Source organism: Mixophyes fleayi, chromosome 2 (assembly GCF_038048845.1).
Source record: "Mixophyes fleayi isolate aMixFle1 chromosome 2, aMixFle1.hap1, whole genome shotgun sequence".
In the NCBI taxonomy this organism is placed as follows: domain Eukaryota; kingdom Metazoa; phylum Chordata; class Amphibia; order Anura; family Limnodynastidae; genus Mixophyes; species Mixophyes fleayi.
The window spans coordinates 239,275,132-239,347,220 of record NC_134403.1 but is presented as its reverse complement, the minus strand read 5'-3'; positions in this window follow the sequence as shown (position 1 = coordinate 239,347,220).

Below are 72,089 nucleotides of genomic sequence, written 5' to 3'. Positions count from 1 at the left end.
AGGACAGGGCTGATAATCAGCCTCAGGAGGCTGTTGATTAATTACTAGCTGGGAAATAGCATAGGTCATATCACAACGAGGAACATGTATGAATGACAAATAAAATCATGCAAGAGCTCCCCCTGGAGTTGGAGGATGTCCCTACAACCTCCACAAATATAACAGTGCATTGAAAAAAATGCACGTGCTCACCTGCTACCTCACGCCAGGATGCGGCATAGTGCCACAGCTCGTAACAGTACACCCCCTTGAGGAGGGGTCAAGGAACCCCGATAACCAGGTTTCTCGGGAAACTTTTTGAAGAAATCAGCGAGTAGTTTATCAGAGTGCAGATTCCTTTGTGGTACCCAGGACCGTTCCTCAGGGCCGTACCCTTTCCAATGAACTAAGTAGTGGACCTGACCCTGGACCTTCTTTGAATCTAGGATCTTCTCCACTACAAACTCTTGATGTCCATCCACCGAAACTGGTTGAGGTCTCGAGGACTGTCGAGGTTTGAATTTTCTGGAAGACCGGGCAGGTTTCAACAAAGCAATGGAATGTACTGGAAATTTTTAAAGATTCAGGAAGCTTCAGTTTGAAGGCCATTGGGTTGACTTGCTTTAGGATGGTAAATGGACCAATAAATTTAGGTCCTAATTTCTTGCACGGCTGACGGAGTCTTATATTCCGAGTAGAGAGCCACACTGAGTCTCCAACTCTGAATAAACAAGTGGAACGATGTAAGTCAGCAAAGACTTTAGACCTAAAGGAAGCTCGGATTAAAGACTGGTGCACTGATTTCCAGATCTTCCTAAGGCGGGTGGCCGTGGCTCTTGTTTCAGGTGGTCTATCAGTGGATAAAGAGAATAAGGAGTTGACTCTGGAATGGTACCCCAGGTTGCAATAAAAAGGAGAGTACCAGGAAGACGTGTGGCATGCGTTATTGTACGCAAATTCGGCCCAGGGAAGGAGGTCAGCCCAGTCGTCATGGTGTTTGGAAATATACAATCGAAGATACTGCTCCAAGGATTGGTTTACCCTTTCGGTTTGTCCGTTGACCGGGATAGGTAACGGCATTAATAGCCCAGAAGGGGAACTTTGGGAAACTTTATTTTTGGAGCACAGGTCACAGGATGATATATACTCGCTTATATCCCCAGATAATGATGGCCACCAGACAGTACAAGAGACAATTTCAATGGTCTTGGCAATACCGGGATGTCCAGAAGCCTTGTTATCATGACACTGTGAGAGGACCGACTTTCTGAGGTGTACAGGCACGAAAAGTTTGCCCACTGGCGTTTCAGAAGGTGCCTGCTGAAGGGTTTTACCCAGTCCCTGCATGAAGGCAATCAAAATAGAAGAAGCTGGAATAATGGAACAGGGCTCAGAAACTCGAGTTTGAGAAGAGATAAAGCTACGAGACAGGGCATCCGCTTTTAAGTTCTTAGAACCAGGCCGGAAGGTAATAATAAAATGGAAACGGGAGAAGAAGAGGGACCACCGTGCTGGAGTTCAACCTTTTAGAGGACTCGATGTAGGACAAGTTTTTATGGTCCGTATAGATGGTGATAGTATGTTTTGCCTCTTCAAGCCAGTGGCGCCATTCTTCTAATGCCCATTTGACGGCCAGTAATTCACGATTGCCCACGTTGTAATGTTCTTTAGTGGAAGAGAATTTTCGAGACAAATAAGCACAGGGATGAAGGCGGTGATCTCTAGGATCTTTCTGAGACAATACGGCTCCAACTCCTACATCCGAAGCATTAACTTCAACAATGAAAGGAAGGTCTGGATTAGGATGTCTCAGAACTGGGGCAGACATGAAAGCACGTTTCAAGGTTTCGAAGGCGGAAACTGCAGTAGGCGGCCAGGCTTTAGGATCAGAGCTGTGATGGGGGCGATGAGAATAGAAAAAGAACTGATAAACTTCCTATAATAATTGGCGAATCCCAGGAACCTTTGGATGGCCTTCAAATTAAAGGGTTGCACCCAATAGAGTATAGCCTTTACCTTTGTGGGGTCCATAGCGAAGCCTTCTGGAGAAATGACATATCCCAGAAAAGTGACCCTGGAGACTTCGAATTCACATTTTTCTAGTTTAGCATACAGATGGAATAAATCAGTATGTCATCTAAATAAACCACTACAAAGGAACCCAAGAATTTGCGAAGGACATCGTTAATTAAGTCTTGAAAACAGCTGGAGCGTTGCTGAGGCCGAAGGGCATAACGAGGTACTCATAATGGCCCGTGTCACTCACCGGACTGTGAGTGCTTCTTCCCGGACATTTAGGAACCGTGGTCGTCCTCCATCCTGAGGGACTGCGCATGCGCAGCCCTTTCTAAACCTTCAGTGTATGTTCCTTTAACTTAATTGGCAGATCAGGCAACCTCCCTATATTAAGCACCTGTGGTCAACACCACGTTGCCTGATCTTGGAGTCTCATTCCCCATGAGTCTCTGAAGGTGTTCCTGTGTTTCCTCGTTTATTCAGCCCAGCTGATTCCTGTGGTTTCCAAACCACTTCTACCTCTGTGGTTTCCAAACCACTTCTACTACTGTGGTTCCCATACCCCTTCTACCATCTACTGTATCATCGTGACTGTGAGCTGATTCCTATCCGCTGCCTCCATGCACTACAGTCTTCTAACCACTTCAACTCTACCATGTGTCATTGGGACTGTTAGCTGATGCCTATCCGCTGCCTCCGTGCACTACAGTCTTTCTTTCACATCCACTCACCTGTTCATGATTGTGACTGCCAGCTGATTCCTATCCGCTGCCTCCGTGCACTACAGTCTTCAACCTGCAACTCGTCTGTGTTTCATCATCGTGACTGCTAGCTGATTCCTATCCGCTGCCTCCGTGCACTACAGTCTTCAACCTGCAACCCGTCTGTGTTTCATCGTGACTGTTTGGCTGATTCCTATCCGCTGCCTCTGTGCGCTTCAGTCTTCAGTCCTTGTCAACTCTCCCGTGTTTCCTTGAGTCTGCTGCCACTATTGCTACCCGCTACTCTCCGTGATCAACAGTTCCAGTTCAACTCTGCTCTCCCGTGTCCCATCGTTACTGCACCTGCTGGTTGCTATTGGCTACCTCCGTGTTCCCGCAGAGACCCGCTGCTGCTACTCCTCAGCGCTACTCATCCATCTACTGCTGATCCGCTCTCCACGCTTTCCTGTGTTCCCTGCTGGTCTACCTACCTGTGCGCTGCACCTACTAGACCACCGCTTCACCCATCCAGGGACTTTGCATCCTGCCGGCCTCCTGCCGTTCAGGTATCTCTGCACTCCTGTCTGACTGCCTTCTCCTGAACCACGGTATGCATACTTCTCATTGACTGTGCTGTGTATTGCATACCTTGCTGGACTGTGTTGGTTCTCCTCTGGAGTTTGCTATCCGCTAAGTCTATTGCCATCATTGACTGTGTTATCTCGTGCTGGATTACTTCAAGAGACTTTCTATATTGGCAGTGTTGTTCAGTCATATATACATTTATATTGTGCATATTACTGTGGATCAAAGTCAAGGTGCCCGTGTATATCTTGTGTTGCAGTCTCTCCCCGTGCACCTCCTCACATATATATTCAGGGATACAACTTGCATGGCAGACCACTGACCCCTGTTTCCAGTTTCACCTGTTCCAGTATCCTCTCACATAGCAGTGGTACAACTTGCTAACGCAGACCACTGACTCCCCGGATACCTCCACTTGGATTCCATTCCTTCACTCAGACAGCGGTACAACTTGCTATCCGCAGACCGCTGACTCTCATCACCTCCTCGTTTCTGTTGGACATTCCTCCTCACTATAGCAGTGGTACAACTTGCTACCGCAGACCACTGACTACCTTCACGTGTCCTTTGTCCATACAGTTCCTCGTGTATTATTACCTCCATATTGCCAGTGCTGCTAGTCATAGACTTTCCTGAGCATCTCATCATCTGCCATTTCCTGTTCCGTGATCACCCTGCTACCAGAGTACCATATTACCACCTATACTGCTCTGGTAAGCCTATCACCTGGTGATCCCTGGGTAAAGACTCCTAGTGCCCGTGACAGTAAGATCAGGCCATGACAGACCCAGATACGGAACCTACCGCTAAAGAGATGCTGCAGCATCTGGTCAGCCGTGTGGAGCAACAGGATGCTCGCCAACAGCTGTTACTTCAATGTTACCAATCGTTAACCTCCCAAGGAACATCTGGACAGACTGTTACAGCTAATATTGAAGCTCCTGTGCTTTCCTCCGTTTCCCCAGTGCCATCCCAGGTGTCTACAGTTCCTACGCTTCACCTGCCTACTCCGTCAAAATACGACGGGGATCCCAAAACTTGTAGAGGTTTCCTTAACCAATGTTCAGTCCATTTTGAACTCCAACCTCAAAATTTTTCTACCCATCGTTCCAGAGTGGCCTATCTTATCTCATTGTTTTCTGGACAAGCCCTGGCTTGGGCCTCCCCTCTGTGGGAAAGAAACGATCCAATTCTACAAGATAGTGCCAAATTCATTTCCACGTTCCGAAGTGTGTTCGATGAACCAGGTCGTGTGACCTCCGCTGCTTCCAGCATTCTTCGTTTGCGACAAGGCTCCCATACAGTAGGACAGTATGTCATTCAATTTAGGATCTTAGCCTCTGAACTTCAGTGGAACACTGAAGCATTAGTTGCCGCCTTCTGGCAGGGGCTCTCCGATAAAATTAAAGATGCACTGACTACCCAAGAGCTTCCTTCGTCACTAGAAGATTTGATCTCTCTTTGCCATCGTGTAGATATGAGATTTCGTGAAAGAGAGTCTGAGAAAACAACGGCTGTTAAAGCACCTCTTCGTTTAAACCCTCAATTTCGTCCAGCTCCATCCTCTGTGATTCCCATGGAGATAGGACGTTCCAAATTATCTTCAGAGGAGAGGAAACGAAGAGTAAAGAATAGACTCTGTATCTATTGTGCTGATTCCACGCATATGCTCAGCTCTTGCCCTAAGAGATCGGGAAATGCCAGGCCCTAACTAGTTCTGGAGAGGTGAAGTTAGGGTCCCTGGAGTCCTCTCCATTGTCTATGAAATCTAAAGTCTGCGCTTTTGATGTTACGATTTCCTTTGCTACCAAATCCTTTGAGTCACAGGCATTGATTGATTCCGGAGTAGCAGGAAATTTCATTTCTAAATCACTAGTGAATCAATGGTCCCTACCAGTGATCACTTTAAAAACACCCATTACTGTGACGGCTATAGATGGATCACGCCTCATCAATGGTCTCATCACCCAGAGTACGTCTCCAGTAACCCTTCAGATTGGTGTACTACACCATGAAGAAATTTCGTTTTTAATTCTTCCAGTTACGACAAGTCCGATTGTCTTAGGCCTTCCATGGCTTCAGTGTCACTCTCCCCAGATTGACTGGCACACCCCTCAAGTTACGTCTTGGGGGTCTGAATGTCACCATCGTTGCCTTTCTCAAGTTATTCCTCTTAAAGTACAGCAATCTTCCATCTCATCTTCCTCCCCGGGACTCCCTCCTCAGTATGCTTCATTTGCCGATGTGTTTGATAAAGCTCAGTCTGAACGTCTTCCTCCTCATCGTTCTTGGGATTGTCCGATCGACCTTCTACCTGGCAAGACTCCTCCCAGGGGTCGGGTCTATCCTCTCTCGTTACCTGAAACTCAAGCCACATCTGAGTACATACAGGAGAATCTCCAGCGTGGGTTCATTCGACCTTCCACCTCTCCCGCTGGAGCTGGGTTCTTCTTCGTCAAAAAGAAGGATGGATCATTACGCCCTTGTATAGATTTTCGTGGACTCAACGCCATCACTATCAAGAATCGGTATCCCATTCCGCTGATCACTGAGCTATTTGATCGCATCAAGGGAGCTCGGATATTTACTAAGTTGGATCTTCGTGGTGCCTACAATTTAATTAGAATCCGTTCCGGTGACGAATGGAAGACCGCGTTCAACACCAGAGATGGGCATTACGAATATTTAGTAATGCCCTTCGGGCTGTGTAATGCCCCCGCTGTTTTCCAGGGTTTCATCAATGAGATCTTTCGGGACTTATTATATGTATGTGTCGTTGTCTACCTGGACGACATATTGATCTTCTCACAGGACCTGCCTTCTCATCACCAACATGTGGCAGAGGTCCTCTCCAGACTACGGAAAAACTCATTGTTCTGTAAATTGGAAAAATGTTCATTCGAGTTACCCCAGATTCCATTCTTGGGGTATATAGTTTCCGGAGTTGGCCTGAAGATGGATCCAGACAAAGTAAATGCTGTACTACATTGGCCTCAGCCAACTACTCTTCGTGCCATCCAGCGTTTTTTAGGTTTTGCCAATTACTATAGACGCTTCATTCAAGACTTTTCATCCATTGCATCTCCTATTGTGGCCCTAACTCGGAAAGGGGCTAATACTAAGCAATGGTCATCTGAGGCTCTCCAAGCCTTTCAAATCCTCAAAGAGTCCTTCTCGTCTGCTCCCATTCTGCGACAGCCTGATGTGACACTCCCCTTCTTCCTAGAAGTAGATGCCTCTAATGTGGGCTTAGGAGCTATTCTCTCCCAACGCTCGGAGCAACAAAAATTACATCCTTGTGCCTTCTACTCTCGGGGTCTTCTGCCCGCAGAAAAAAATTATACTATCGGGGACAAGGAGTTGCTGGCCATCAAAGCTGCATTAGAGGAATGGAGATACTTGTTGGAAGGAGCTCGCCATCCGGTGACGATCTTCACGGATCATAAGAACTTGTCATATTTGCAATCTGCTCTATGCTTGAACCCTCGTCAAGCAAGATGGTCTCTTTTCTTTTCCCGTTTTGAATTAATTATAACCTTCAAACCAGCCGCTAAGAACAAGAAAGCTGACGCTCTATCTCGAGCTTTTGTGACGTCCTCTGATGTAGAAGAGGTTCCCAACCATGCTATTCTAGACCCCAAATGTATTTCTCTGGCTGCTTCATCCACCAAAATGCTACCATTTGGGAAGACCCTCATGCCTCCTACTCTGAGGAGGAAAATCCTTTCGTGGTTCCATGCCTCTCGTTTTTCTGGACACGCCGGTGAACATAAGACCTTTGAGATTCTCTCTCGTAGTTACTGGTGGCCTTCAATGAGGAGAGACGTCAAAGAGTTTATTGCTTCCTGTGATTTATGTTCTCAGTTCAAATCCTCCCGCAGAACTCCAGCAGGGTTGCTGCGACCACTACCCATTCCGTCCAAGCCTTGGACCCATATTAGTATGGATTTCGTTACTGATTTGCCACCAAGTAAGAATCACAATACTATTTGGGTAGTGGTAGACAGATTTTCGAAGATGGCTCATTTCGTCCCTCTGTCCGGTTTACCTTCCTCGTCTACTCTGGCTGAACATTTCATTAAAGAAATCTTCCGCATCCATGGATGTCCGTCTGAGATTGTGTCAGATAGAGGAGTACAATTCGTTTCCAGATTCTGGCGGGCCCTTTGTAAAACCTTGGGCATACGATTAGCACTCTCATCGTCTTACCATCCGCAATCTAACGGACAAACGGAACGAGTCAATCAAGATCTTGAGACTTTTATTAGGATGTTCTCTTCAGCCAACCAAGACAACTGGGTAGAATTGCTCCCTTGGGCTGAATTCGCCCATAACAACATGTACCATGAGTCATCATCCAAAACTCCATTCTTTGTGGTCTACGGTCACCATCCGTCTTTTCCGGAATTTCCTGCCCTCCCGCCCACCCAAGTTCCTGCTGTGGAGACTGCTTGTCAGACCTTCAAAAATATCTGTTCTCAGGTCAAAACCTGTTTAAAGAAGACATCTAACAAATATAAGTCTTTCGCAGATAAGAAGAGGCGGGCTATTCCACCACTAAAAATTGGAGATCGTGTCTGGTTATCTACCAAAAATATTCGTTTGAAGGTTCCATCTATGAAATTCGCCCCTCGTTTTATTGGTCCATATAGGATCATTCAAGTTATCAATCCAGTATGTGTTAAACTTCTTCTTCCTAAGAATCTTCGGATTTCCAATGCCTTCCATGTGTCCTTGCTCAAACCTCTCATCATCAACCGTTTCTCGACTCCTCCCTCAGCACCGCAGCCAGTTCAAGTTCATCAGGAGGAGGATTTCGAGATTACTGAGGTATTGGATGCAAAAATTTTGCGAGGAGTCCTCCGTTTCCTCGTTCATTGGAAGGGCTTTGGTCCTGAAGAGCGTTCATGGATCAAAGCTGAAGATCTTAATGCTCCTGCCCTTCTGAAGAAGTTTTATTCCAAAAATCCGGACAAGCCCGGTTCCAGGCGTTCTGTGCCCACCTTTAAAAGGGGGGGTACTGTCACTCACCGGACTGTGAGTGCTTCTTCCCGGACATTTAGGAACCGTGGTCGTCCTCCATCCTGAGGGACTGCGCATGCGCAGCCCTTTCTAAACCTTCAGTGTATGTTCCTTTAACTTAATTGGCAGATCAGGCAACCTCCCTATATTAAGCACCTGTGGTCAACACCACGTTGCCTGATCTTGGAATCTCATTCCCCATGAGTCTCTGAAGGTGTTCCTGTGTTTCCTCGTTTATTCAGCCCAGCTGATTCCTGTGGTTTCCAAACCACTTCTACCTCTGTGGTTTCCAAACCACTTCTACTACTGTGGTTCCCATACCCCTTCTACCATCTACTGTATCATCGTGACTGTGAGCTGATTCCTATCCGCTGCCTCCGTGCACTACAGTCTTCTAACCACTTCAACTCTACCATGTGTCATTGGGACTGTTAGCTGATGCCTATCCGCTGCCTCCGTGCACTACAGTCTTTCTTTCACATCCACTCACCTGTTCATGATTGTGACTGCCAGCTGATTCCTATCCGCTGCCTCCGTGCACTACAGTCTTCAACCTGCAACTCGTCTGTGTTTCATCATCGTGACTGCTAGCTGATTCCTATCCGCTGCCTCCGTGCACTACAGTCTTCAACCTGCAACCCGTCTGTGTTTCATCGAGACTGTTTGGCTGATTCCTATCCGCTGCCTCTGTGCGCTTCAGTCTTCAGTCCTTGTCAACTCTCCCGTGTTTCCTTGAGTCTGCTGCCACTATTGCTACCCGCTACTCTCCGTGATCAACAGTTCCAGTTCAACTCTGCTCTCCCGTGTCCCATCGTTACTGCACCTGCTGGTTGCTATTGGCTACCTCCGTGTTCCCGCAGAGACCCGCTGCTGCTACTCCTCAGCGCTACTCATCCATCTACTGCTGATCCGCTCTCCACGCTTTCCTGTGTTCCCTGCTGGTCTACCTACCTGTGCGCTGCACCTACTAGACCACCGCTTCACCCATCCAGGGACTTTGCATCCTGCCGGCCTCCTGCCGTTCAGGTATCTCTGCACTCCTGTCTGACTGCCTTCTCCTGAACCACGGTATGCATACTTCTCATTGACTGTGCTGTGTATTGCATACCTTGCTGGACTGTGTTGGTTCTCCTCTGGAGTTTGCTATCCGCTGAGTCTATTGCCATCATTGACTGTGTTATCTCGTGCTGGATTACTTCAAGAGACTTTCTATATTGGCAGTGTTGTTCAGTCATATATACATTTATATTGTGCATATTACTGTGGATCAAAGTCAAGGTGCCCGTGTATATCTTGTGTTGCAGTCTCTCCCCGTGCACCTCCTCACATATATATTCAGGGATACAACTTGCATGGCAGACCACTGACCCCTGTTTCCAGTTTCACCTGTTCCAGTATCCTCTCACATAGCAGTGGTACAACTTGCTAACGCAGACCACTGACTCCCCGGATACCTCCACTTGGATTCCATTCCTTCACTCAGACAGCGGTACAACTTGCTATCCGCAGACCGCTGACTCTCATCACCTCCTCGTTTCTGTTGGACATTCCTCCTCACTATAGCAGTGGTACAACTTGCTACCGCAGACCACTGACTACCTTCACGTGTCCTTTGTCCATACAGTTCCTCGTGTATTATTACCTCCATATTGCCAGTGCTGCTAGTCATAGACTTTCCTGAGCATCTCATCATCTGCCATTTCCTGTTCCGTGATCACCCTGCTACCAGAGTACCATATTACCACCTATACTGCTCTGGTAAGCCTATCACCTGGTGATCCCTGGGTAAAGACTCCTAGTGCCCGTGACAGCCCGTTTGAGTATTAAAAGCCGTCTTTCATTCGTCGCCACTTCGGATACGTATCAGATTGTAGGCTCCTCGTAGGTCAATTTTAGAATAGATTTTAGCTCCTTTCAGATGATCGAAGATGGCTGAGATAAGTGTCAAGGGATAAGTATTTTTAATGGTTATTTTATTTATCCCTCTGTAATCGATACAAGGCCTAAGCCCGCCATCTTTTTTAGCCACAAAGAAGAAGCCTGCTCCGGCGGGAGACTTGGAAGGCCGAATAAGGCCTTTTGAAGATTGTCCTTTACATACGATTCCATGGCTTGGGTCTCTGGAATAGATAAAGCATATAATCTTCCCTAGAACCAGGGATAAGGTCAATAGCACAATCATACTCCAGGTGGAGGAAGAATATCTGCTTCCTTCTTAGAGAAAACGTCAGAGAATTCACGGTAATGAAAAGGCAACTGCTCAGGGCACATCTGAGTAATTCTGAGTGGTAGAGACAAGCATGAGGAATGACACTGAGGACCCCACTTGATGATCTCACCCTTGGTCCAGTCGATACAAGGACTGTGAAGAACAAGCCAGGGGTGGCCCAGAATTAAAGGAACCGAAGGGCAATGAATTAGGTACAGAGAGATGGTCTCGGAGTGGAGGGCACCCAAGTTTAACTGCAGAGGAGGAGAGCGATGATGAATTTCACCCTTATCCAGGCGATTCCCATCCAAACCATGAACAGTGATGACGGATTCCAGAGGAACGGCTGAGAAACCTAGGGACCGGGCGAGGGCCAAGTCCAAAAAGTTTCCTGCAGCTCCACTGTCCAGGAATGCAGGAACGGAAATATCCCACCCATTATAAGTGAACTGAGCAGGTACAAGCAGGGAATCTTTTGGAGAGATGACTTGTAGGCCTAAGTGGACACTCTCCATGTTCATTTGGCCTGGTCTTTTCCCGGTTTCATGGGGCAGAAACGGAGCAGATGGCCCTTCCCTCCACAGTACAAGCAGAGACCCAAAGTATGCCTCCGGGTACGTTCCTCAGACGACAGTCGATATGCTCCCAGCTGCATAGGCTCGACCTGGTCAGTGAATGAAGTTTGGGAAGGCGTAAGAGAATAGGATGAAGGATTTTCCTTCTCAGCTTTCCTTTCCCGGAATCTTCTGTCGATCTGAATTGCTAGTTGCATGAGCTCCTCGAGAGATCCCGCAGTGGGATACTGGACAAGGGAATCTTTAATTTGTTCTGAGAGTCCCAGCCGGAACTGACTACCGAGAGCTGGGTCATTCCATTCACAATCTGAGGCCCAATATTCCTCCGTGGACCGTCGTCCTTGTACTAAAGATCGCAGTTGCGCTTCTGCAGAAGCCAATCGGTCCGGGTAGTCATAAATCTGTCACACTTCTGGTATCACAAACGGAAGGCAATAGCCAGGTATTTCTGAATTCAACAGGATTTATTTTGGTATATAAATAAATCTCCAGTGTCCAACAAATAAAGTCCAAAGTCACAAGAGTATAAAGGTCTGGTGGAAGTATCAAGTACTTGTAGTCCAAATCACAAGGAGGCAAGGTTCTGTGGAAGCATCTGGTTCAGATACAAACACAATACTTGTGCAAAGGCTTCGTAACAGGAAGTGCCTTTTCTAGGCCCAAACAGGAAATGGGATCCAAAATGGAATACTTCATGAGGCAATCACGGCCATCTTGAATGAGGGCAAAACTAAGGGCAAGTACATAACAGGATGCCCCCTTCTCAACAACGTCCTCTGGACGACTTAGGACCAGGCTTCCCAGGATGCTGTCGATTAAATGCTTTTACCAAAAGTGGGGCATGAACATCCTTTGCAGATTGCCAAGAGTCATCTTCTGGCCTATATCCCTGCCAACGTAGCAGATACTGTAATTGGTTTCGAAACATACGAGAGTCCAGGATCTTTTCGACTATAAATTCCTCATGCTCATCAACTTGAATTGGCTCAGGAGGAGGCAAAGAGCGACCAGGAAATGGATTCTTAACTGAAGGTTTTAGTAATGATACATGAAAAACAGTATGTACCTTCATGGAATCAGGAAGATCCAATCGAAAAGCCACTGAACTAATCTGTGCAATGATCTTATATGGACCAATAAACTTACTTCCCAACTTAGCAGATGGTACCTTCGGGCCCGATTCATCAAAGTTCGCAAACGCATACGCATCTGCCTTGCATACTTTGAGTGACATAAACCGAAATAAGCACCTCAAACAGCAAAAACACACCCCCATGTGGTCTAAGTGACGGAAATAAGCAGTGCAAACGTTAGAAAACACACCCACCTGCGGATCTTTAAACATGCTACAAGCACAAGCGACGGACGGTACTCAACTGATTGACGGCAAGCCAAGCAATGCAAACCTCACGCCCACTGTGGGAGGGACCAACAGTTTGTTTACACACAACACAACATAAATGCCTGGGGCTTATTTTTACGAGATAGCTCTTACTCATTAATTACTGACAAATAACAATGATGTGCAACACTCTGGACGGTTGTTTTTCCTTTGCTACTAATTAGCGTAATAAACACTTGTAACAAACACATTGCTCACGATCTTTCTGTGTTTAGGATTTCAATTTCAAGTTGCCGTATTGTATGCAAAATGCATGGACATGGCTACATTAAAAACACATGAATAATGAATGTATTAAAATGTATGTGGTGTGAATACATCTTTGCCTTTTCAGCAAAATGAATGCATAGCATACTCTTCCATAAAGGATACACCCAAGAGTGTATACAACTTCCACACAGAGGAAGGGTTTCTGTTTCTGTCTGGATTAGAACTCATGAGTTACTGTATGGAAAGTGGGACAGCTACCCACTAGGCCAACCTGATATTTGAAAAAATCCAGACAACACAGTGGTCTAGTGGTTAGCACATCTGCCTCACAGCACTGGGTTTATGAGTTCAATTCCTGACCATGGCCTTATCTGTGTGGAGTTTGTATATTCTCCATATGTTTGCGTGGGTTTCCAGGTGCTCCGGTTTCCTCCCACACTCCAAAAACATACCAGTAGGTTAATTGGCTGCAATCAAAATTGACCCTAGTCTCTCTGTCTATGTCTGTCTGTATGTAAGTGTTTGTGAAAGTCTATATATTAGGCAATTTAGACTGTAAGCTCCAATGGGGCAGGGACTGATGTAAATGAGTTCTCTGTACAGTGCTGCGGAACTAGTGGCGCTATATAAATAAATGATTATGATGATGACCTGGCACAATTTTGGGTAGTTTACATAGAGATGTGGAATATCACAGTGGCCTAGTGGTTAGCACTTTGCTCTCACAGCACTGGGGTCAGGAGTTCAACTCCCTGATGATAGTTTCATATGTGTGGAGTTTGGAGGCTTGCTCCATATTTGCATGTGTTGTCTAACACACTCCCCAAACATACTACTGGCCGCCTAATTAGGTTTTGTTCAAATTTGGCCGTAGTATGTTTTTTCATGTAGGTGATTTTAAGTCTGCAAACTCCCTTGGCCCTGGTAATGATGTCATTAGTTCTCTCTTTACAGGACCACAGAATTAGTGGATGGAGGTCAAAATCTTTGAATGTTGAGTATACTTTGGAAATCACCCTTTGTTGGGAGTACCTCACAGTCTAAAAGAGTCTAAATAGGCAGTTAAGTAATGCTTGATTAGCTATATCTAGTACACTCTGTAATCTGTTTGCATCTTATGGGAGCTTGCAAAAATCTGTCTAAACACTAAGGTGTTTTGTATTTGAAACGTGCCTTTTAAATCTTGCCCCAATAATGACAACACATCTTCCACTCCAAAATGTTTTTAAGGTTAGACTAGCAAGTTACATCACTCGGGTCAAAACTTAGAATGCCTGATTTCCAAAACCACACTTAATGGTGAAAATTGTCACACAAGAACATTTAGGTCAGTAAATGGATAGCAGACAAATTTAGGACACAGGAGCCAAAGCTTTTTGGGTGCACTGGAAGGGGCATGACCTTTATAGTGTGCTTGCACATTGTTATGTAGGACATGTCAGGTGTTTAGGGTGAACATATTTACAAACATAGGGCCTGATTCATTAAGGATCCTTAACTTGAGAAACTTCTTATTTCAGTCTCCTGGACAAAACCATGTTACAATGCAAGGGGTGCAAATTAGTATTCTGTTTTGCACATAAGTTAAATACTGACTGTTTTTACATGTAGCACACAAATATCAACTTTAAACTTCAGTGTACAAATAAGCTATCAAGTATCTGTGTGCTAAATGAAAAAACAGTCAGTATTTAACTTATGTGCAAAACAGAATACTAATTTGCACCCCTTGCATTGTAACATGGTTTTGTCCAGGAGACTGAAATAAGAAGTTTATCAAGTTAAGGATCCTTAATGAATCATAGAGCAAATATATATATATGTAGACATGTTTTTGCGATTAGTAGAGAACTCACTTATTCTAATCTCCCGACGGAGCTCTTCCAGAAGCTGGGGCTGGCGGCGCCGGAGATCGCTTCACCGCTGTTGGAGCTGAACGGTGCTTCGGCGAATATTATATCGGAGGTGGAGGTGTCTGCGGACCCTTTGATAGGCCCGCACCTTCACTTCGTTGGACACATACCTTCCAGAGGGTACATTGTCCATACCCTCTGTAAGGACTCGCAGTTCACGCCTGGCGAAAATAGTAGCCCTCATTTTGGAATAATGTCTATCACACAAAATGGGGGCCTCTGCGTTCCGATTGGTTCGCTGAGCACGTATGGGCGTGCTCACGTCACACGCGGAGCTTTCACACACCTGTGTTGTGTCTCTGATTGTCTCTCCCACCAAGAACATGGCGGCCGCCTGCACTGAGACGAGTACTGTGTGCTCTGCAATTAGGAAGAAGAGTGTACACCTGGTTTATTAATTCAAAACTCCATTTAAACCCACCTGTGCTTTGGTTTAGTGCCTGTTCATTCGCTTTTTTGCCTGGATAGAGCACAATCAAGATTTCATTAAATTTGGATGATTTGCCTAAGAAGCCAACAACAAACAGTAAGTACAAAATTAAATCAGAGATTGTAAGATTTCAAAATTATTTTTATCTCCTAACTGTTTGCTATGCAATATGTGTGGCCGGACTGTAAATAAACTGCTATGGAAAGGGCCCTTGGCCTCACATTTAACATGGAAAGTTTTCAATAGTAGCCTACAGTATGCTAAGTTCTTTTGATCCTTATCCATAATCAAATTAGGAGGTTAGCTTTGTTTACCACATTACCTTTCCTTGCTTTGAAAAATTGATTTTGGTTTTTTATTGCAGGCCATACCACGCATTACCCAGTTGACTATCAAAATAGTTTTTGTTTTTTGTGGCAAACTTTGGAAAAAAGTAAGTATAATAATTTATCAGAAATTTCAGGATATTTCAAAATTGTTTGTATCTCCTAATGTAGCAAACTGTTTGCTATGAAATATGTGTGGCCGGACTGTAAATAAACTGCTATGGAAATGGCCCTGGCCTCACATTTAACATGGAAAGTTTTCAATAGTAGCCTACAGTATGCTAAGTTCTTTTTAACCTTAACCATGTTCAACACCATAATAACTAGCTCATTGCATTGATGGACACATGGGTCAAAATGTATACACTTATTTTGGCCACATACCTCCCAAATTGCATTTGGAGTACACACTTAAGTGTGTTGCTGGCTGATTTGTAACCAAATATTATTAATAATTACACAATATTGGGTTTGCAACTGAGTGATATCCTTCATTTTGGTGTGTTGCTAACCTGTAAACCAATGTTATGGTTTGAAAAGTGACGAGTAGTAGTAGTAGTAGGAGAATGTTGCAATAGTATTTGACGAATATGTCTGTCAAAATGCAGTGGGCAAACTCAATGCTCGTTAAATAGACAAGCCACAATGTTTGTTATAATAAGGGCCATGTGTTTTAGACATAGTTAGAAGTTTGTGAAATGGTACCTTATGTAGGGGGTGTATTTGCTTAGATTCTGTATCACCACCTGACTATGTGCATTGCCTATAAAGACACGACTTATCTTTGAAATAGGAATATGTCTGATGCTGGACCAAGTAATGTGCAGGCACCAGGGCTGCCAACTAGGTGTAAAAACAATTTCATAGAGGAGGAGCTGGAGGTGCTGGTAGAAGAGGTTCTGGCTAGGTTCCACAGTGGCAACCGGCAAATAACCGGATGCGAGCGCCAAATGCATTGGCAAGAAATCACACGGCTCATCAATGAAATATCTCCGTATGAGCGTACAAAGGTTGAAGTACAGAAAAGGTACTAATCCGATTTAAAAATAATAGCCTTATTTAACTTTTCTGACTGTGTCTATTTGTCAAATAATATATATAGATATCGCTATAGATAAATATGGATATTGTGACATAGTAGCATTAGTCACCTGTGAGGTGAAACCACCTTGTGTCTCCAATGCATTTGTTGATCAGGCCGAAAATCTTAAAAACACCACTGATGCACAGAATGTTCACCTGTCACAAATATCGAGCACTGTCCAACACACGGATCAGCAAATCACCAGTCTCACTTACACACTCTCCGTTTTCATAAGCACACACACCTCTTTACTGACGACACTCGCCACCAAAATGGATAATTTAAATACTTCAGTGACAAATATTGCAACACTCCTGGATGATATCTTGCATGCCCACTCCAAACGCACCTCCGGCACAATCCCTTCACCCAGCACAGATTATTTGTTCACCAGCCCCCATACCCAGTTGTCTGTTGCCTCCAACCTCCCTGGTGTGTCTGTCGCGTCCACCCTCCCTGGTGTGTCTGTCGCGTCCACCCTCCCTGGTGTGTCTGGCGCGTCCACCCTCCCTGGTGTGTCTGGCGCGTCCACCCTCCCTGGTGTGTCTGGCGCGTCCACCCTCCCTGGTGTGTCTGTCGCGTCCACCCTCCCTGGTGTGTCTGTCGCGTCCACCCTCCCTGGTGTGTCTGTCGCGTCCACCCTCCCTGGTGTGTCTGTCGCGTCCACCCTACCTGGTGTGTCTGCCGCGTCCACCCTCCCTGGTGTGTCTGCCGCGTCCTCCCTCCCTGACCCCCAACTATGTCGTCTTATGTGTTTAGCCTTTGCCCGTGGCTTTGGCCAATCCCCTGTTGTGCCCACTTCCCCCTCGCCTGTCGTGGCCCCATCCCCATCCCCTGACCCTGACCCTGCACCTTCACCTCGTCGGACACAACCCGCTTGCCTTGCCCCATTGCCTAGTTCCTCCGACTCCTCTACATCACGGGTGACAAGAAGTCGGAGTAGGGGAGCCTCCCTTGCAACCCCCTTCAAAAAGGCTCGGAAAAAATAATTAGTATTGTTTTAACCTAAAAATATAGTTTAATATATGGCAAAAATATGTATACTTTTTGTTTGGAATAAAAAATTTCCTACTACTGAAATGTGTCTTTATTTGGTAAGGCATATTCCATTATGCTTTTTTAATAACAATACTTGTTATCAACTTTAACCAAAGTATAATCTCCGAACAAACAGCCTGATTCATTAACGTATTCAAACAAATATGTATCTAATATCAGTGTGCTGACCAAAACCATGGCCCTGATTGAGTAATGAACCTAGATGTCAAGGATACATATTTCTGTATGCTGCTCAAAAGCCTTTTAAAATGCAAGTGGTGCAAATTAGCAATAGGTTTAGGGCCCAAAAAAATAATGTCTGTATCCTAATGTACCGCACAAATACTTGATAGCTTATTTGTACACTGAAATGTTAATGTCAGCTAAGACCTCTCCTACCCCAAAATTAGATCTCAAATTACATTTTTGGTTTACATCCCCCTCCAAACTCACATGCTTTGGCCTTGCTTAGTTACTTTGCCTTACCTTTCCAGAATGATTCTGGCCCATGGTTTGCTGAAGAAGACTTAAACAAGAAGTGTATCAAGGTAAGCTTCTTAATGATTTTGCCACAGTGTTTCTTTATTTGCCTGAGTAAATTATTTTAAACACAGCGTGCAACTACAGTGCCCCTTTAGAGGTAGGGCAAATAATCCTGTAAAGGAAGTATTGCATTTGCAAACTGTAACCTGACACAAAGGAGCCACAAAAGACAGGTGTTAAGGTAACCAAATTAGTTGGTTTTTTTTTGGACATGATGCCACAGGACAATTATTGTTAACTAGTAATTTGTACAGGTAAGATTCTGTGCAAATTCTAAATATCTAATAAGGGATTTCTATTTACAAATAGTGCTAATGCACAGTGTGTGGTACACTGGACGCCCTTTAGCATAACACTTGTTTAAATGTAACCTCATGACCTTATTGCACTAAGCACATATAGGTTGGGTCTCACATTTGGATCTTAGGCGCACTTACCCCATCAGCCGCTGTCATATCACGGCTACCTGGGTCCCTTCTGGTCGTCAGCAACATTCCCGTCTTCCACAGCTCCGTTTGTAATCAAACACACACTGTTTGTTCAGCTGCATGTGCACAGGCATCTTGGATGCAGTCAGGTGATCCTTCCAGACCAACCAGATTCAGCACCTGTGATCCCATGAAGTGATCAGCCAATAGTTGCTTGGGACAACCTATTTAAACCTGCTGCTGTGATCTGTTCATTGCCTGAACAACACACTTCTCTCCAGAGGATAGTTATTGGCTCCAGTGTTTCTGGCTGCATTAAAAAATCAGTGTTTGTGTCCACATTTTCAGACTGCTCATTCCCCTGCTAGATTGGACAATCAGCAAGAACATGAGCAGGAAGATCATCCAGGCTGCTCTGTTCAGATTCAGTCCTGCTCCAGCTAGTCCCAAGGGTCCTGATTCGGGTCAAGAAATACAGACTAACGTGACAGTTTGACACAATATAAGGGTGTATGTAGTGCTGTGTGTCTGACTAATCATGTAAGAAGCAAATGAAAAACCTTGCAGTATAGATATGGTTTGCTCAGGCAAAGAAGCACACTCTGTAATACAAGTAAGTAGACTCCAAGAGGTAGTTTGTCCACCAAACGCCTCTATCCTGGAGTGACTTTTCTAAACTCTATGATCTGATCCCCCCAATCCATGATAGTTTAAACCAATCTGGAACCTTGAATACATTATTAAAATAAACTGACCTTAAAGTTTCTTACGTTATGTACACTGATTCATTCATTGTTAGAGTGGCCACGCCACTTGGATTTTTCTCCCTTCCACTTTTGGAAAACATTTAAGCCAGGCCAAGCTATTTAATATAACGGCCAACATATTATAATTTGAAGTTTGGTATGTTGTGATTTCTTGCCAATACAGACACAGGTACCCATTGCACACGTTCACCATCTATAAGCCAAAAAAACTGGATGCCTCACCTAACAATGTAAACATCAACAATATCTACCAGACATGAAACCCTCAAATGACTGTGTGCTTGGCCCAACACTCTTGGATTAGATGGTGTTAAAGGAATTTGAACATGGACCCATCATCCTAAAGGGAGGATATCTGTACATTAAGGATTTGTACTTCCCTTGCCCAAGGCATGGGCAAATGCAATAGCAGCAAATTATTGTTAACATTGACTAGCATGTTTAAACAGACATAGGTGGTATTAGGGCGCAAACTAACACAATTTACTCTTCACACACACACACACACACACACACACACAGGGTTTGAAGAGAAACAAAGCTGGAATGTGACTTTGGTCACTACTTTCCACTTTCAGAGGGCAATCTACCTGAAAATGGTATAGAGAAACAATTACACATTTCTACACCACAATAACATTGGAGACCTACATTGTCAGGTTCAGCAAACATGTCAAGTGACTGCTGTCTTACAATGTGTGTAATCAGACTAATGTAACTAGTTCTCATGTGGAGTATCTGTGTTGGCTGTAAATTCAAATATAGGTGGCTTGACCAATTAGCAAACTAGGGGCCTGATTCATTAAGGATCTTATGTGTCGTTTTTTGCTTATCTTAAGCAAATCCACTCTGTTCATGCCCAGAAAAGGGAGATAAGAAGCAAAATTCACTGCATAAGTGAAGAATTTCTTACGTTACGATGAAAAGCCATCTTTACTTCACTCTTATCTCCCCGTTTCTTCGTAAAAATAAGCATCTTAACTTTTGCACAAGATAAGATCACTAATGAATCAGGCCCTAGGTGAGGTATTACATAACCCAGCAAATAAACATTGTAAAAACACCACCAAGAAAAGGGTGGAGACTGGAATATTTGCTACACCAAAGGTGGCTAACACATATTGGTATTATGTCCTTGTAGCAATACTCCACTAGCTTAGTGCCCTAACGCATTCCCCATGATTGTTAGTGTGGGGTTTGTGTCTGGCATGTGGGTGTTGGACCACTTTGAAACAAAGTGCCACTAGCACAAGAGAAGAAGATTGTTATCCTGTTTGGGCAACGGCCAAAAGTTGGTAGTGTTTGACCTGACACTGCTAAAATTTTGGCTTTATTTCTATACGTTTACCTGTAATGGAATGCCTATATTGCTAGGCAGTGTCGGACTGGGGCATGAAGGGCCCACCAGGGGACAGCATCGCTAGGGGCCCACCAGAGGGGGTGTGGCCAACCATCAAAGAGTTGAGACCAGACACTAGAGGGGGAGTGGTCAGCCCACAAAGGACAGCTAGCACAATAGTGTAGTATATAAAGAATGCAGTGTGTATAAAGAGTACAGTCTTGATCTGCACCTTAGATTGGGCAGAACAGTCACCAAAAATCGGGATTATCCCACTAGACCAGGCTTGACTAACCTGTGGCACTCCAGGTGTTGTGAAACTACAAGCCTCAGCATGCTTTACCAATATATAGCAGCCTATTGCTGGAAGGGTATGCTGGGACTTGTAGTTTCACAAAACCTGGAGTGCCACAGAATAGCCAAGCCTGCACTAGACTCAGAACATTTGACAGACTGTCCTACCTGTTCTTGTCACCACCTGTGGCTGCTGGTTTCTTTAGCTACGGCTTGTCTAGATCCTGGAATGTTGAGGGGTCCTATTTGGAAAAAATAATGGGTACATTTAGAAAATTCCAACCAGCTCCGGCGTTAAATCAATAGGACCCACATTTAATACTTAGGATTTCCTCCAGCCCCAACATAAAAGTAATAGTATTCCAATTTAATAAACCTATTTCCCTCCCAACAGACAGCCCCTGCAATAAATTAATCACATTTACATATAATAAATATACCTATTTCCTGCAACCGTCACTGCCATTAAATAATTCATATTCACATTTAATAAATATACCTCATGCTCCTCAAACTCAGCCCCACATTCAATTAATAGCGCCCAAACCACCCCATCCTAAATTAATAGTCCCCACTATAAAATTAAATTGCCCCATCTTCACCCTACAAAGAAAATAGCACCCATTATTTAGCCACCACCTACCACACACACATTACATTGCCACAAGCCCGTTGTGCCATCACACACACATTACTGCGCCCCTTCATCACCATGATGTGCCTCCTTATAATCACACTGCACCCTCCATGCTGCTTTTGCTCCACCCTTCTCCTGGCTCCCCTTCACACACTGCCATACTGTCTGTGCTCCCCCTTCACTCTGCCATGCTCCCCCTTCTCTGTTCCATGCTCCCCCTTCTCTGTTCCATGCTCCCCCTTCTCTGTTCCATACTTCTATTTCTGTTCCATGCTCCCCCTTCTCTGTTCCATGTTCCCCCTTCTCTGTTCCATACTTCTATTTCTGTTCCATGCTCCCCCTTCTCTGTTCCATGTTCCCCCTTCTCTGTTCCATACTTCTATTTCTGTTCCATGCTCCCCCTTCTCTGTTCCATGCTCCCCCTTCTCTGTTCCATGCTCCCCCTTCTTTGTTCCATACTTCTATTTCTGTTCCATGCTCCCCCTTCTCTGTTCCATGCTCCCCCTTCTCTGTTCCATGCTCTCCCTTCTCTGTTCCATGCTCCCCCTTCTCTGTTCCATACTTCTATTTCTGTTCCATGCTCCCCTTTCTCTGTTCCCTGCTCCTATTTCTGTTCCATGCTCCCCCTTCTCTGTTCCATGCTCCCCCTTCTCTGTTCCATACTTCTATTTCTGTTCCATGCTCCCCCTTCTCTGTTCCATGCTCCCCCTTCTCTGTTCCATACTTCTATTTCTGTCCCATGCTCCCCCTTCTCTGTTCCATGTTCCCCCTTCTCTGTTCCATACTTCTATTTCTGTTCCATGCTCCCCCTTCTCTGTTCCATGCTCCCCCTTCTCTGTTCCATGCTCCCCCTTCTCTGTTCCATGCTCCCCCTTCTCTGTTCCATACTTCTATTTCTGTTCCATGCTCCCCCTTCTCTGTTCCATGCTCCCCCTTCTCTGTTCCATGCTCCCCCTTCTCTGTTCCATACTCCCCCTTCTCTGTTCCATGCTCCCCCTTCTCTGTTCCATACTTCTATTTCTGTTCCATGCTCCCCTTTCTCTGTTCCATGCTCCCCCTTCTCTGTTCCATGTTCCCCCTTCTCTGTTCCATACTTCTATTTCTGTTCCATGCTCCCCCTTCTCTGTTCCATGCTCCCCCTTCTCTGTTCCATACTTCTATTTCTGTTCCATGCTCCCCCTTCTCTGTTCCCTGCTCCTATTTCTGTTCCATGCTCCCCCTTCTCTGTTCCATACTTCTAATTCTGTTCCATACTCCCATTTCTGTTCCATGCTCCCCCTTCTCTGTTCCATGTAGAGATGGTCACTGACCCCCGTGTTTTGGTTTTGGATTTGGTTTTGGATCTGGATTACCGTCGTGTTTTGGTTTTGGTTTTGGTTTTGCAAAACCGCCATTGCGTGTTTTGGTTTTGGTTTTGTTTGGTTTTGTTTTGCTATTTTTTTTGAAAATCCATGTTTTTGGGCCTAAATTAACCTAATTTAGTGCTCCAACTGTTTTAGAGACAAGTAATCTAATTGTTGAGGTAATAAATCATCCAAAAAAACAGTTTAATTCTTCGTTGGTAGGCCTATTCTACACACAAAACAGATTGTCTTCCTCTCCATCTTTGCATATTGGCAATGCAGCCATCGTCTTTGAATGTATATTACACCCTACACTTATAGTTAAATATGTAAAGAAATGGAAAAAGCCAGTTTGGTTTCTGTCTCTCAAGGCCCCCCTCCACTTGCATAAAATACCAAAAAATTCAGCCATTATAGACTGTACAATATTGATTGACATGGAGAAAGCCAGTTTGGTTTCTGTCTCTCTAGGCCCCCCTCCACTTGTATAAAATACTAAAAAATTCAGCCATTATAGACTGTACAATATTAATTGACATGGAGAAAGACAGTTTGGTTTCTGTCTCTCTAGGCCCCCCTCCACTTGTATAAAATACTAAAAAATTCAGCCATTATAGACTGTACAATATTAATTGACATGGAGAAAGACAGTTTGGTTTCTATCTCTCTAGGCCCCCCTCCACTTGTATAAAATACTAAAAAATTCAGCCATTATAGACTGTACAATATTAATTGACATGGAGAAAGCCAGTTTGGTTTCTGTCTCTCTAGGCCCCCCTCCACTTGTATAAAATACCAAAAAATTCAGCCATTATAGACTGTACAATATTAATTGACATGGAGAAAGCCAGTTTGGTTTCTGTCTCTCTAGGCCCCCCTCCACTTGTATAAAATACTAAAAAATTCAGCCATTATAGACTGTACAATATTAATTGACATGGAGAAAGACAGTTTGGTTTCTGTCTCTCTAGGCCCCCCTCCACTTGTATAAAATACTAAAAAATTCAGCCATTATAGACTGTACAATATTAATTGACATGGAGAAAGACAGTTTGGTTTCTGTCTCTCTAGGCCCCCCTCCACTTGTATAAAATACCAAAAAATTCAGCCATTATAGACTGTACAATATTAATTGAAATGGAGAAAGCCAGTTTGGTTTCTGTCTCTCTAGGCCTCCCTCCACTTGTATAAAATACCCAAAAATTCAGCCATTATAGACTGTACAATATTATGAAAAATGGACAAAGCCAGTTTAGGGTCACTCTGTCTATGACACCCTACCCTTAAGGATAAATTGCCCTAACAGCAGCCTTTCAAGATGGTATGTGATATGGAAATGCCACAAGTCCCTTTCCTCTTTGGGGGTAGATTGCACCCTACACTTACATAGAAAGTTTTAAAAAGATGTTATCGGCATCATCTTCAGCTTAATCCTCACCCTTATCAGTGTGTACGTCATCATCACAGACTATCAATTCATCGCCGCTTGAATCCGCCATTAGAGAACAGTCAGTGCTTGGATGTCTTGGATGGTGAAGGCCTTCCTCGTGGAAGATGTAGTTCATTTTTATAAACATCATTTTCTCCACATTTTTGGGAAGTAACCTTCTACGGCGATCACTGACTAAGTTCCCTGCTGTGCTGAACACTCGTTCAGAGTACACACTGGAGGGTGGGCAGCTTAGGTATTGCAAAGCAAGTTTGTACAGGGGTTTCCAAATGGCCTGCTTTTCTTCCCAGTAAGGAAAGGGACTGTCTGACATTTCCATATCAACTACCTCTTGAAAGTAATCCTCCACCATCCTTTGCATGTTTATACTCATATTGGATGGAGTTATGGGCAAAGTGACACATTTTTTTGAAAAATCCTTCAAACCAGCCCAGATGTTAAATTGTTCTGGTCTGCCCCCTGTGTCTTCCCTGCTTCTTTTTTGGAAATTTAATTTTTTACGAGCAACAGCTTGAGAAAGTGAAGGAGGACACGTCGTCAAGCCGAGGCCCAGTTCAGCGGCCAACTTGCTGAGCAATAGCTCCTTGCAAGAGTTCACATCTCGCTCATTTACAAGTAAAGACTCAATGTAGGTTTTAAACCTTGGATCAAGCACAGTGGCCAAAATGTACTGATCTGAGTTCAAGATCTTAATAACTCGAGGATCATTGTGAAGCGAATTAAGTACTTGATCGACAAGGCCAACATACTTTGCTGAATTGCTTGCTTTCAGCTACTCCTTCATTTTGTCAAGCTGCTTTTCCAATAGTCTAATTAAAGGAATGACTTGGCTCAAACTAGCAGAGTCTGCACTGACCTCACATGTCACAACTTCAAATGGTTTCAGCACCTTGCACAGCACTGAAAGGATTCCCCACTGTGCAAGAGTGAAATACATCCCCCCTCCTTTCCCAATGTCATGACTTCTACCATATGCTTGGATGGCTTTGCGCTGTTCCTCTATCCTCTGAAGCATGTACAGGGTGGAATTCCACCTAGTTACCACCTCTTGCTTAAGTTGGTGGCAGGGCAAGTTAAACTGCTCTTGGAGCTGCTGTAATCTCCTACATGCTGTGGCTGAATGCCTGAAATGGCCTGAAATTTTACGGGCCACCGAAAGCATCTCCTGCACCTCACGGTTATTTCGTAGGAAGCTCTGCACCACCAAGTTGATGGTGTGAGCAAAACAGGGAATATGTTGGAAATCACCCAGCTGTAATGCTCGCACTATATTGTTGGCGTTATCTGAAATGACATACCCTGGGGAGAGTCCGAGTGGTATAAGCCATGCATCAATCACATCTCTCAGTTTGCGTAACAAATTGTCAGCCGTATGCCTGTTAGTGAAGCCGGTGATACAAAGAGTGGCCTGCCTGTGACAAATGTTACGTAGTGGTGTACATGCTGCTGCTGTTCCTGCTGGTGAAGGTGAATGACCAACCCAGTGGGCTGTCACAGTCATATAGTCTTTGGTTTGGCCACTTCCACTTGTCCACATATCTGTGGTTAAGTGAACAGTGGGCAGAATGGCATTTTTCAGCGCAATCTCTACATTTTTACACACTTTTTGGTATAGTTGTGGAATAGCTTTACGGGAGAAATGGTGTCGCGATGGAATTCTGTAACGCGGACACAAAACCTCAATTAACTGTGAAAAACCAGCTGCGTTTATTGTGGAGATTGGACGCAGATCTAACACTAACATTGCAGCCATGGCGTCTGTGATTCGCTTGGCGACTGGGTGACTGCTGTCATATTTGCTTCCCCTCGCAAATGATTGTTTCACAGTTAATTGCTGAAATGTAGGACTGCTCATTTTATTAACCTGCCTCTGGGATGACGATTCACCCCCAGCAGCAGCAACAGCAGCAGCAGGACTAACGCTTTCTTCAGAGGAATCAATAATAGTGCCGGAGTCATCCAGCCTTAAGTGGGATGCCGGGCTAACTCCGAGCGCTACTGCGGATATTGATGAGGATGGTGTGGTGGGTGTATTTTGTAGCCGTCGGTATGTCGGTGAGCGGAGGGTCTTAGCTGATGAGGGAGTGCTTGTATTCTTTTGGGAAGAACTTTCAGCTTTTCCCAACACTTTGCCATGAACTCTCGTTAAATGGCGTAACATAGACGAGGTTCCAAGATGGTTAAGGTCCCTCCCTCGACTGACTGTGGCTTGACATACACTACAAATGGCTATACAATTGTTGTCTGGATTTGGGTAGAAATAATTCCACACATAAGAAGTGGATTGTTTTGTTTTATGCCCAGGCATGATAATGGCCTTTTTCTTGTCACGTGCCAGAACTGCTGCCACTGGTGCAGGACTTACACAAACAACCTCATCAACATCCTCATTAGCGCCCTCGTCGCCTACACAAATCTCCCCCTCATCCTCTTCTAATTCCAAAGTGGCATCCTCAATTTGGGTATCACCGGCTACACTCAGGCTATTAAGGCACACATCAGCAGAATGCTCACGATTAGACATCCCACTGTTGGATGGACTCTCCACAGGGATTGTTGTCATTTGTGAATCAGAGCAAATATTCTCCTGTAATGCCTCACTGTTATCTTGCAGCTCGGCTTTGACGCGTAACAGTAGTTGTGCACCAATTGTAGGCTGGGTAACTTTTTTGGATCTGCCACTAATAGTCAAAGGTGAAGGCCTCATTCTCTCTTTGCCACTGCGTGTGTAGAATGGCATGCTTGCAATTTTTTTTTTATCGTCACTTAACTTTTGCTCAGTTACACTTCTTTTTCGCTTCAATACAGTAATTTTTTTTTTGGTTTTTGTTTTTTGCACTAATTTGAAAACACTCTGTTGTTTGACATCGCCTTGGCCAGATGACGTACTGGGAACACTAACATCAGGACTGATGACAGAACCTGGTTACTCATTCAGATCATATGTGGACTGCTTTGAATCCATTCTGAGCGCAAACCACTGAGGAGTGCTAAAAATTATTTAGTAGATACTGCTGACAGATATGACTTTTGACAGCCAGAAATATTAATGCACAATTAGGGAGGACACCCCCAAAAGCACTGAGGAGTGCTAAAAATTATTTAGTAGATACTGCTGACAGATATGACTTGACAGCCAGAAATATTAATGCACAATTAGGGAGGACACCCCAAAAGCACTGAGGAGTGCTAAAAATTATTTAGTAGATACTGCTGACAGTTATGACTTTTGACAGCCAGAAATATTAATGCACAATTAGGGAGGACACCCCAAAAGCACTGAGGAGTGCTAAAAATTATTTAGCAGATACTGCTGACAGATATGACTTTTGACAGCCAGAAATATTAATGCACAATTAGGGAGGACACCCCAAAAGCACTGAGGAGTGCTAAAAATTTTTTAGTAGATACTGCTGACAGATATGACTTTTGACAGCCAGAAATATTTATGCACAATTATGGTGGACACCACAAAAGCGCTGGGGAGTGCCAAATATGAAGAAAAAATAATAAACCTCTATCCTCCTCTCTGCACTAGCGATTTTGGCTAGAGCAATTGCAAGAACAATATTGTATTCTCTGTCCCTGCTCTAATTAGCCTATGACTACACCCTGCTCTCTCCCTCTGTCAAATGGCGATGGATTGCTGTGGAGGCGTGTATTTATAAAGTTCAAGTATCGCGAGAACCGAGCCCCGAGATCCGACGACGTCACAATGACGTTCGGCCTCGATTTGGATTCGGCTGCTCAGCTCGGTACTCGGATACCCAAAGTTCGGGTGGGTTCGGTTCAGTTCCATGTTCCCCCTTCTCTGTTCCATACTCCTATTTCTGTTCCATACTCCTATTTCTGTTCCATGCTTCCCTATCACTTACCTTTTCTATCTGCTTCTTCCTTTTCTTCTCCTCTGTCTTGCCGGCGCTCCTCACTGAACGTCGGGCGTGATGACGTCACGCCCGGCATTCAGTGCGAACGGAGCCGGCGCTGCGGTGACGTGAGTTGTTTTTTTTTTTACTATTAAAGTTTCTAGCTCCCCCCACCAACGAAGAGGGGAGCGATTCAGGGTCGGTGCCTACCCGTGGATAGTCCGGTCCACCGGCGGGCCAGTCCGACCCTGTTGCTAGGCACATCCCATGTTCCCTCTAAAAGCTTAAAATGTACAATAAATTTACTACTAAGCAACCAAACACACATACAAACCTCCACACTATGGACATTTTCTAAAACTGAAGATTAACCCCATTGAGCGTGTTTGTAGGCTATGGTGTATCTGTGGCAAAGGACAAAAGAACCACACATAGATTTAATATATTTAAAAAAACAAAAACCTGTTCCACAATAGTTTGGAAAGCACTACACATGGATTTATGGGTATTAAAAGATTAATCACTGCACTGTAGTAATGGTACAAAATGGCATGACAACTGATTGCTGAGACATTTGCAGCATAGGCTAGATTTATTACATATATGAATCCAAACGTGCTAACAAAAACAAAGCAAACAAGTTAATGGTCTGTGTGTGTCAAAGTTCCTTGGATGAAGAGATGACAATCTGGCCAGACTGAAGAGAGACATAAGCAGGCTTTGAGCTCTGGAGAAATACTTCAACATGTAGTGAGACACGAATTGCACAAATCCAAAAGCCACGGCAACGCACCCTGTTGAATGATAATCAACAAATTAATATGGCAATATTAGCTCACACATAACTTGCATTTTGATATCAAGAGGTTGAGCACTGTATTGGCATGTGTAAAAAAAGCCGGTAATATTATAGTGTATAATAATGGCTTGTGTGTTTGGACTATACCTAGGATTCTGAATGCACTATTTAACTTAATTACAAACACCAAACCCATATGTTACATAGCTAGCATCTGGCCATATGTTTTGTTTGTGCAACCACACATTGCAGGCTTAGTAACGACATTATTGTATGGAGCACACTCACTGGCCAATCACATTTTAGTGCAGATAGCACTATACTACTTACATTTGTCAACACCCTTCACCATGGCAACATCCACCAACTCCAAAGGGAAGTGCAATGGCAGAAAAGCCAGCACTGCAGGCCAAGTGTAATCTAAAGGCTGTAGATATAAGAAAAATAAAGTGTGAAAAATGGCCACTTATCAACACTATATGTGCTGATCAATAAACTGTAGAAAACCAAACGTCAATTATGTTGCCACATTAGGCTGTAGATTTAAACTACCCCATTAACGTGCATTTAGCAAAAGACATTAAGGCTAAACTTAGAGGCATGAAGCTATACTTTCCACACACATTGTAAAGGTAAAATACAGGTTGCCATGTCTATTCATATTCCCATTTTGAATTACCATACCTTAGATAATCAACCCTTGACTAAGCTTGCACATGATTTGACCACAGATCTTTGAAATGTGAAGATATTTATGTTTTGTTCCAAAAAAAGTAACAAATGTGCACCCCTTACATTGTAACATGCTTTGTCCACTAGAACATGTACTTATTTTTGATCCTTTGCTCTCCTTAATGACTCAAGCACAGAGTGTTAATGTGTCTTTAAGGTACGGTCCAAAAAAACAACACTTCAAATAAAGTTATTAGAAAAAAAAATATAACAGCATGGACTTTCTTAATGCAAAGTGTTTTAACAAGGGGTATGTAATAAAACAATATCTGGTTTCTACTTACCACACACACAGACAAATGTGGAATGTCCAAAAAGCAATCACTAGACACCAAAAAACACAATCCAGGACCATAAAGGGCTCACTGTGTATGTTCCCACAAACTTCACATCAACCTTAAACTTTAAACATTGCATGCAAATAAAGACGCGTAGACCTGGATAAGTTATTAAAAAATGGCAGGAATTTTATTGTAAGGATTCTATATTAACTAAAACCTATGGTGGCGGAGAAAGAGCACTGCGTAACAGCTCACGAGCTGATAACACAAGATCACTTAGTGGACTGGCGCAAACCGCCGTGAGTCCTCAAATCACGGGGAACAAATCCCTACATACTTAGCGCTGAGTTGACGTCAGAGTGACTGCCCCTTACAACTCACACTGCCCTCCCTCACCGAGCCGAACAGGGACCCTCCTCACCGAAGGACCAAAAGGAGTTACTGATGCTTCAAAGGGGGCAGTGACCTACGACCAACTACCCGTGCGCCCATTAATCAGCCGCTGAACGCAGTGCCTTCCTACCCCGCTGCGCCCTACAGACGCCGTAGCCCGCCACCAACTAACCGAAACACGCCGCCACTCCCCCGCAGATCCTATCTATGAAGAGTTTCATACCCTCTTCGTTAAGGTGAACGCCGTCCCGTCTAAAAAGGTGTGGTGACTCCACCCCCAACCCCGGATGGTCGATGACTATACCTCCCAAGGACCGCACTACCTTCCGGATGGCGCTATTTAACTTCCTAACCATAACCGTCATTTTCTTTAAGGGAATGGTCGTTCTCCATGCTAATCGGGGAATTAAAGCCGACCAACCAATAATGATATCAGGCCACGCCTCGTGTATTCGTCGCAGGTCCTCCCGAATTACTATGATGAGATCTAAGGACTTTCCTTTTCCCAAATCATTACCTCCTGCATGTACTACCAGTACGTCTGGTGGGCCTTGTTGTCTAATGAGCCTTGTCAACCACGGAATAATATCCGGCCAGCCTAAACCTCTTTTCCCCCACCATCTTATAACCGTACCGCCATGATTCGGAATAACCTTAGACCCGGGGTGGCCAGCGGCCCAAAATATAAATGAATGACCGATGATCCACACCACCTTAGCTGGAACACCATCACCTGAAATCAGAAAAACCGTGTTAACAACCATACCTTTAAGTTGGGAAGACAGCCAGGTTTGGTATAGGAAGGTATGAGAAGAATAGTGTGCGGAAAATTCGATCACAAGGGGGGGGGGGGGGGAGGGGAGGACACACATATGGGGGGCAGACCACCCAGGCGAAGGTAAACAACACCCGGAAAAACCCCGGCAGCACACCACTAACCAGGACTTACGCCCAGGGAAACCCGGGTGAAAATCCCTTCGCGCCCCCACGTTAAAGCGGCGAGCGGAAAAGCCCAGGGTAGCCCACCAAATGGAGGGAGAAGGTGGGATGGGTAGGGGAAATGGGATGGGACGGTTGAAGACTCAGGAGAGAAGTAAATGTAGAAGAAAAAGCTGTAAAAAACCAAAATTGATTAAACATTACAACAATCAGTCAACAACCTTGTCAATTCTAACATATGACTTGAAAGCCGCAGATTTCCATCGCCCCAGTGCTTTTATAGCTTCGCTAGAAGAACCTGCCAAGGCAGCGGATGTAGCTGCACCGATCCTAAATGAGTGTGTCCCGTATAATGTACTGTTTAGATTAATAGACTGCAAGGTACGTTTTAAAATGGTCGCGAATTGATATTTTGTCAACGGTATACCATTAGCGTGACACAGAAACAAATTAGCATGAGGTCTTTTACTCATAAACAATGATGCTAACCTGACCGGGCAAATAAGACATGGCTGCTGAGAGGTTAACTGAACCCATGATCCCCTGCCACTTTGGTCAGTCTTTGATTTAACTATTTTGCAGGCTAAGATCCCTTCGCCCAGACTGACATGCTCCACTCTCAAACCTGACTCCTGATGTCCCCTGGACCTGGCTACCAACTCTGAAATGCGAAAGGCTCCAAAATAAGCCATGGAAAAGGCCAAACTAAATAAAAGTTTCTCGTAACTATCTAAGGTAACCAACCCCACATTCCCTATCAGATCTTCCAGAATGTTAGAGGTAATCGGTAAACGGGTATCGGCATGAGAGGGACGGACTCTCCCCCATCCCCTCAGAGCCTTATTAATCAAAAATCCTTTTGTGACGTCAGGGTAACCGTGCAGCTTAGCCATAAATGATATCCCGGCCAGGGTGGATGCCATAGTAGTCCTTGAATCTCCCTCCGAGTACCTATCCCACATAAAGGCTAGCATGGCATCTTGCTGACCTGCCTCTGATTGGTCCTTTTGTCTGCTGAAAAGCGACCACCGTCTCCACGCCGACTGATATGTTTTCAGGGTGGAGGGAGCTATTGCTTGTTCCGCGAGCCCTCTTATGCCGGCTTGATGATCTGCCAAACACAAGGAGGACACGGGGTACCAACATCGTCCGCCTGAGGAGCCAGGTTGCGAAACCTGCTCCAATGGAAACGAGATAACGCGTCAGCTAGGCAATTCTGCACCCCCGGGACATGTTCAGCCCTGAACGAGATGTCATACTGTAGACAGCGCAGAACTAGGTGACGCAGCAGCGAAATTGCATGTTGGGCCGAAGCGCTCTGCTTATTGATGGACTGGACCACCCCCATATTGTCGCACCAAAAGACTATGTGCTTACCCCGCAAAGCGGGAGCCCACAGTTCGATTGCTACCACAATCGGGAACAGTTCGAGAACCAACAAGTTCTTAGTGATACCGTCCCTATGCCACTCCTCGGGCCATTCCTCCGCACACCAGTGTCCGTCGAGATAAGCCCCAAAACCGGAAGCCTCTGCAGCGTCCGTGAACAAGTTGATTTCAGAGTTTGTTACCGGAGGTGACGGCCAGATACGCTTGCCATTGAAACCCCTAAGAAAAATGAGCCATATCTGCAGATCCTCCCTAACCACTTTGGATAGGCTTATGATTGCGTGTGGCCTACTCCTACCTGCTGTGGCTCTTTGCAGCTTCCTACAGAAAACCCTCCCCATGGGGATCACCCGGCAAGCAAAGTTGAACCGCCCCAACAAGGACTGTATCTGCCTCAGGGGACTAGCGTTTGCCTCTAACACTTCCGCAATGGCCTCGTACATCTTAGTAACCTTATCCTCTGGGAGCCTACAGAACCCTGCCTTCGTGTCGATCTCGATCCCGAGGAATGATAGGCACGTAGTAGGGCCCTCTGTCTTGTCTGCTGCGATGGGAACGCCTAACACCCTAAACAACGCCTCCGTGGAAAAAAGGGTATCACGACAACTCGTGGAGTCAGGAGGCCCGATCACCAAGAAGTCGTCCAAATAGTGCGCAATCCACCGACACCCCGTCCCCGCCTGAATGCACCAGTGCAAGAAACTGCTGAATTTCTCGAATAGTGCACATGAAATCGAACAACCCATGGGAAGACAGCGATCGATATAGTATCCACCACGATGCCGAAAACCCATGAATTGATACGACTCGGGGTGAAGGGGTAACAATCTAAAGGCCGATTCGATATCCACTTTGGCCAGCAATGAGCCCCTGCCGCATTCCTGCACCAGGGCTAGAGCCGATTCAAATGACTGGTAACTGACTGAACTGAGATTAACGTCAATTGCATCGTTAACCGACTGACCAGCGGGATAAGACAGGTGCTGGATCAGTCTAAACTTTCCCTCTGTTTTCTTGGGAACTACGCCTACCGGGGACAAAATGAGGTTGGGAATAGGAGGGAGTCGGAACGGGCCGATCATGCGACCCAAACCAACCTCCTTGCCTATTTTTTCGTCTAGCACCTCCAGGAGAGCGAGCGCAGATTTTAGATTCACCGGAGCTGCTGTGGAAATGCTACCCTGAACCGGAAGTTTGAAGCCAAAATGGAAGCCGTCGTGGAGTAGGGCCGCGGTCTCCCTATCATCAAACCACGCCAGCCACTTGTCCAGCTCGGTCAGATCAATTGGCGATGGCCCCTTGACTCGGCAGAGTCGAACCAGCGCCTCTTCCCCTTCCTCCACTTCCCCGAGCCTTGGCACAATCGGTGGCTGGATGATGGCCGCCGCAGGCTGTACAAGTGTGCCTGAATCTGCAGAGTGAACCTCTTTGACAGGCCCCTGCATTAAAATCATAACACCTTCCTTTCGGGGGGAGGGCGTTTTGCGCCCTCCTCGGCCCTTGAAACCGCCTACCTGCGCTACCCTCTGCAGTCTGATTGCTAGGCCTCATTAGCTCCAACCATGTGTCAATGTCCTTATATCCGAGAGGAAGCTTCTCTCGCCCGCTCATCCGCTTCCTGAAAAGCTCGTCATATGCTCTCCAGATTACCGGGCCGTCCTTTATGAACATCCCGCTGATCAAGTGCATATATCTCCACACCTCCGCTTGCTCACTGGGCCTGGACTCTAGATATATTGTGGCGAAAATGGAAAATGCATTCGCCCATCTAGAGAAGGATCTGTACTTCTCCTCCCCCATGCCCGATTTTTCACAGGCTGCTGCCAGCGCCTTCTTATCCTCACCGGTTAACGAGTACATATCCACGTACTTGCCCCTTCTGATTCTATCCCGCACACTGGGCCTAATACCGTGAGTGATCTCAAGGGATTCTACCTGCCCCAACTCGCTACGGACCGCTGGTAGATCTGTGTCTCCTGAATGGGATGCGTGCTTACTCCGCTTACCTAGCAATTCAGTCTCCAACAACTTAATTAGTTTCCTGGGTCTATCACCCGAGCCAGAGGACTCACTATCTGTGGAGAGGACGGGTGAATCCAACAAGTGTGACTTATGTATAGTAGCGGAACTGGACTCACCAGCAGGAGCAGGATTCCCATCACCGACAGACGTCTGCCCTAGCGACACAGCTGCGGCTTGTCCTCCTGACGTGTCCTGGATCGCTTCCTCCCTCCGTTCTGCCGTCATCTGATCCTGAGCCTCAGCACACGGACGGTCGCGACTGCCGACCCTCGTCTCCAGATGCATAACAGTAGGCTCTGAAACGGAAAGGGGGACAGTCATCTGATGTCTGGGTAAATAGTCCAAGCGCCGCCGCGCCGTGTTACTATCCCTGTCTTCAGTAGAGAGGTTAGGGGCTGACACGCGGGCCGTACTGGGGGACGCTGAAAATGACTCCCGCCTCCGCTGTAAGCGGCTATCCCCAAGGAGGGGAAGGGGCCCTGAACCGAAATTACCGCCGCTGGAATGGTGATAATCGACTACAAAATTGTCGGACCTACCCCCCTGACCCCCGTAATAAGGCCCCCCCGCCCCGTACCCCGGGGAAGAGGCCCAATGAGACGTGTATAGGCGAGACGCCGGAGGAGACATACGTTGGCGTTGAAAAGAGGGCCACACCGGCGCCTGGGTGTTGTCTCCAAAATCTCTTGTGTGTCTGGCGGGAAGTGTGCCCCCCCCCAGTTGGTGACGGTGGTCCCCGTGAGGTGGGGTACTGGCCTGGGACATGCTCAAACCCTGATGACCCCTACCTGGATTAGACCCCCATGCAGATGCCCCACTACTATGGGGGAGAAATGGGCTGGGAGGGAAGGACAATTGATGGGGGGCAGGAGGGTTGTGCTCCTGATACCTAGCCCTCATTGCTGGTTCAGGGGGGGTGATGGGGCATAGGGTGACTAGGGCCTGGCCCATGCTCCTGACAGGACTGGGGGCATATCCGCCTGCCGGGGGAGGGGGGGTGCCTGCCTGCCGCTGCTGGGGCTGACCGCTGCTGTCCCTGACTGGGCCGCTGGCTGACCCTGCAGCCAACCATGCCGAGAAGTCTGCGTGGCGGGACCCGGCCGGGCGCGATGGGGCGCGCGTTCTGCGCATGCGCGAACCGGCCGGGAGAAGAGAGGGGGTGGCGCGGCCGCGCCGTGCGGCTGTAACAACGGGAGGATGACCTGCAGGGGGGACCAGAGGCGGGACACCGCTAGAGGTGATGGCTGGAGGGAAGGAGGATGGTGGAAGAGAGGAGGAAGAGGGGGCAAGATGGCGGCGGGAGCGAGGGGGGGAGGGGGACCTGAGGCGCGCCGGGCGTGGGGCATTTCTCCTGGGACGGGGCATGTTGGCAGAACAGAGGAGGACAGCGGGGTGAGATGGGAAAGCGGAGGAGAGAGGGGGAGGAATAAGAGGAGAAAGAAGAAAGAGTTGGGGGAAAGAAAAAAGGCAGAAAAGAGGGGGTGAAAACAAGGAGAGAGTAGAGCAATAAATAGAGAGGAGCAAAATATAAAGTGAAAGACGAGGGCAGATGGGAATAAAGTTTAATAGACAATGAATAAATCCACAAGTGGTACTTATCCGTTTCTCTTGCTGCTGGGTCTCCTACAGGAATCTCGTGCTGCAAGTGAACCCAAGCAGGAAGTGCAGCCTGCTATATTCTATCAAGGTCCCTCCCAGGTGAGCAACCATTGGCTGGAACCCACCCCATGATAAACTACACCAGGTAATTACTCAGCTTGTTACAAACCCTGTCGCCCTTTAAGTGCGTTTGTCCTAAAAGCCTCACTTGTCAAGATCTGTGGGGGGAGGGTAAACAGGTAACAAATAAATAAATATAGATGGATAATATTTATGTGTGTCACTACATTCGAGAGGTCTCTATGCAGAGGCACATCCCAAGTCTACACAGTTGCCTCAATATTCAAACTCTGCAGCTAATTAAAGACTTTTCCACTAACCTTCAACATAAAATTCATTAGCATTAGGACCTTTCAGCATCATTTTCAATCTCTAGTTCACCAATACCTTTTCCAAAAAATAAACATGAGTGTTGAGCAAGGTACAGCAATAAACAGCAGAGATTATGAAACATTTCACCATTAAGGGCTACTTACCCAGAACTGTGAATCTCCCAACAACACAGAAGTGCAAGCAAGGTATTTTTACGTAGCACTCTAATTAGTGAATTAAATGCAGGTGAGTAGGCCGGAGAGTATGCCGGACACGTCATTAGAAGCACCCAGGTGCGTTCTAATTATCCAAGTGTGTTTTTGTGTAAAAGTGACCTGACATGTTAGCAACGTTTATTTTCTGTAGGGTAAGTAGAGATTATAACGATTATTACAGATGTCATTAATGAGCTAAGCTGTTAGTGTTGTGGCAATAGTATGGGTAAAATAGTTTTAAGTACAATTATATGACGTACAAATCATGTGCATGTGCTAAATTTAGATGTGGCACGATAGTGTAGTGGTTATGTATTTCACCCACCAATACTAAGTGCAGAAGTTCAAGGCCCCAGGGTCAACCCTAAGCACCAAGTGAGTTAATAAAACACATTATTAAGCATACTCCTAAAAGTAAAAAACTATATGCAACTGCTTGTATTTAGCGTAAGATTCGCAAACACGCTTAATTCCCTTTTTTTTGGTGAAGTTTTTGCAGCTCCTGCTGCTTTAGTAAAACAGTGTTTTTATTTATGTGTGTGTTTATCTAGGGTTAATATTTTAATACCACGTTATCCATCATGCTGTTCATATTAATTGCAACATGGCCGATTTATCAGGTCTAAGACAGTCATTCAGCTGTGCAAAATAGTTAATGTGCTGTTTGGTGTTGGTGTTTTGATGTGAAGTATACCTCAGTGAATAAAGAAATGAGCTTGCAACAACAAGGTAATGAGTTTGAACCCCAAATGATGCGTGTATGTGGCTAACCTTGGTATATTTACAAGTTTGAGGGTATTTATTCCACTCAGTGTTATCAGCTACAACACAGCAAAGAAGTTGTTGGCAAAGACTTTGGATTTTAAAGACATAGGAATTCTGTACTGGCAACAATGGAAAAAGCTAAGTACTCCACCAAATCAAATATTAGAAATGGGAGCAATAAATGTTATATTTTTGGTTTGCATTTATCAAAATGGATATATTTCGATATGCATAAATTTGGACTCTGCATGCACCAAATCTTTCTGGGTATAATATTCCCAAGTATTGGCATTTTTCACCATGTTTTAAGGAAAACAACTTATGCTAGAAGTTGCTGGTCATCTTTCATTTGTATTCTATTCCCTTGACATCACCACTTGTACAGTGGTGTAGCAGTTAGGCAATCCACTAAAATATAGTTTAGAGTTATTATATGTCTATTATTATTATTTGTTATTGCAAACGCACCATCACCAACTGTCAAATCAGGCATGTAACATATTGAGACTAATGACATTGGTAATTGTTAAGAATGGTTGGAGATTTATAATAAATATTTATGGCAAAGTCTATTGTTTGGGCAACATTTTAAATAAAATGAAATAATTACCCATGCAGTGTGCACACCATTCCGGCATTGGAATGAATGTGGAATGCACTGAGGCAACCATTCCGGCATTGGAATGAATGTGGAATGCACTGAGGCAACCATTGCGGCAGTGGAATTAATGTGGAATGCACTGAGGCAACCATTCCGGAAGTGGAATGAATGTGGAATGCACTGAGGCAACCATTCCGGCAGTGGAATGAATGTGGAATGCACTGAGGCAACCATTCCGGCAGTGGAATGAATGGGGAATGCACTGAGGCAACCATTCCGGCAGTGGAATGAATGTGGAATGCACCGAGGCAACCATTCCGGCAGTGGAATGAATGTGGAATGCACCGAGGCAACCATTCTGGCAGTGGAATGAATATGGAATGCACCGAGGCAACCATTCCGGCAGCCGGAATGCACTGTGACCTGGATTCTCCCCATAATGCTGAGAAGATATGTGGCTAGCAGTGTACAGGCCTATAAAAGCCAGTCCTCTTTACTGAAGAGGCAGTAAGCAGCAGAGGGCGCTATTTCCAGCTAACTAATTCCAGCATTCTGCCAGTTCCGGATTGAGGCCAAAGGGCCAAAATAACATCAAACATGTTGCACTTGCGAATTGCATTGATTAGAAAGGGGTATGTAAAGAAAAAAGGCTTAATTTACACAAACATACTAATGGAACATTTGTAAGATATTTAAAATCTCAATACAATTTTTTTTAAAAAAAAATAAATAAAAAAATGGCACAAGCAGTCTGTATTGATATGTATGTATGTATGTTGTGCATATTTTGTTTTGCATTTTAAACACAAAAGATGCTCCTAAAGGCGTTTAATAGTGGTTTTAGCTAGCTGTATTGGAGTTAAACATGACCCTGGCCTTCCTTAACTTTTGTGAAAGATTTGAGACAGGAGTGACGTCAGTTTCACTCATCTGGGCAGAGGGAGCGCCTACTATTCTCAAGTGAAAAAGCAAAACTATCTCATCTCCGCCCAGTCCGCGCCTACTCTCCGCCCATTCCCACCCATTTGTTCTCAAGTGGTCAGCAGTCATCTCAAATCTATTTGCGTTGGAGTTTGAGATTGAGTTGCCTTTTGAGAGCTGTATCTGCCGTGCTTGAGTAGCGTATGTAGTGTTTTGCGCTGCTTAAGTGCTGTTTCGCGCATGCGCAGACCCATTTAGCAGATGCGTATGCGTTTGCGAACTTTGATGAATCGGGCCCTTCATTCTTAAATGTCTAGTTGACAACCATACTTCATCACCAATACTAAAAGTTGGAGCAGCCCTTCGTGATCTGTCAGCATCACGTTTATATCTTTCTTGAGCAGTTTTCAATGTCTCTTTTAATAATTCAAGATTACTTTGCATAATAATCAGTCTATCTTCCACAGCAGGAATTGGAGAGTCACAAGGTAGATTGGGACAAATATTTGGATGATATCCTAGATTAGCATAGAAAGGGCTAAATTTTGTAGATGAATGTTGAGAATTATTCTATGCAAACTCAGCCATGGGGAGGATATCAACCTAATCATCCTGTAGGTGACAAATATAACATCTGAGGTATTGCTCAAGTGTTTGGTTTGTTCGCTCCGTTTGTCCATTTGACTGTGAATGAAATGCAGTGAACAAGTTCACCACAATGCAAAGGGATTTGCAAAACTGTTTCCAAAATCGTGATGTGAATTGAACGCCTCGGTCTGACACCACATCATTAGGAACGCCATGCAAACGAAAAACTTCTTTTATAAGTAAGTCGGCTGTTTCTTTTGCTGTAGGAGTACCCTGGCAGGGTATAAAGTGAGCCATCTTTGTTAGTCTGTCAATTACCACAAAGATAGTGGTCATATTCTTAGATCTCGGAAGTTCTACAATAAAGTCCATGGAAATGGAATCCCATGGACGTGTAGGTATTGGCAAAGGTTGTAGTAGTCCAAAAGGAGAAGCACGAGGAGTCTTAAATCTGGCACACGTTGTACAAGAGGATACATATTTTGCTACATCTTCCTTATAGTTGGGCCACCAGAATGAACGGCTTAACAGTTCTTGAGTTTTCTGAAGTCCTTTATGGCCTGCTAATTTAGAGTCATGGAATAGTTGTCTGTTCTTTATAGTAACTTTATTTAATTGTCTATAATCAATGCATGGCCGCAAAGATCCATCTTTTTTTTTTTAAAAAAAAAAATAAAAAATAGGAGCCCCTGCTGGAGATTTTAAAGGACGTATAAAACCTTTAGTTTCATTTTCCTCCAGGTAAGTCTTTAGTGTCTTTAATTCAGGATCAGCTAATGAATAAATCCGACCAAAAGGAATAGCAGCCCCAGGTAATAGATCAATGGGACAATCATATGGTCGATGGGGTGGTAATTTGTCAGCATTTTGTTTGTTACAGATATCTGCAAAATACTGATATTGAACAGGCCTCCACAGAAGAGGGGGACACCGAGATCTGATTCTCTTCTTGTGCAAGCGGGACCACACTGATAGGATCTTGAAACGTTAGGGTTTGAGACTCCCAGTTAATGGCTGGGTTATTGTTAGTGAACCAAGGGAGACCCAAAATTATGGGAAAATTTGGAGAAGAGATGAGAAAAAAAGTGAGTTCCTCCTTATGATTGGGTTCTATCATCAGGGGCATAGGTTCTGTCTCATGTGTGATGGGACCAGAATTCAGAGGGGACCCATCAACTGTCTCCATCAATACAGGGGTCTTTCTTTCTTGAAATACTATATGGTTTTGTTTAGCAAAATCTATATCCATGAAATTACCATTGGCTCCTGAATCCAGCATTGCCATGGTTGAAATAAGTTGAGAGTTTATCTCAAGTTGTATTGGTATTGAAAAATGATTCTTTATTCTTCTGTTCTCTCTCTCAAATGTAGACAGTGAAGAGATTTGAGGAATAATAGCATTCAGTTGATGTGAGCAGCATGAAATAATAGATTCCTGGTCAGAGTCTTTAGGTTCCATCAATGTAGCAACTGTCTTGCGAGGTCATTGAGAACAATTAGAAACATAATGTCCAGATTTACCACAATTCAAACAGAGATTTTCTTGTCGTCGTTGATCTCTTCTTTCAATAGAAATCTGTTTGCGAATGGTATCTATTTACATTGGCTCAGACTCCTCAATTTGTTGTGTTGCAGGAGTTCCAGAGTAATTTGATATTGCTGGTTCTGGATAATTAGGACGAGTCCACATGGAACCCCATCTATCTTGTTTCCTCTCCATTTGACGAGCATCAATACGAATACAATGTTTAACAAAGGCTTTTTTAATAAAACTGACTCAGCAGTAGCACTTCGATTTGGATCATCAAATATCTGGTTCATTGCATCCATAAAATTAGAAAGATCTTGTAATATGGGACTTTTTGCTTCTATCAAAGGAGAAGCCCATGCCAAGGCATCATCTTTCAACAATAAAAGAATACAACGTACTTTCTGTACATCAGTCAAAAAATAAGTAGGATGTAAATCAAAATGCATATTACATTGATTAATAAATCCTCTGTATTTTTTACGATCACCTAAGAATCGAGCCGGAGGTAGTGGGAGTGTGGGCTGATGTACTGCAGCTGAAGGTGCTACAGCATTAACTTCTTGAAGCCGCACCTGTAGTTCTGTAATAACTCCATTTTGTAGCGCTATTTGATCTTTGAGTTCATGAACATTTATTTGCAACTCAGTTACGTGTTGATTTTGCAGTTGAAAATTATTTGTACACTGGGTCTCCAGTTCTTGAAATTTTGCATGAAATTCCTGTAGTTGTCTTGAAGCAGAATGCATGTGGAAACTCAGATCTGAAAGTCGCTGTAAAGCAGATGGTTCTGACCCGGCGGGCTCCGTCATTTTGGGCACGAGTATCCTGTCACACTTCTGGTATCACAAACGGAACCCAAAAGCCAGGTATTTCTGAATTCAGCAGGATTTATTTTGGTATATAAATAAATCTCCAGTGTCCAACAAATAAAGTCCAAAGTCACAAGAGTATAAAGGTCTGGTGGAAGTATCAAGTACTTGTAGTCCAAATCACAAGGAGGCAAGGTTCTGTGGAAGCATCTGGTTCAGATACAAACACAATACTCGTGCAAAGGCTTCGTAACAGGAAGTGCCTTTTCTAGGCCCAAACAGGAAATGGGATCCAAAATGGAATACTTCATGAGGCAATCACGGTCATCTTGAATGAGGGCAAAACTAAGGGCAAGTATATAACAGGATGCCCCCTTCTCAACAACGTCCTCTGGACGACTTAGGACCAGGCTTCCCAGGATGCTGTCGATTAAATGCTTTTACCAAAAGTGGGGCATGAACATCCTTTGCAGATTGCCAAGAGTCATCTTCTGGCCCATATCCCTGCCAACGTAGCAGATACTGTAATTGGTTTCGAAACATACGAGAGTCCAGGATCTATTCGACTATAAATTCCTCATGCTCATCAACTTGAATTGGCTCAGGAGGAGGCAAAGAGCGACCAGGAAATGGATTCTTAACTGAAGGTTTTAGTAAAGATACATGAAAAACAGGATGTACCTTCATGGAATCAGGAAGATCCAATCGAAAAGCCACAGAACAAGGTTCTGTGGAAGCATCTGGTTCAGATACAAACACAATACTCGTGCAAAGGCTTCGTAACAGGAAGTGCCTTTTCTAGGCCCAAATAGGAAATGGGATCCAAGATGGAATACTTCATGAGGCAATCACGGCCGTCTTGAATGAGGGCAAAACTAAGGGCAAGTAGATAACAAAATCAAACCAAGAGCAGAAAAGAATGCGTCCACAGATTGTAATTTGGGGACTATTGGGATCCAAGCTGAAAGCCCAAGATTTTGGATCCCCTTGTAACAGGGAAATCACTATCCCCACTCTTTGTCGTGGTGATCCGGACGAGAGTAGTCTCAATTTGAAATAAAGCTTGCAGCTTTTACGGAAGTTGCGGAAGAGTCTGCGGTCTCCTGAAAAACCATTTGGTAAATTCATCTTTGGCTCCACCACAGAAGGTTGAGTGGCTTGTGAAGCTTTTGACGCCTGTTCCTGGGCAGTCTGCCGCTGAGACAACTCCTATACCATTTGGGACAAGGTCTGGATTTGCCCTGCCAAAACTTGCGCCGGACTTGGTTCCATAGGACCGAATGCAAAACAATTCACTCGCTATAGTGTATAATTTTGGGCCGGTTATAATGTTAGGAACCCCTCCAGCCTGTGCATCAAAACCCGGAGTCTGCTCTGAAAGTCTGGTATTCACTGAAGCCCCTAGTGGTGGGGACAGACTTGGCCGCAGACAAACAGAGGGTCGTGAGATGTGCACTGACTGGGGAGAACCCAGCTATAGAGTATAGGAGCAAACAGCAGAGTGAAATTCACAGCAAGAGTCGAGGGCCGACAGCAGACAGCGTATCCAGTAAACAAGCCGAGGTCAGAGGTCACAGGCAAAACAGCATTGTAAGAGTACTGGCAATAGATCAAGGGGCACAGGCAGTCAAACGTAGTCAGATATCCAGGCAAGGGTCGGCAACAATAAACAGGAACAAAGGTAAGCAGGTACAGAGAGCAGACTAGAGCACTGAAACAGGAACTATAACCGGCAGTGAGGCCCAGTCCCCAGTTGTTAAATTATACACTTTTTAGATAGTCAATTTTATATTAACCCAATTAGGTGGTCTGAAAAACCATAAAGTTATTGTAGTCATTAAGACTATGCGGAGATAAACTTTCCATGAGGAAAATCCCCTAGGATCCCCTCTTAAAAAGTTCTTCATTTAAATCCCCCCTCTCATGCCCATTTTAATTTGTTCCATAACAAAAGCCTCTAACAAAATTGGGTTTGAGATGTGACATCTCATAAAATGCTTTGCCACAGAAGTCAGTGGTTTAAAATTATCATCTCTTTTAGCTCTTCTAATGTTACCCACATGTTCCAAAAATCTCTTCTTCATTGACCTGCTAATCATGCCAACGTAAAGTAACTTGCAAGTGCAAGTCAAATAGTAAATCACATTTGGGGAATTACAAATTAAAAAACCCTTATTTTCTACATTTTCAAATAACGGTCCTTGTATTCTTTGGTCCATACATCTGATGTATCCCTAATGTATGAGTCAAGACTGGTAACGTAATGGCGAAGATGTCTGTCTACAAATTTACTTGCATTTTCAGTGAGACGACCCATACCAGAGATTATGAGTCTCCCTGGTGGGTTGTTTTCATCCTTATGCACTTTTTATAAAATGTAGAATGTTGCTATTCTTGGACTGTTAATCTGTAAAGAGTCAAAGTCTGATCATGATATGACACCCATAGATAAGGCCTCCTGTATAAGGGCATTATTGTAATTGATAATTAGCTGTTGGGTTGAAAATGAGTCGTTTGTAACAATCATCATTGTCAAGCTGATGATAAACTTCTTGTAGGTATCTTTCATGGGGCTACATATCACATTCCTGCCTTTATTGTATGGTTTCACAATGATGTCATCCCAACTTTCGATTTCCTTTAATGCCCTGGCCTCCTCTTGGTCTGAGGATGCTTGAGGCCGCTGATGAAACTCGGCCTGGCTCAAAGATTTTCCGGAAGGCAAAAATTGAAGGCTTTGCTATCTTGGATGATGGGGTCATCCTTTTCCCAGAGTGGGGACGCAAAGCCAATGCCTATCTGGAAAGCAGCGAGATTATGTAGGCCACTTTTGCGCAGTCCATGGGAAAATTTTGCGGGAGTAGCTCAAACTGGATCGAGCACTGATTGAGAAACCCTCGACAAAACTTCAGGTCACCATCAAATTATTCTGGAGAAGGCAATCTTGGGGTAAAAGAGGCAGCTGCCACCACTGGAGCTACAGGAGCTGGGGCATCAGCTTGTGGAGCTGAGGGAAGAGTGGCTTGCAGGGTATCCACATGGGCAATTAAGGCTTGTAGGCACTGGAGGAGTTGAACCTGAGTGGCATCTTGCTGTTCAACTCTGCCTACCAGATGCTGCAGCATGTATTTTATGGATGGTTCTCGGTTGGGATCCATATGAGCCAGATCTTACTGTCACGTTCACAAAGGTCTGGAGAATGCCCGTATAATCTGCGTGAATTGGCACTACCCCCCAAGAGGTGCGTAGTCTAACAGAGAGGGAGGTTTACGCCACTGATGCCCACAAGGGTGTTTGGACTTCGCGGCTCCCAACCTGCAGGTCGCGGTTCTCTTAGGAGGTGACGAGCGAGACCAAGAGGATAACCAAAGATAGCAAAAGGGTGTAACACAGATAAGCAGGATCAGAATGACAGTATAGCCTGGAGAGCATTGTCTATAGAAATAGAAATGAGGCACTGAGTGCCAAAGTCTGCAATGGTTTGCAGAGCATTACCATGTAGACAGTGGAGTAGAAACACAGGGTGTGATAGTCTGCAGACCAGTATGATGGAGACTCAGGTGGCAGTCATGCAAACAGGAGCCAGGCTACAGGATGTCTGAATGAGAGATGAGAGCTGAAGATCTGGCAACATACAAGGGCAAAAGGTGTGTTAAATAGGAGAAGCAGCCAGCTGATTGACTGGAAAGAATGAACGGCGAAAAGTTCTGGCAAGATGGCGCCCTGTCAACAGAGCCGCGGCCTCCGTCCCGGAGTACAGCCACCGGGGAAACGGTAAGTGACAGCAGGGAGCCCGTTGATCAGCGGGTCTAATTAGTGACAATGCCTATGGTCCAAAAGCGGGCTGACATTAGGCCTTGTCCCAACAACGTGGGTAAAGGAATGAAGAGCGTGGCATAGCAGCCAGGACACATATTGAAACATATCCCAGAGCTTGAGACAATTATGCATTGTGGAGGATAAGGCAAAGATGCTTAGCAACTCCACTATTTTGTGAGTGACAGCAATCTAACTCCATGATAGTGCTGAATCTGCAGCTAACCACAGGATGTGATGGCATACCATGTCTGTATTGCGCAAGTAACACATCCATTAAGGTTTTTGCCTGTCACAGTCCGGAGACTGGAAAGGAGCCCAGTGGCAGGGAGGAAGGCTGGCTAACAGGAGATGAGATGGAAGAAAGGTCAAACAAGCCGGGTTCGGTACTCAGAGAGGTGTAGCGGTCCAAAGGTTGAGGCAGAAGCGTAGTGGAGGGCAAGCCGAGGTTGGTACACGTGTAGTATATGCAGGTAGACAGGAACAGCAACAGAAGCAGGAGCTAGATCACAGGCACAGAGCACAATAATCAGGCACTGGAGACAGGAACTTGCCAGGCTTTTATAGGAAGTCAAGGGGTGGAGCTAAGGCATGCTGGAAGATCAGGAGATCACTGGAACTGATCTAAAACACTGAATAAAGACAAGGAACTGTCCAGCAGCCAGAATAGCTCAGTCAGCAGAGCAGCAGTCCACGGTGGCAGAAGCCTTGGGTTCGAATCCTGACAGTACTCCCCTCCTTCCAGTACGTCCTCTGGACGTCTCAGGAGCTGGCTTACCAGGATGTCTCTGGTGAAACAGTCCGGTCCATCTATAGGCATGGACATTTTCTGCAGGCTCCCATGAATTTTCTTCTGGACCATATCCCCTCCATTTTACCAAATATTGTAATTTATTTCTGTGCATTCTGGAGTCCAGGATCTCTTCAACAATAAATTCTTCTTCTCCTTCCACCATGATTGGTGGTGGTGGTGGGGCTGAAATCCGGCCAGGGAAGGTGTTGTCTCGAAAGGGTTTGAGCAGGGAAATATGAAATACCGTATGTATTTTCATAGAAGTAGGAAGATCTAAGCGGAAAAAAACTTGACCAATTTGTGATAAAATTTTGAATGGCCCAATAAACTTTTGACCCTATTTTGGTGAGGGTATCCGCTGTTTAAGATTTTTAGTGGATAGCCAGAGCTTGTCTCCAACATGAAAATTGGGTACAGCTCTACGGTGTCTGTTGACAGCTTGTCTGTAATGTTCCTGGGCTTCTCTCAAATTTTCAATAAGCCTTTTTTGAACTTCTTGTAATGTTCTGATTCTATCAGTCACCGTTGGAATTGATGTGGAAAACGGGAGATTTGGAATAAACGTTGGATGGAGTCCAAAGTTGGCAAAGAAAGGTGTCTGGGAAATTGAACTGTGTTCAGAGTTATTGTAAGACAATTCAGCAGTGGGTAGAAAATTCATCCAATCATCTTGAAGGTAACTAATAAAACATCTCAAATATTGTTCAAGTGTCTGATTAGTCCTTTCAGTCTGTCCATTAGACTGTGGGTGGAAAGCCCAGGACAGATTCATTTTTATTCCCAAAGCGGTGCAAAAACTTTCCAAAGCTTAGAAGTGAACTGAACACCACGATCAGAGACTATGTCATCAGGGATGCCATGAAGCCTAAATATTTCCTGAATTAGTAGCTCTGCAGTCTGTTCAGCAGTGGGTACTCCTCTAGCAGGAATAAAATGAGCCATCTTAGTTAGACGGTCCACTACCACAAGAATTGTTGTCATCCCTTTCGAAGGAGGTAGATCAACTATGAAATCTATCGAGATAGAGCTCCAGGGACGAGATGGAATGGGAAGAGGTTGTAGCAAACCTAGTGGTGAGGAGCGAGGAGTCTTGTTTTGGGCGCATGTCAGACACGATGAAACATATTTTTTAACATCGCTTTTACACTTTGGCCACCAGAAGGAACGTGTCAACAACTCTTGAGTCCTGTATACTCCCAAATGTCCAGCGGGTTTGGAATCATGGACTAATTTCAGTACTTCAATTCGTACTGACTCGGGCACATAAAGGCGATGAAGCTGAGTCCAGTAGCCATTATTAAAAGTTAAATTAACATCTGAAGTAGGACTTCTGAGGAAAGGATCAGTGTCATAACCTTTCTTCAAAAGAGAGAGTAAATTCGTAGGAAAAGTTGCCCCTAAGAAGTTGTGCTTAGGTAGAATAGTCTTTCCAGAATCTTCTTCTAGATGGGGCTCGGAGAACATTCTTGAGAGTACATCTGCTTTGCCGTTTCTGGATCCGGGTCGGTAAGAAATTATGAAGTTAAAGCGAGAGAAGAATAATGTCCATCTGGCCTGTCTAGGAGACAATTGTTTAGCTGTGCGTAAAAATTCAAGATTTCTGTGATCAGTAAGGACTGTCACAGGGTGGATAGAACCCTCAAGAAGGTGTCTCCATTCTGAGAAAGCCCACTTAATGGCCAGTAATTCCTTGTTCCCAATATCATAGTTTTTCTCAGCGGATGTCATCTGGCGAGAAAAATAAGAACAAGGATGCAACAACATCTTCTCGCCGACACGTTGAGAAAGAATTGCTCCCACTGCAGAATCAGAGGCATCAACTTCGACAATAAAGGGTAATTCAGGATTTGGATGTATCAGGATTGGCGCTGATGTGAAAAGAGTCTTAAGTTGGGTAAAGGCTTCTTGAGCTTCAGGTGACCATTCAAAAGGAACGTCCTTCTTTGTAAGTTGCGTAATAGGAGAAACGATTCCAGAAAAGTTTCTTATGAATTTTCGGTAAAAATTGGCAAAACCAATAAATCGTTGTACTTGTTTTTCGTTCTTAGGTACAGGCCAGTTAATGACTGCATCGATCTTACTGGGATCCATGCTCAGACCATCAGGGGAAATTATGTATCCTAAGAATTGAATCTTGGCTTGTTCAAATTCACACTTTTCCAATTTGATATACAATTGGTTCCTCCAAAGTCTTTCGAATACAGTACAGACATGTTTGCGATGTTCCTCCAGATTATCAGAGAATATAAGAATGTTGTCCAGATAGGCAACAACAAATTGATCTAATAAGTCTCTTAAGACATCATTGATGAAATGCTGAAAAGTTGCAGGGGCATTACATAGGCCAAAAGGCATGACCAAAGACTCAAAATGTCCATATCTTGTCCGGAAGGCGGTTTTCCACTCATCCCCGGGTCGAATACAAACAAGATTGTATGCCGCACGCAAATCAAGCTTTGCAAAGATCTTTGCCTTCAGTAGCCTCTCCAACAATTCAGGAATTAAGGGGAATGGATAACGATTCTTGACTGTAATCTTATTGAGTTCCCTATAATTGATACAGGGGCGTAAGGTAGAATCTTTCTTTTCAACGAAGAATAAGGCGGCACCAGCAGGAGAAGTAGAATGGCGAATGAAGCCTTTGTTTAAGTTTTCATCCAGAAATTCCCGAAGGAATTTTAACTCTGGTTCGAATAGAGAATAATGTCGCCCAAAAGGTATGGATAATCCTGGTAACAGCTCAATGGGACAGTCATAAGGGCGATGAGTGTCACTCACCGGACTGTGAGTGCCATTTCTCCTGTGTTCAGGAACCGTGGCCGTCCGCCATCCTGAGGGTCTGCGCATGTGCAGCCCTTATTAAACCTTCAGTACCTGTTGCTTTTAATTGATTGGAGGATCAGGCAACCCTCCCTATTTAAACCACCTGTGATCATTACCTGGTTGCCTGATCTTGGAGTCTCATTCCCATGAGCCTCTGAAGGTGTTCCTGTGTTTCCTCGTGTATTCAGCTCCAGCTGATTCCTGTTTACCACTATTGTGGTTTCCAGACCACTTCAACTCTCCTGTGTTCATCGTGCCTGCACTCAGCTGATTCCTATCTGCTACTACCACCGGACTCCAGTCCGCCTCAACTCTCCTGTGTTCATCGTGCCTGCACTCAGCTGATTCCTATCTGCTACTACCACCGGACTCCAGTCCGCCTCAACTCTCCTGTGTTCATCGTGTCAGCTCTCCACTGATTCCTATCTGCTACTGCTCCCGGATTCCAGACCGTCTCTACTCTGCTGTATTCAGCGTGTCTCCTTTCCGCTGCCTTCGCTACTACTACCGGATTCCAGACCGCCTCTACTCTCCTGTGTTCAGCGTGTCTTCTCTCCGCTGCCTCCGCTACTACTGCCGGATACCAGACAGCCTCAACTCTCCCGTGTTCATCATGTTTCCAGTTTTACTTACTACTGCTTCCTGAGTATTGCTTCGTTGATACTGGATTACCTGCCGTGCGCTGCACCAACCTGATTACCGCTTCCATCCTCCAGTGGTCTCTCCTCCTGCCGGCCTTCAGCCGTTCAGGTATCCCTGCACATCTCTCTGACAGCCTGCTCTCCTGAACCGCGGTATGCATACTTTCCATTGACTTTGCTTTTGTATTGCATATCCGTCTGGACTGTGTTGTGTTCATCTCCGGAGTCTACTATCCACTACAGCTATTGTTACCATTGACTTTGTTTCCTATTACCTGGATTGCTATAGTGACTTTGTATACTTCAAGCAGCGCTTGTCAGTTATTATTGTACTGTGGATATCATCGTGGGATCAAGTTCGGTGTGCCCCGTGTATTCTCTGCATTACATTCATCTCCTCGTGTCCCTCCTCACATATATATAGCAGTGGTACAACTTGCTGACGTAGACCACTGACTTCCCCGTTACCTACTTGCACCTGGAATCCATTCCTTCACTATAGACAGCGGTACAACTTGCTATACGCAGACCGCTGACTCCCACTACCTCCTCGTTACTTCTGGACATTCCTTCTCACTATAGCAGTGGTACAACTTGCTATACGCAGACCACTGACTCTCCTCACGTTTACTTGTCCATCTGGTTCCTCGTGTACATACATCTACTCATTACCAGTTGCTGCTAGTCATAGACTTTCCTTGAGCATTCTCTCACCATCTGCTGATTCTCCTGTTCCGTTGTCACCCTGCTACCAGAGAACCATAGTACCAGCTATACTACTCTGATAAGTCCATCATGTGGTGATATCCTGGGCAAAGACTCCTAGTGCCCGTGACAATGAGGAGGTAATATATCTACATTCTTTTTATCACAGACATCTGAGAATTCACTGTATTGCGGAGGCAATTTCAAATCTTTAGAAGGAAGTTCGGTGACCTGCTGGTCTACAGATACCACAGTTCTAGATAGGCAGTTTAGTTTGCAGTGCTCAGAAGGAAAGGATAAAGTGCGAGTATCCCAGTTGACAGAAGGATTATGGGTAGACAGCCAGGGGATTCCCAGTATTATGGGAAATTTAGGTGAAGCAATCAAATAAAAGCTTATAGCCTCATGATGCCCTGGTTCAATAGTCATTTGTAGCTGGATTGTTTCATGAGTTACTGGCACAGAAGACAAAGGGGATCCATCTACAGTCTCCAGATTTACAGGAGCTTGTGTACTCTTTGATTCAATGCAGTTTTCCTGTGCAAAGGTGATATCTATGAAATTGCCACCAGCACCCGAGTCAAGCATAGCCAAACTGCAAATTAAAAGAGACCCGGATGAAAGTGTTATTAAGAGAACAAAATGTGATTGTTGCGGCAGAGGATCTCCGTTTTCATGAGCCAAGGTATTAAGTGATTGCGAGATGGAACTGGATTGACTAGACTCTTTGGAGTCCATTTGCTTTAAGTCAGTCATAGCGATGGTCTGGCAAATCTTATTTGGGCAAGTGAAGGCATAGTGTCCTTGCTCACCACAATATAAACAAAGATTCTCCTCCCGACTTCTCTGTTTCTCATTAAAACTGAGTGGTTTCCTAATTAGATCAATTTGCATTGGTTCGGGAGAGATGCTTGGATTGTCTGATGGTGCAGTTTTGAACACTGTAGGTCTATTAAACTGATGCAAATTACTGCTCATACCAAAGGCTCTTAATCGTTCATTTTTTCTCTCACTTAGCCTTTGATCAATACGAATGCACAGCTGGATAAAATCATCCAGATCATCACGGGTGCACCAGCTTTATTGTCATGTCACCCCCTGCGCACCAGCTTTTCTATCACGTCACCACCTGTGCCCCTGCTTTTCTCTCAATTGTCACCCCCTGTATACAAGCTTTTCTTTCTCATGTCACACCGTACCCCAGCTTTTATTTCATGTTACCCCTTGCGTACCAGCTTTGCTTTCACATGTCACCCCTTGCGTACCAGCTTTTCTTTCACATGTCACCACCTGCTCGCCAGCTTTTCTTTCAATTGTCACAGCCTATGAAGCAGTATAATTTTCTTTTACATTACTCCTATGTGCCCATGATTTTTTTTATCACATAACACATTGTACCCCAGCTTTTATCACACATCAACCCCTGCACACCAGCTTTTCTCTCAATTGTCACAGCCCCTGCTCCAGTATCCAGCATCCTTGATTACAACAACTATAAAAGAAACAAATTAGCTTTACAGTCTGTGTGTTTGGTAACAAATCCAGAGAGATATTCAGTTGTGTGTCTGAGGGGAGTTGGTAAATATACACCATGTGTGTATGAAATAGAAATAATAATAAGTGTACACAAATATAAGTGAATAATATCATTATGTTCGCTTTTACCTAGAGGATATAGTAATACCAGTACAAACAAGTGCCACTCACCTATGGACACAAATTAGTATTCCAATGGTAGAAAAGTTCTTGTCAATATGAACAATCTGAATAGAATCAACTCAGAGACTCTCCATCGAAACAAGAGAATAAATGGATCTGTATCATGCAAGCTGGCTTCTTTTAGTCCCTTAAATTGTAAACGTAAATTGTGCTGTCTTACCCAAAGTCCAGATATTGGTGGTTTTCCTAGTGGACAGAAGTTTATCTCGTGGTTTCCAATAAAGATCTCCCATGAGTGTTCTCTGTATCCACACGCTGCCATGTTGTCTCCACTACCACTATTTTTATTAAATGTTAGTGGTTTTGTAAACATTTTGGTTTGTGGAACTACAGGTCCGAGCCAGCCGTGGGTGACAGGGCATGTTGGCACTTGTGGTTCTCCAAGTGCCAACATGCCCTGGCTGCCATGGGTATGCTGGTGCTTGTAGTTATACAAGTAGCAGCATGCCCACACTATTTATGGTCCCATGACTGGCTGGGACTTGTAGTTCCAAAAAACAAAATGATGTCTGTTTGTTTTTTTTCACCTATAATCGCCGTTATTACCCTACACCCACCGCCCAGGGGTGTAGGGAGAGCAGTGGGTTGGGTGTTCCTAGAGGGGCAGCCCGCACGTTTTTTTCTGCAGACCCCACTCCCTAGGGATTCCAGCCCAACGCTGAACAGCCTGGGGTTGGTTGTCATTATGCCAGGGGGACCCCTGTCATGTGTCCCCCTGGTATAGTGCCACCAACCCCGGCTGGTTTGCCTAGTGCTGGTTCCTGAAAATCGGGGGGACCCAACGCCAATTTTTTCCCCGATTTTCACGGAACCAGCAGTAGTCTGGCAGCACCAGGGTTAGTAGAGAATAGAGGGGGGGATCCCACGCTTTTCTTTTTTTTTTTTTTTAAATCACCGCAGAAAACCTGAGCACTTTTAAATTTTCCGCCCCCCAGCTCAGTACAGTGAATAAATTAACGGACGTCACTGAGGGGCAGGAGTGTAAACGGGCTCTGGCACCGCTCTGAGAGACTGTTATACTGTGAAATGAGAGTAGTGCCAGGGCTAATACTAGTATAGTGTGCCCACCCTCAGCCCCAAAACACCAACCATACCCCTTGTACCCAATAAATATGTCTAAAGTCTTCTGCTCACAGAAGAAAATTTCTTATCGTGTGGGTCAGTCAACCATATTTGTACTCTCAAGTGAAGCCACTTTTAATACACCCAGCACACACCTCTATCTGACATGCGCAACATTATGAAATCCCCCATCTTTAAAATGGGGCATATTTTACCAAATTATAAAAAAACTGTAACTTTGTCAAACTTGTGAACTCTCAAAGGCACTCCTCAGCCCTAATAGCTTTCTAACAAAACTGACCACATATCTTTAAACGCCATGTACACCGAGTTACGCTCTCCCAAAAAACCCTGAAAAACGGCGACTTTTGCAAAACAGGAAGTGGGAAAAAACTGCAAGATTTTGAAGCTTAGATTATTCCTAAATTGTCATTTTTTATTATTTTTTCCTGAAATTTGGCATGTGGCACCTGTGGACAGTTATCCATTCGCATGCCAAATTTCAGCTTAATAGCTGAAATGTATTAAACATTTTAAAATGTAGACCCTCAAACACCATGCCCCCCTCACAGATTTCCAATGGCAGAATGTCTTTTATTAGATGCAACCGTAATATAAGGGCACGTCTGTGCCCTTATAATACTACGAGACTTATTAATGAAAGGTTTTTATAGAAATATTACATTGAAGGAGGAAATCCAGTTTTATTGACAAGCAACCCTTTTATACCAATCTTTTATTATCTACCTAAAATTCATAAAGATTTAAATAAGCCTCCAGGTAGACCTATAATTGCGGGCATTGATTCTCTCACCGGCCATCTATCAAAATATGTAGACCTTTTTTTAAGAAAATATGTTCCTAGCCTTCCATCATATCTTAAGGACACTAATAGAGTTTTACAGACGTTTACTGATTTAAATGGAACTCTATAAGTGGGTGACTATAGATGTTCAGCACATATATTCATCTATTCAGCATGGTAAAAGAATTGAATCTTCCCAACAATTCCTCAGTGGTAAATCATCTATTACTGAGGAACATAAATGATTTATTTGTGACCTCATTGAGTTTATTCTTAAGCATAATTATTTAAAATTTTTAGATTGTTTTTATTTGCAAATTTGTGGCACTGCTATGGGCACTTTATTTGCACCCAATTTTGCCAACTTACATATGGGCTGTTGGGAACATAAGTATATTTATGAATCTAAACACTTGAGACAATATAGTATTATATAAAAGATATTAAATGATGATGATGATGATGATATTGATGATGTCTTAATAGTGTGGAATGGTGATAATTTACTACTACAAAAATTATTGGAATACATTGGTAACAATGAATATAATCTCAAATTTACAGTTAATTTTGATAAAATACAAGTGGAATTTTTAGATTTAATGCTAAAAAATAATGGAGATCAAGTGATCACAGAAAATTATATAAAATCGATTGACATTAATAGTTATTTACACTATAAGAGTAGTCATAAAAAGAAATGGAAAACCAACATCCCCCTCTCACAGTTCAGCCGAATTAAAAGGAACTGCAGTAATGTAGTAGACTTTGAACAACAGATTGAGATTTATTCAGACCGTTTCAAAGAAAGAGGCTATCCAGAACAATTACTTGAAGACGCAACCAAACAAATTAAACAGAAAGACAGATTAGAGTTGTTAAGATATTCAGAAAAAATACAGCGTAAAGATGACGTTTCTTTTGTAACCTAGTATAGTAGTGGGGAGCATAAGATTAAATCTACAATACGCAAACATTGGGGGATCTTGAAAAGAGATCCGGTATTGAACAAAATTCTCCCTGATAACCCAATAACTACATTTAGGAAATATCCAAGCCTAAAGGATATTTTAGCTCCTAGCCTCCTTCAAAAGGATAAAAATGTGGTTTCCTGTACTGTATCAGAGTGTAAAGGGTCAATTAAGTGTGGTCACTGTAATATATGCAAATATATGAATCCAACAAGAAAAGTCTTCTTTAATTTCAACAATAGCAAAAAGTTTGAAATAAAAATTTTGATGAATTGCTTAACGACGACTGTTATATGTTTGTTAGAATGCTCCTGTGGCCTCAAATATGTAGGGAAGACCAAACGTTTATTAAAGTTACGTATTCAGGAGCATATCAGAAATATTAAGAATAAAATTGAGAGTCACTCGGTCTCAAGACATTTTGTTGAGAGACACAATTCTGATCCAAAGCATATTAACTTTAAGGCTATTGAACATGTTAAATTGAGTGCAAGAGGGGATGATATACAAAAAAGCTCTCACAACGAGAAATGTATTGGATATACGAACTGGGAACTATGGCACCATATGAGAGAGCTCCATTTTTATAAAGATTATTGCGGTATTTATTTGTTTATTTTTTAAAAAGTAATACGTTTTTAATATAATTATTTATATATTTTATATATATATCTATATATATATATATATATATATATATATATATATATATATTATAATCTAATTCTAGTTAGGTCTTCTGTATCTTTGATGCTGTTTGTTTTGACATTTACTGTTATTGTTACCTTGATTGCACCTTATATAGATTTTTGATAGTATGTCATATAAGGATGTAGCGAATGGTTATGGCTTATGTTTATTGGAATAACATAGTTTCTCTGTCATTGAAGTTACGTACTTGTTAAAAGTGGCAATCGGAAAACGTTTGTTATATTGTCCCGGAACAATAAAGTTGTGGACATTTAATTCCCCGCGCATGCGCATCAGATGGTGGCAGTCGCGGAAGCGCCATTATGGTGGACTATCCAATAAATACCGGTACCAAACTTAATACTGCATTCTCCTGATGAAGTCTCGTTTATGGTAAGAGACGAAACGTGTTGAGACGTACTACTGCACCTTATTGCAATCGCCGAGTCCGGGCCTCTGGGGGACTTTTTGATTCAGTGTTAATACCATCTTGTATCGCTAATGAACAGATAAGCTATTTATACTTTTTTTTATCATGTGAGTGGCATATATTGCATTTTATTTGAATAAATTCATTTTGTGTTACATATTACACTATGGTATATACCATTTCTTTTATATGTCGAATGGAGGAATATTGAGCTTAAGGATACTTATGAGAATCTCCTTGGAACAGTTACAGATAAGCTCCATTTATTTCCATATTTGGTACGTTTAATACCATTGGTGTCAGACACCGTCTCCGTGCTATGCCTGCCGCACAGAGACGGACGTCTGCTTCTGTGACTGAGCGCTCGGTTGCCAGGCAACCGAGCGTACTTCCGGGTCAGCGGTCGCGCGTTCCGTTGCTAGGCAACGGAACGCTTCCTAGTAACTCCGGCGGTGGTGTTTAGCGTCACCACCGCCAGTGATTGGTCTGCACCTGTATAAAAACCTCACTCTGGCACATGGAGAGTGCCAGAGTATTAGGTCTCATCCTAGCTCCAGCGTTCCTGTGTACCGTTTCCAGCGCTTCCTGTGTATTACCCGGCTTGTTACTGACTACCCCTGTTCTGTGCTCCCTGTGAACTTGACCTCGGCTTGATATTTGACTCTTCCTCCTGTGCTTCTGACCTCGACCCGGCTTCCCTGACTACGGCTTTGTACTATCCCTTGGACATCTCCTGAATTCACGGTTTGGACTGGGCCTGTACGACACCGCTTTCATCTACTGCTTCACTGATTACTCCCTTAGAGGACCGCGACCTGCGTGTTCCGGCAGCTAAGACCACACTTCCTTGCGGGGGTCCCTGGTGAAAACCAGGAACACGTTAGACTCCGCACCTCTTGGGTGAGTAGTGCAAAAATCAGTAAGCAAATACCCTAAATCTGTGACAGTATACTCTGGCCATGACGTCAGATGGAAAAGGTGAACCTACAACTCGGGACCTCATTATCCACCTGGGCCGCCGAGTGGAACAACAGGAGGCGGACCAGGCTCGTTTACTCCAGTGTGTGCAGGGAATCCTATCTCGCCTGGACTCTCTACGGACAGGACAAACCCCTCCTACGGAACCATCTGCGGCTCCTTCTCGCTCTGCAGTGTCCCCTGCGGCCCCTGCTGCCCCTCCAGCCGCCACTACTGGACTAAGAATACCTTCCCCCGATAAGTTTGACGGGGATCCAAAAAGATGTAGAGGGTTCCTTAACCAGTGTGCCATTTACTTCGAGTGTAACTCTACAGCATTCTCCTCGGAACGTACCAAGGTAGCCTTCATAATTTCGCTACTTAGTGGGCAAGCCCTGGCCTGGGCATCCCCGTTATGGGAGCACAATGACCCTTTGCTGGAGGACTCCGTAGCCTTTATTGACATGTTCAGGAAGGTCTTCGACGAACCGGGCAGAGTCTCTTCTGCCGCATCTAGCCTATTGAACCTGCGACAAGGTTCTATGTCTGTCGGGCAGTATGCCGTACAATTTCGGACTCTCTCCTCTGAGCTTCGATGGAACAATGAAGCCCTCATTGCTTCCTTCTGGCAGGGTCTTACCGATCGAATTAAGGACGAATTGGCTACCAGAGAACTCCCCTCGGAGTTGGACGCCCTCGTTTCATTATGTATCAGGATCGATCTGCGTTTCAGAGAGAGAAGTTCAGAAAGGTCCTCTACAAGACGGACTCCCCGTTTGGCTCCCCAATTTCAAAACCCAATATCTTCCACTGAAGAACCTATGCAGCTTGGCCGCTCTAAACTAACGTCTGAAGAACGCGAGAGACGGTTCAAGCAGAGATTATGTCTATATTGTGGGGAGTCTAGTCATGTTCTAAGTCTCTGTCCCAAGAGACCGGGAAACGCCTCCTCCTAGACGGTAAGAGGGAGGCCGCCTTAGGAGTCACCGTTTCCACTCCCTACTCCACCTCCAATCTCGAGTTTCTCATGCCTGTCCAGCTCTTGACTACTAAAGGACCCCAACTAATCTCTGCCTTCGTGGACTCCGGTGCCGCAGGAAATTTTATTTTGGCCTCTCTTGCTTCAGAGCTCCAGTTAACCATTCAAGATCTGCCCCAACCGCTTACCCTCACTGCCGTGGATGGTAACCGTGTCAGCAACGGTGTCATCTCCAGCATTACGAGTGCGGTTCAATTGTTGGTAGGAGCCTTACATCAAGAGTGGATCCAATTCCTAGTATTACCACAGTCTATTAACCCACTGATACTGGGCCTTCCTTGGCTCCGGAACCATTCTCCTCAATTTGACTGGATTCGTGCGGAGGTAATTTCCTGGGGCCCGCAGTGTCATAAGCAATGTATTCCCTCACACCGCTTTCAAGTCTGTCATACTCAGACGAATTCTAAAACCTGTACATTACCTTCGGTCTATTTAGCCTTTAAGGACGTCTTCTCCAAACAAAGATCAGAGATTCTTCCACCCCATCGCCCGTGGGACTGTCCGATTGAATTAATCCCAGGAAAACAAATTCCTCGCGGTAGGACGTATCTCCTGTCCTTACCGGAGACCCAAGCTATGTCACAATACATATCTGAAAACCTAGCCCGAGGGTTCATTAGAAAATCATCTTCTCCAGGCGGAGCAGGATTTTTCTTTGTTAAGAAGAAAGACGGATCCTTACGCCCGTGTATTGATTATCGGCATCTAAATAAAATTACTATCAAGAACCGTTATCCATTATCCCTTATTATGGACCTTTTCGACAAGATTAGTGGAGCCCGCATCTTTACCAAACTAGATCTCAGAGGGGCATACAATTTAGTACGGATACGTCAAGGAGACGAGTGGAAGACAGCGTTTAACACGCGGGACGGACATTTCGAATATCTAGTCATGCCATTCGGGCTTAGTAACGCCCCCGCAGTATTTCAATCCTTCGTTAATGAAATCTTCCAAGACTGTTTATATCACTTCGTCGTTGTCTATTTGGACGACATTCTAATCTTTTCCCAAGACATTGCCTCCCATCGACACCATGTGAAGGAAGTCTTACTCCGATTACGAGCTAATCAACTCTTCTGCAAATTAGAAAAATGTATCTTTGAAGTGGAACAAATCTCTTTCCTTGGGTACATTGTTTCCGGAGCAGGATTAAGCATGGACCCACTAAAGGTGTCTGCCATTACCAACTGGCCTCTTCCCCAGGGCACCAAGGCCATCCAAAGGTTTATTGGATTCGCCAATTATTACAGACAATTTGTTAAAGGGTTCTCCTCCATTATTGCACCTATAACAGCGCTGACACGAAAATCAGCCAACCCCAGGAATTGGTCTCCAGAAGCCCTAAAGGCATTTAATCTCCTGAAACAGGCCTTTTCATCCGCTCCAGCCCTGTCTCAACCGGATCAATCTGAACCCTTTTTTCTAGAGGTTGACGCCTCTGCTATAGGTGTGGGGGCAGTACTCTTCCAAAAATCCAAAAACGGTTCTCATTTACCTTGCGGGTTCTTTTCCAAAAATTTTTTATCCCACGAGAAGAATTATGGAATTGGTGACAAAGAGTTACTAGCTATCAAGGCTGCCCTAGAGGAGTGGCGACACTTACTTGAAGGTTCACGTCATCCAGTAACGGTTCTTACCGATCATAAAAACCTGCTTTATGTTAGCGAGGCTCGATGCCTTAATCCACGCCAAGCTCGATGGGCATCGTTCTTCGCACGTTTTGATATCATCCTGACCTACCACCCAGGATCCAAGAACATCCGAGCTGATGCTCTATCTCGATCTTTTGACAACACGGATCTCTGTACTTCCTCGGAACCTCTACCCATTCTAAATCCTACCAGGGTTATCGCCCTTACCAAAACCACGGCCAAGACACCCCCAAGGGGCTGTTCCTTCTTAGAGCCTAATTTGCGAATTAAAGCCCTCCGCTGGGCGCATTCCTCTAAATTGGCAGGACACGCTGGTGTTAAGAAAACTCTTGAATTTCTTCGTCAGAGATATTGGTGGCCGACACTACATTCAGATGTACGAAGTTTTGTGGCTTCTTGTGATACATGTGCCCGTTGTAAGAACCCCAGAATGGCCCCTTCTGGACTCCTTCAACCACTTCCCATTCCAGATTTCCCTTGGCAAAGCATATCCATGGATTTCATCACAGACCTTCCCCCCAGCAATGGATACACCACTATTTGGGTTGTTGTGGACAGATTTTCTAAAATGGCCCACTTTGTACCTTTGTCTGCTCTACCATCTGCTTCTCAGTTAGCTTCTATCTTCATTAAAGAAATATTTAGACTTCATGGATGTCCTCGTGAGATCATCTCTGACCGTGGAGTGCAATTCGTTTCCAAATTCTGGAGGGCCTTTTGTAAAATACTTGGGTCTGACCTCAAGTTTTCATCAGGTTATCATCCACAAACCAATGGTCAAACAGAGCGGGTTAACCAAGATCTCGAAGTCTTCTTACGATGTTTTTCTTCAGATAATCAAGCAGAATGGGCTAATCTCTTACCCTGGGCAGAGTTTTCTCACAATATCCATCATCACGAGTCTACTGGTGCCTCTCCATTTTTTATTGTTTATGGTTCCCAACCCACCCTCCCAGATTTTTCCAGCCAAAGTTCCTTGTCAGTTCCCGCAGTGGAGGATGTCATGCGGAACCTTTCTCAGATTTGGTCTAACACAAAAGCTAGACTCCAAGAGACTTCCCTACGCTATAAGCAAGCAGCAGACCGCCATCGGAGACTGGTCCCTCTTTTACAGGTTCACGACAAAGTATGGTTATCCACACGTAACCTTAAGTTAAGAGTACCTTCTCAAAAATTGGCTCCCCGTTATATTGGTCCCTTTTCCATAACACATGTGATCAATGCAGTAACCTACAGACTCCGGTTACCCTCTTCCCTGAAGATCCACAATGTCTTTCATATCTCTCTTCTCAAACCACTTGTACTCAATAAATTTCATCAGTCACCTCATCGTCCAGCTCCTGTACGTACTACGGAAGGTGAAGAATTTGAAGTTAGTCGTATCCTGGATTTCCGTATCCTTCATGGACGACACCAATTCTTAGTACATTGGAAAGGCTTTGGGCTAGAAGAGAGATCCTGGGTGCAAAAAGAAGATCTCCACGCCCCACGGTTATTGAAACAGTTCTTCAAACAAAGATCTATCCAACAAAGTAGGGGAGGAGGTACTGTCAGACGCCGTCTCCGTGCTATGCCTGCCGCACAGAGACGGACGTCTGCTTCTGTGACTGAGCGCTCGGTTGCCAGGCAACCGAGCGTACTTCCGGGTCAGCGGTCGCGCGTTCCGTTGCTAGGCAACGGAACGCTTCCTAGTAACTCCGGCGGTGGTGTTTAGCGTCACCACCGCCAGTGATTGGTCTGCACCTGTATAAAAACCTCACTCTGGCACATGGAGAGTGCCAGAGTATTAGGTCTCATCCTAGCTCCAGCGTTCCTGTGTACCGTTTCCAGCGCTTCCTGTGTATTACCCGGCTTGTTACTGACTACCCCTGTTCTGTGCTCCCTGTGAACTTGACCTCGGCTTGATATTTGACTCTTCCTCCTGTGCTTCTGACCTCGACCCGGCTTCCCTGACTACGGCTTTGTACTATCCCTTGGACATCTCCTGAATTCACGGTTTGGACTGGGCCTGTACGACACCGCTTTCATCTACTGCTTCACTGATTACTCCCTTAGAGGACCGCGACCTGCGTGTTCCGGCAGCTAAGACCACACTTCCTTGCGGGGGTCCCTGGTGAAAACCAGGAACACGTTAGACTCCGCACCTCTTGGGTGAGTAGTGCAAAAATCAGTAAGCAAATACCCTAAATCTGTGACAATTGGGAGTTGAGAAATGTACCCTCTCTATGGAAATCTTGTGTTCACTGGTTGTTGGTGGTCTTCAGCCGATTTGTATCACCCACTCTCTTACTTTGTTTTGTCAAATTGAACTACTACACTATATTGTCTCTTCTACATATATTCATGTTTTTTATATCGTGAGACCGGATTAATCTGCAACTAGGAGTATTTTTCCACAAGGAATTTTAACCTACACATTTATTGGCAAGAAAATATCTGGTACGCATAATATATATATTGTCTTTTTCGAATATCACAAATAATACACTATGAGGCGCCCAGCTGTTTTATTGTTATAGATCATCATGCCGGACCAACCATCCAGTGTTACACACTTTTGGCTGCCACTTGAAAATTAGACTGTGTATTGGACTTTTGGGAAATTCTCCCTATATTCTTTATATATATTCACTCTTTTCTGGAATATATATTACACTGTTTTCTGTGTATTGATTGAGCGACAATTTTACTATATTTTACACACACACACACACACACACACACACACACACACACACACACATATATATATATATATATATATTGTGGCAAAGAAGTATATTTGCCACAGTTCCCCATAAGGGAACAGGTAGGAACACATTTAGTCTGCAGCGACAGGCTGCAAACAGGGTTAGGTTTTCCCTAGGTTCCTCTTTGTGCATACACACACACAGGTGTTCCACATGGGTGTGATTGGATTGGTTTGCTCTGATTTGTTTCTAGTGCATGGGGTGGAGGATAAAAACACTGTCTGTATGTGTGGGTGGAACCACCGATGCCAGTAAGTGGCCGGCGAGCAGACAGGGAAGTAATCTCTAGCCAGATGTAGGTGGTAGGGATTTTCATGCACTATTACTGGATATGATTGCTGTACCAGCATTGAAGCTGTTTAACCACCCTGACAACTGCTAATAAACATCTAAATGGTTCAGCATACCTGTGTCGATTCCTGTGAATGGTGTACTTTCTCACTATATATATATATATATATATATATATATATATATATATAATTATTAAAGTAATTCTATAGTTTTCAAATAAGCATTGCCCAATCAATTGTATGTGTTTCCAAAGCACAAAGTGATTTATTTTAGCAGATGTAAACAGTCAACAATTCAATACATTATTATATTATGATACAGTACAGTACAGCCAATACCAAAAGATAAATACGTACTGATGCTATCGCATGCGCTCGCTGCGCAAACCACGGGACCCAGTGGACTGTATATCTGTTTAGAATACTGTGTCAGAGTTGACTGAGAGCCAGGGGAGTGCAGCTATGATTATATACAGTACAGTGTTACACAGTGAACAATAGAGATGACGTAGATTGTTTCTATAGGTCCAGAGGTTGGGTGGGTCCAGGGTAAACAGGTCATAGGCTGATTCAATCTAAGGAATCCAAAGGTGGGGGTCGTCTCTCCAGGGGGTCTGCTCCTTTCATAGCCAGCATCATACAAAAGGTTTTTTCCCTAATATCAATAACTAAAGTATGCAATGTGCGATCTCTTCGCCGACTGCACCGGACAGCTGCTGATGAATAGGGTTTCAGTAGAAGATAGGTATTACTGGGTTGCTAGTCAACTTCTTTATCTAGTATTTTTGTGTAGAACCCTTTTAGTAGAATATCCCTTAGAAGGGAGACGAATTCATCCGTTGGATCATGATTGAGTAATTTGTAAGAGACTTGATCATCAAGGAGTCTCTGTGCTTCTTTTATATAGTTGGATCTATTCATGAGTACAATGAATTGTACAGTACAGTATATTGTACTCATGAATAGATCCAACTATATAAAAGAAGCACAGAGACTCCTTGATGATCAAGTCTCTTACAAATTACTCAATCATGATCCGACGGATGAATTCGTCTCCCTTCTAAGGGATATTCTACTAAAAGGGTTCTACACAAAAATACTAGATAAAGAAGAATTCCAATAACTCATGACTAGCAACCCAGTAATACCTATCTTCTACTTCCTCCCTAAAATCCATAAAAATCTCCAAAACCCCCCTGGTAGACCCATAATAGCAGGCATAGATTCCCTTACCTTCCACATTTCAGAGTATTTAGACATTTTTCTACATAAGTATGTAAATAATCTTGCATCCTTTCTCAAGGACACAACCAGTGTCCTAAATATCTTTAAAAATTTTCAGTGGAAACCCAACTATATTTGGGTTACAATTGACGTGCAATCCCTGTACACCTCCATTAAGCATCAGAAAGGAGTTTAGGCCTGTAAAGAATACCTAGACGCAGACCCTGACCTTGGCTTAGATCACAATAACTTTATTTGTGAACTCATGACTTTCATTCTCACACACAATTATTTTAAATTTTTAGATGAATTTTATTTACAGACAGTTGGCACCGCTATGGGCACAGTTTTTGCACCAAGCTTTGCGAATCTTGTTATGGGCAGTTGGGGACAACAATGCATCTATAATCCCAACCCAGAGCCCCTACACCACATCTGGAAGACCACTGGCTGTACTGCTACACCCTGAGACACATACCATTAGAATATCCTGCACTGAGCTTCTGTGTGGAGCCTGCTGAGAGACTTCTACTATACAAGGGGATGAGACTGCAGACCAGTCACTTACAGATAAGCCTATTTAAAGCATATATATTGTGAGTTTGTACTCTAAATGCTATACTTGAATAAAATGTTTATATAAAATATACTACACCATATGGCTTTTTATATATTTCCTTTTATGATGAGCGGATAAGTTTGGTGTCGCGGTTGTTTTAGAACATACATTTTATCCATCGCTAAGGAGAATTGGTTGCAGATCATACTCCGGGATTTCTAAGGAGCTACTATACAGTTAAGCGGTTTGATTTTATATATCTGGTACGCACACCACTTCTATTTATTCTGCACGATCAACTTTTGAATATATTTATCCTGTACTACAGTGATTTTTAGTTACCTGCGGTGCAGATACAGACACCGTCCTGTTCTAACTCCTCTGGACTATTTCTGTGTACATTTGTGCTTATATGTTTATATACATTGTATACACCTGAAGGCGCCGCCCTTTACCATTTATATCCTAATATATATATATATATATATATTTCTCCTGATGAAGTCTGACATTAACTACAGACGAAACGCATTGAGAATTCCTACTGCTATTCCCATGTTATTTGGGTTCTGGACGTTTACAGATAGGCATACTATCTGCTACTAGCGATTTAAGTGTCTTATGTTTTTTAATAAATTTGTATTATTGAGATACTACATCTGTGGTCCCTTGGTTTATTCCATCTCCTGAGGCAATCAGCTGTGTATCCTGCTATGGAGAATGTGTGACCTGTGTCTGTGGGACATCTTTACAGATAAGCTGAAAAGTTCTTATTTCTGGTACGCATATATCTACACAAGCGTGACCTAGGTGATCTTTTTTTCTGTATGGTGCTCTGGTCTCACTCCAAAAAACATACTAGTAGGTTAATTGGTTGCTATCAAAATTGACCCTAGTCCCTACCTGAATGTGTGTGTCTATATTAGGGAATTTAGACTGTAAGCTCCAATGGGGCAGGGACAGATGTGAATGAGTTCTTTGTACAGCGCTGCGGAATCAGTGGCGCTATATAAATAAATGATGATGATGATGATGATGGTCTACACTGCGTGACCTGTGATCAAGTCTGTGTGATACCTTATACAGATAAGCTAAAAAGCTTTTATTTCTGGTACGCATATATCTACACAAGCGTGACCTGGGTGATTTTCTGTATTGTGCTCTCTGGTTCACTCTACACATTGGTGCTAAGGCTCTATTGTGGATTCCTGTGTGATCCTATTTTTCCATGCTACACCTCTTGGTATATGGAGGATTGGCAGCCACCTGCACAGGGGAAGTGTTTTTACTAAAAACACCTATAAAGGACTTTATTATTGGACTTCATTATTTTACACTGGTAATTTGTTGCAAGCGCCATTTTTGTATCTTATTTTTTGTCTTAGTTATTTGTGTTATCTTGGTGGTTGAGGTACGAGGCAGCTGCTAAATACCAGTTCCCAAGATGTGGAAAGTGGGAAATAGAGGTAACCAGAGATATGAATTCTGTAATAAGATATTTGATGATAATATAATCTCTGAGGAACCCAATAACGAATTGGATAGCCTATTTTGGGATCTACAAAAAGTTCTCATTAAAGAGACCAAACTATGGTGGGATATAAAGAGTTTAGAACAATATATTAAAGTAGACCGGATTCCAAGAGGTTTACAGATTAATAAATCCCCTACTTTTAATTCTAGTGATCCCAATTTTATTAAGGAATGGGACACTGTGCTGCATGAGTGCTCAAAGAAATTGATACAATTAATCATACACGGGAAAAAAAAATGGTCCTCACTATAGAAAATGAGATACAGGAAAAAGAACGTAATATGAGTGCTTTTAAAGACCATAAAGATTTTGTGGTAAATGAACAGGTATTGAGCAAGAAACTCAACCGAGTAGAAATGAATGTGGCTAAGGTGAAAGAGAGGAAATATGCTAGAGATTAGGAATGATTATAACAAGGATAAAATTAAAAGCTGGAAGAAGACTCCTAATAAAGCCTATAGAACTAATTTTGAGTCCAATAAAACTACCAGAACTTCTGAGTCTTGGACGAGTGTTCCACAAAAAAGGAGAACTTACACTCCTAGAACTATCCCTACTAGGAGACAATACATATAGAAATCGTTTTTATGTTCTGGATAGGGTAGAAAGCGAAGTAGAAGATTTTTTGTCCCCGGACCCAGCCGTACGGGAGAGACCAAAACACTGGTTTCAAGAAAATATCAAGCTAGCGTCCCCCCTAAAACGCAGATTTTTAGAGGAAGAGGAAAGCGAGGGGGCACTAAAACCTCAGCAAAGAAGATATGTCTAGACAGAAAGACAAAATTGAAGACTAAAGGAATCTTCAATCTTTCTAAACATATACTTTCTGACCCAGAAATATCAATTTTAGGGAAAGGCCTGTTATTTGCTCCTATAAAAAAGCCTAATAAGTTTGAACTGTATATCGACATTAATAAATTCGTTAGAAAACTAACGTTAAACAGGCATTTTGTAAGAAAAGAACAAGCAGTCCTTACTAACTATGACAGTATTTCAATATCGGGGTTAAAATTACCTTCCAAATACTACCCTTTAGAGTCTAAGAGTAGCTTTATAGAAATGTTCCAGACCTTGGTTACCGAGGACCTATGCCGTTCGGATTCTAATGGGCATGGTCATAACAATGGGTATGGTCCTAACAATCTTAGACCACAAGAGGTCAAGGCATTAAAAGAATTACAGACCATCCATGAGCCGGTAATAAAACAAGCTGACAAGGGGGGAGGGGGGTTAGTGATCTTGAATAGAGAAGACTATATAGGGGAAGCTCTACGTCTCCTGAGTGACACATCCTCCTATCAAAAATTGAGTAGAGACCCCACAGATGAGTTTGTCTCAGAGTTAAGGGATATATTTACTACTGCATTACATAGAAATATCATTGTGAAGGACGAATATCAGTTTTTAATAATGAACTACCCAGTTGTGGCAATTTTCTATTTTTTACCTAATTTTCATAAGAGTTTTGTGAATCCACCCGGTCGACCTATAGTGGCAGGAATTGATTCAATAACTTCCCGTGCCTCAGAATATGTGTATGTGTTTTTACAAAAATATGTGGTACAGTTACGATCATATTTATAAGATACCACGAATGTCCTAAATATGTTTAGGGATTTCCCATGGAGAACGGGTTATCTGTGGGTCACAATTGATGTCCAGGCTCTTTATACATCTATTAACCATAAAAAAGGTATCGAAGCCACCAGACACTTTTTAAAAATGGATGATGCCCTTACAGAAGCCCATAAAGATTTTATCTGTATTCTTATGGATTTTATCTTGACCCACAATTATTTTAAGTTCCTGGATCAATTTTACTTACAGATCTTTGGCACTTGGAGGGGGACTATTTTTGCCCCCAGGTTCGCTAATCTTTTTATTGGACAATGGGAGGAGAGTTTTATTTACAAATCTGAGAAATATAAAGATAACATCAAACTCTACGAAAGATATATAGACGACATAGTCATGGTATGGGAAGGTGATAAACAGTCCTTGGAGGAGTTTTTAAGTTACTTAGATCTCAATGACTATAACTTGAAGTTGACAGCTAAATATGATCCTTTACAAGTGGAATTTTTATATCTTATTTTAATGCAACAGAATGATAAGGTTATTACAATTTTTTTTTTTAAAGAGGTTAATGCTAATAGCTACCTGCACTTTAAGAGTTGCCAATTAAGAAAATGGAAAACTAACATTCCGTTTTCACAGTTTAACCGTATAAAAAGAAACTGTAGTGATTCTGTAACATGTAATGAGCAACTGGCAATATATCATGATAGATTTCTAGAGAGAGTTTATCCTGAAAATTTCCTTGCAGGGGCCATGAATAAGGTTGAAAATGTCGATAGATCCTCACTGTTAGATTATACGAAGAAGGAACATAGAGATAATAAGGATGAAATATCTTTTATCACCGGTTATAATACCAGTGAAAATAAAATAAGATCTGTGCTCTCAAAACATTAGAATATCTGATAGACCCAATATTATTTTCAGAAAGAGTCGCAGTCTCAAGGATATGTTGGCCCCAAGTAAGCTTAAAGATAATAAAAGCATCCCTTCCACTTTTTTGGATCTTAAAGGAAGCATAAAATGTAGCCATTGTAATATTTGTAGATATATGAACACTAGTAACAAAACTTTTTATAACTCCAATGAAAATAAGAGTTATACTATTAATAGCCTCATGAACTGTACTTCCTCATCTGTGATATACTTGTTGGAGTGCTCCTGTGGTTTAAGATACGTAGGTAAAACTAAAAGATTGCTTAAGCTGCGCATCCAGGAGCATATAAGGAACATTAAGAATAAAGTAGTAAGTCACTCTTTACCAAAACATTTTTTGGAGGTACACAAATCAGATCCAAAGTATTTAAAATTTTTAGCTATTGAACATGTTGTGCAGGGTCTAAGAGGTGGCGACTTGGGAAAAAGGTTGGCACAGCATGAGATGTATTGGAGCTATACGTTAAACACCTTGTCAAATGATGGCAATAGTCTCAGCGGATAGTAAACTCCAGAGGAGAACAACTCAGTCCAGCAAGATATGCAATACACCAGCACAGTCAATGAGAAGTATGCATACCGTGGTTCAGGAGCAGGCTGTCAGACAGGAGTGCAGAGATACCTGAATGGCTGGAGGCCGGCAGGATGCGAAGTCCCAGGAGGGTAGAAGCGGTAATCAAGTAGGTGCCGCGCACAGGTAGACCAGCAGGAATAGAAACAAATACTCAGGAAGCAGTAGTATATAGAACTGGACACCTGGAGAACACTGAAGAGTAGAGATGGTCTAGACGAGATGAAAGCAGCGGGGCGTTGATCCGATGCAGACAGGCGAGTTGACACAGGCAGGAACACTGTAGAAGCACGGAGAGCGGATCAGCTGGCTGCAGACACGAGTAGAACTGAAGGGTAGCGGCAAGCAGGACACTGCAGGTACACGGAGGTAGCGGATAGGAATCAGCAGGTGCAGTCACGATGAAACACGAGAGAGTTGAGATGAGCTGGAACTGTAGAGCACGGAGGCAGCGGATAGGAATCAGCTAATACAGTCACGATGAAACACAGGAGAGTTGAAGTGAGTTGATAACTGTAGTGCACGGAGGCAGCGGATAGGAATCAGCTAATACAGTCACGATGAAACACAGGAGAGTTGAAGTAGTCTGGAAACCACAGGAGAGTTGAAGTGGTCTGGAAACCACAGGAGAGTTGAAGTGGTCTGGAAACCACAGGAATCAGCTGGGCTGAATACACGAGGAAACACAGGAACACCTTCAGAGGCTCATGGGGAATGAGACTCCAAGATCAGGCAACGAGGTATGGAACTCAGGTGCTTTAAATAGGGAGTGTTGCCTGATCAGCCAATTTAACTAAAAGGAACATGAACAGAAGGTTTGAAAGGGCTGCACATGCGCAGACCCTCAGGATGGTGGACGGCCAGGGTTCCTAAACACACGGGAAGAAGCACTCACAGTCTGGTGAGTGACACCTATTCTGATGTCATATCCTGTGTTACCTGTGGATTCTTCCTCCTGCCTTGCTCCTCTGGTTCATGCTGCCTGGAATCTGTTCATACCCCTGCTTCCCTGCATTAGCTGTGTACCTGCTTGTTTCTGGACATTTATATCATTTCCTGCATCAGCCTGCACCTGGTAATTACCACTACTCCTGACTACCTGTTATTTATACTTGTCTGCAAATAAACACAGAGGGTCCGATTCATCAAAGTTCGCAAACGCATACGCATCTGCTAAATGGCTCTGCGCATGCGCGAAACAACACTTAAGCAGCGCAAAACACTATATACGCTACTCAAGCACGGCAGATACAGCTCTCAAAAGGCAACTCAATCTCAAACTCCAACGCAAATCGATTTGAGATGACTGCTGAGCACTTGAGAACAAATGGGTGGGAATGGGCGGAGATGAGATAGTACTTGAGTAAAGTAGGCGTTATGCTTTTTCACTTGAGAATAGTAGGCGTTCCCTCTGCCCAGATGAGTGAAACTGACGTCACTCCTGTCTCAAATCTTTCACAAAAGTTAAGGAAGGCCAGGGTCATGTTTAACTCCAATACAGCTAGCTAAAATCACTATTAAACGCCTTTAGGAGCATCTTTTGCGTTTAAAATGCAAAACGAAATATGCACAACATACATACATATCAATACAGACTGCTTGTGCCATTTTTAAAAAAATAAATAAATAAATAATTGTATTGAGATTTTATATATCTTACAAATGTTCCATTAGTATGTTTGTGTAAATTAAGCCTTTTTTCTTTACATACCCCTTTCTAATCAATGCAATTCGCAAGTGCAACATGTTTGATGTTATTTTGGCCCTTTGGCCTCAATCCGGAACTGGCGGAATGCTGGAACTAGTTAGCTGGAAATAGCGCCCTCTGCTGCTTACTGCCTCTTCAGTAAAGAGGACTGGCTTTTATAGGCCTGTACACTGCTAGCCACATATCTTCTCAGCATTATGGGGAGAATCCAGGTCACAGTGCATTCCGGCTGCCGGAATGGTTGTCTCAGTGCATTCCACATTCATTCCACTGCCGGAATGGTTGCCTCGGTGCATTCCACATTCATTCCACTGCCGGAATGGTTGCCTCGGTGCATTCCACATTCATTCCACTGCCGGAATGGTTGCCTCAGTGCATTCCACATTCATTCCACTGCCGGAATGGTTGCCTCAGTGCATTCCACATTCATTCCAATGCCGGAATGGTTGCCTCAGTGCATTCCACATTCATTCCACTGCCGGAATGGTTGCCTCAGTGCATTCCACATTCATTCCACTGCCGGAATGGTTGCCTCAGTGCATTCCACATTCATTCCAATGCCGGAATGGTGTGCACACTGCATGGGTAATTATTTCATTTTATTTAAAATGTTGCCCAAACAATAGACTTTGTCATAAATATTTATTATAAATCTCCAACCATTCTTAACAATTACCAATATCATTAGTCTCAATATGTTACATGCCTGATTTGACAG